General features: G+C 42.0%; 1 protein-coding gene and 1 long non-coding RNA gene across 5 annotated transcripts; one reads left to right on the top strand and one right to left on the bottom strand.

The window, feature by feature from the left end:
* Positions 1-21,418: 21,418 nt before the first annotated feature.
* Positions 21,419-49,703, top strand: LOC137097366 (uncharacterized). Of its 3 annotated transcripts, XR_010910163.1 has the most exons (5): positions 21,419-21,624; positions 38,060-38,129; positions 47,546-47,632; positions 47,769-47,925; positions 48,270-49,703. It is a non-coding gene; the product is annotated as an uncharacterized lncRNA (long non-coding RNA). The 3 variants fall into 3 exon arrangements; XR_010910162.1 differs by lacking the exon at positions 47,769-47,925; XR_010910161.1 differs by having other exon boundaries at positions 47,769-49,703.
* On the bottom strand, positions 38,742-65,844 carry COPZ2 (COPI coat complex subunit zeta 2). Of its 2 annotated transcripts, XR_009631738.2 has the most exons (10): positions 65,450-65,844; positions 56,845-56,913; positions 54,321-54,402; positions 53,864-53,955; positions 51,644-51,699; positions 49,698-49,775; positions 45,475-45,526; positions 45,240-45,367; positions 42,795-42,833; positions 38,742-38,805 (listed from the first exon to the last, which is right to left on the bottom strand). XR_009631738.2 is itself a non-coding variant. In XM_060780884.2 (9 exons), exons 1-9 carry the CDS (start codon positions 65,552-65,554, stop codon positions 38,758-38,760), a joined length of 621 nt encoding a protein of 206 aa, XP_060636867.1. In that variant the 5' UTR covers positions 65,555-65,841; the 3' UTR covers positions 38,742-38,757. The 2 variants fall into 2 exon arrangements, 1 of the variants encoding a protein (XP_060636867.1); XM_060780884.2 differs by lacking the exon at positions 45,240-45,367 and having other exon boundaries at positions 65,450-65,841.
* Positions 65,845-72,089: the final 6,245 nt, after the last annotated feature.

The following is a 72,089-nucleotide window of genomic DNA, read 5'->3' as shown; positions in this document are numbered from 1 at the left end:
TATGTTTTTTTAAATGCATGGAACTATTTATTTATTCAATAACTGGATATTCAGTACCAGTAATCCATTAACATTGCCATAATATGTGAGACTGATGACAGTTGAAGTTTCAAACATCTTGAAGGGTCAAATGTTCCCCAGTACTTCAGTTGTTATCATTATTATTGAAATGGCAGGTGTATTTTTCCATACTTTAAGGCAGAGGTTCTCACAAACACCAGATACTGCTAGAATACAGCTCACAAAATCATTGGCTATTATAGTCCATGGTGGCTGGAACTGATAAGAGTTACAATCCAATAGCTGCTGGGAACTCCAAATCAAAGAATCCTGCTCTAAAACACTATATCAGTACTTCAAGTAAGGACTTGCAGTTTCTCAAGTCTCTCCTGACAGGGAAAAAAAAGTACTACTTATTGAGCCGAAGTGACTCAAGTACAAAGATCTCTAACTCTCTAAAACCGGCAGCAGTTTATCTAGTACTTTGCTTCTGTACTTCTTTCATTTTTGGCACTATCTTCTGGTAGGTTATTGTTGGATCTTTAAGCACCAATTTAACATCAAATTACTACTGGTCAGGCACAAACACCAAGTTCTAGCAGTAAACTGTGGGAGTAAAGAGGCACACATTAATTTAGTTTTGAACAGCCAAGTCTAAATGCTTGTGTAGATAAGAGCCAATTTACAACTTAAAGATAGCACATGAGAGAGACTTCCATATCACTGCATGGTGCAGTGTATCGCTCAGAGTGGGGAAAGTGTGTGCAGGGCACATGTGGCCACCTTTTCTTAGCTCTAGGTTTTTCCGAAGAAAGGAAACAAAAGTGGTGTGGTCTGCATGAAGGGGAAATCTCTCCCCACATTTGTCACAGTTGCCCTGCCTTCACAAAGAATATGTGGAATAGCATGTACACCCTATGTATATGGCAGATGAAAACAGAGATATGTGTGGCCAAGGGGACATCTACATCGGCCCATTACTTTGAAAGAGAAGCAAATCAGTGCCATGGTGGCTAAATGAAACATGGAACTAGTTCACATTAGTACAGCCTCAAACCATGTTAACAAAAGTCATGGGTTGCTCTGAAATATCCTTGGGAATGTGGGGCAAACTGCAAGTTTGAGCCTGTGTAAGCAGTTGGGCTGGTTCTCAGATGACTGCCTGAGGACACAGGATGGCACTCACTGTCCAAGAATGGGAGAGGGGTGGGGTGGGGGGCATCTGGCATCGCTGAGCTTGATTTGGTGCCACTAGAGAGTCGGGACTCCTTCCCATTCTGCAGTGACCTGGGGCTAATGGTCAAAACCACCAGGGCTGATATGTCATTTGCCAATCTGGATCGGCCCCGGGATAAAGGGTTTGTGTAGAACTGCCTCGAACAACATCAGAGTACAGACAGTTCCCGAGTTATAAACATCCAACTTACAAATAATTCATTGCTAAGAATGGGAGTGAGACAACAAGAAGTGAGAGAAATCTACCCCTAGGAAGGGAAATTCACTCCTGAAAGAGTTATCATGGTGAAAATGTGTCTTTAATGAAGCGTTCTTACCAAACCTTGTTTTCTCAACAAGGCGTTTTTTGCTAGAGCTACACTTTAAAATGTACCTGTTCCGACTTACATACAAATTCAACTTACAGAACCTATTTTGTTCATAACTTGGGGACTGTGTTCAAGATGGCAATGGTTATTGATGAGGAAGAATAAGCAAGCTGCAACAGTTTCCTTTTTGCCCATTCATACTGGGAAGGGCAAATTCCATTTTCTGCTGTCCTCTACCTCAATGAGTTGAGTACATGCAACTTTTGTACTTTGAAGTCAGTTTGCAGTAGTTGAAGTAAACTGGAAATTAAAATTGAAAAGAGGGAGGAGGAGAGAGAAACAAGGATATTTAAAAACTGAAAAATGGGATGACAGAAGATTAATCAGGACTGTCCCTGCCTATGCCATCACACCTGGGGGCTATAACTCTTAGTGAAAGAGACATAGACGTGACATCTTTCCCCCAGGGGATTGCTTCTTGCCTTCCTTTAAAGAACTGGAACTCCCAAGGATCAAAACACTGTAGATAACTCAAAATAGGTTTTATTGTTATCCCTTTAAGGCAATAAGCAGGAACTTTCAAAGGGGTAAAGGAAATATACATTGCAGTCTCTGGTTGTCTTGGCTCCAAGGAGATTTCGCAGCTGAGAATCTTTTCAGGGTTCCCTCTTTCTCAATGGCTGCAAATGCCTGAACATTCACAGCCCCAAATCCAAATGGCCTATATTTGAAGACACAAAGCCTTCCTCTGGTGCCACAGGACCGGTTTGAAGGCGCTTGGGTCTCCTCAACGTTGTCCAGGGCAATCTGGGCATGAAGTATGAGTCCCAAGGGTAAAAACCTTAGAATTGGTGATGAGAGGTAACTTAATTAAGGGCTTTAGAGCCAAGTCTCTTTCTCACATCTATCTGATAGAAAGTTTGATGGTAGAATGGAAAAGGAAAAGCTCTCCCCTCCTCCAAGAAGAGGTGGAGCCAAGCAATTGAGCTGAGGAAGCAATATAACTGGTGCAAACAACACTGATTGACAGCTATAAATAACCAATCAATCCAACTATACATTTACAAACTAGGCAAATTTGGGCATGTTATACAGTTTAAACCTTTGCACTTTAAAGTTCTACACACAGGTGGCGCCACTCACGCCGTCACACTGCCATATCAGGACTGTTGGGGTGGATAGAGATTGAGCAGTTTTTACCTACCGGTATTTCATTTGGGACATTTGGAGATCATAATCTGATACTATATAAAGAGCGGCTACTCAATAATGATTCACTATATAGAGGTTGAGAAGACAGCAAATACTTTTACACTGAGTCAAAGGGCCCTGACAGCAACTGGGAATGAGTGGAGATGAATGACCATTGGAGACATCATATACAAGAATTGAGTTTCCTCCCCTCTGCCCATGTTCCTCACTGTGAGATTTGCCTTGTTGTGTGGAGACCAGAAAAATATAAGAGTTCCCTGTGACTTCAGTTGGCATCTTGGGAACAGAGAAACCTGTTGCCAGTTGTGAAGGGCAAGATGCTACTACTACCTCTTCTTTCACCCCACCAATTTAAGTGCAAACTGCTTTTGCATTTTGGATTCCATTTTCACCAAGTGAAGTTAATGAAGGGTGAAAGTGAAAGAAAGAAACAGAAATTGGGATGTTTTAAACACATTTGGGAAAGTGTTTTGTTTTGGGGTTTTTTCATGTCAGGAGCAACTTGAAAAACTGCAAGTCGCTTCTGGTGTGAGAGAATTGGCTGTTTGCAAGGATGTTGCCCAGGGGATGCCCCAATGTTCTGATATCTTACCATCCTTATGGGAGGCTTTTCTCATGTCCCTGCATGAGGAGCCGGAGCTGACAGAGGGAGCTGTGACCTGTCGGTCTCCAGTCCTGCCGGCACAAGGGTTTAACCTATTGCGTCACCGGGAGCTCCTCAAAAGTGGAATGACAGAAACTTAATCAGGACTGTTCCTGCCGAATGTGATCATTTGGATCAACTTCGCAAAAGTATCATGCAGTATTCTTTCTCCTGGACAATGCACAGAATACAGTAGAGGGAAGCTATTCAAACTATAGGTATTGTGGAAGGTCTTGTTTGTATTGTGGGGTGAACTTTATAAATGTGAGGTCTTGATGTCCTATTGTAGATTCTGTGTCTCATATTTCACAGCTATGCGACAGTCCTGGATTTCTCAGTTGTTTTCTGCAGAGAGTAATAATTTCTCCATTAGGATAGACCAAAATGAATTCAGAATGAAGCTGGAAGCATCTTTTGAAGGCAGTGGTGACTCTGCATACATCTCCATAGCTAACACTCAGAGACTGTAAATCATTACTTTGACTTCATTTACTTTCACACACTGAAAAGGGACCACGGGTTTCATTTTCATCCTATTGATTGGACAGAAAAGTGCCTGAACATTTGGCTCATGTCTTTGGTTCTACAAGAGTTAAACTACAGGTTTGTTCTTTGTCATTTGAAAAATGGGGATTTTGCATACCTAGAAACTGGGATACCAAAACATTTGGTTAATCTGTCTGTGCATGTTTCAAATGCTTTTTTAAAAAAAGAAAAAGAAAAACAGCAGATATATGCATCAATTATATTTTTAAAACCTGTAGAAATCACAAGGATTTAAAAAACATAGTGCCAGGGATTTAGAGATATGTCTTACATTGGTATCACAGGTACTAATCAATAGACATTCTTTCCAGCTTCTTTTTTTTCTCATTCAGGTGAACTACTGTGAAAGTGATTTTGACAAAAGTTCCTTTTTAAAGCATGTTTGTTAACAAAGTGATAGAAACTTCTCAAACTCCACTGTTTTATAAAATGTTATGACCTTATTCACTTTGGACAGACCTAAGGAGTTGGAAAAGAGGTTTTTTGTCATGGATAGAGTAAGATATTTTTATTTCCTTTTTGCACTGACAAGAATGGGATCTGTTTTGCTCTGATCTGCTGTGCTTGGAAAAATGGGTTGCTGCTATACACAATGGCAGTCCCAAAGGAGAATAAAACGTCACCTGCTAAGAAGAAATTAAATTACCAATTAAGGGCCTTTCATTTGGTTGAGGCTTGCCAAGGAACATGTACTACCCTTTAATTAGATTCCTGACAATAATGTCACATAATTAGATACCTAAACACAGCACACCACAATCGGCTTGGGGTTCCTCTTCAATCTGGCCATCTGGGTGTTCAGTTCAGTGTTCTCTGGTTGCATTTCCTACTTGGGTCCTCTCACTAAAACTGAAGTAATATGTAGTGCTCTTCTATTTATTTATTTTTGTCTATAGGACTGTTGGTAAAGTATAAGGCCATAGAAATAAAGCAATCCCTTTGCAGCTGTCTTGATTCAATGAAAGAAGCCAACTGGGATGCACTAATGTCTCTGTGTTTCTTAACCAATGTTCTCAGCCAATGCAGGCCCGTAGCCAGGATTTCGTTTCGGGGGGGGGGGGGGGGCTAAAAAAATTTCAGGGGGGTTTCGGGGGGGCTGAGTTTCGGGGGGGGCTGAGTCTGAGTGAAAGAGGGTCTACCCTAGCAAACCTTTTGTATCATTACCCCAATACCCCCATGCATATGGGATATATTGAGTATGGTGATCAGATCATGATATGAATAAACATAACAGTTTAAATAATGCACCAGTAAGGCCTTTTCGCGAACCACCATGAGAATTTCGGGGGGGGGGGGGGGGGGCTCAAGCCCCTCAAGCCCCCCCCCCCCCAGCTACATGCCTGAGCCAATGTTTCTCAAACTCTGCTCCTCCAGATGTTTTGGACTTCAGCTCCCACAATTCCTAACAGCTGTAAGCAGGCTGGGATTTCTGGGAGCTGAAGTCCAAACACCTAGAGGAGCAAAGTTCGAGAAACACTTTTTTAAGCTATAGAAACATCATATCAACAGAAATCTTTGCACACAAATACATTTTAAATATTTGGGGAACATATTCCTTGTAGAGTTGCAGATCCATATGTGGAAATCTATCCAATGTGGGACACTAACGTGTACTAATATTACAGGATAATTGTGGTCTTCCAGATGCTTTTTGTGTGTGTGTCAGGAGTGACTTGAGAAACTGAAAGTCACTTCTGGCGTGAGAGAATTGGCAGTCTGCAAGGATGTTGCCCAGGGCATGCCTGGATGTTTTACCATCCTGCGGGAGGCTTCTCTCATGTCCCCACATGAGGAGTGGGAGTTGACAGATGGGAGCTCACCCTGCTCTTCGGAATCGAACTGCTGACTCCTGCCGGCTCAAGGGTTTAACCCATTGCACTGCTAGGGGCTCCTTTCCAGATGCTGTTGGATGTCAACTCACACCATCCCTTACTATTGGCAATACTATACTATTCATGGGAGTTGCAATCCAGCAATGTCCAAAACCCTATTTTAGTCCTGACTTGATGCATTGAATCCATTAGAACTCTGTATTGCTTTACAATTCAAGGACTGATTGAAAGGGTCTACTGTAGCTGAGACGGACCAACAGTATAGCAACCAACATCTGTAAGGTGACACATTGCTTTAAATCATTCAGCCCTTGCACAAAACATAAGAAGTAAACATCTTATTACATAACCTCTGCTTGGGTTATTGGTGAGCCTTTTAATAGTACTGAAGAGGATGAAGGGATTAACTGACTGCACAGAGAGAGAAGCACACAGAGTATTTTCTAGAGTTTGATAATAGGAAGCTTTTCCATAAATTGATCATTTTGCAATACCAGAAAAAAAACATGTTGGTAAAGGCATTAATGTATTTTCTTTCTAGGAATTAATAGTGTGTCATCATTGGAAGATAATATGGTATTTGTTTTACTATTAGAACTATTCGAACAGATATATATCACGCACATATTGTTCTGCGTGTTCATTTTCCATATTTTTATTTTCCAGTTTGGAAATAAAAGAGTTGTTTATATCCATTTGCCAATATTATAAAGGGTAATTTTTTCCTATAGCATCTCCTTTTTACTGTGAGTACATTTCTCTTGTTTTTCATATCTCCTTTACTATTACCATTGCCTGGCCCTGTTAACATTTGCTCTACCTAAGCTTTCTTAAGTATATACAGTACAGCTGCTTCAAGATCTCTAAATCTCCCTGTTAAACAATGCTTAGCTGCATGACAGATGCGTCAGTGCACCTTGGGACAAATGTATCACAAGACTCACTCATTGCTGCAAAAACAATTGAAGTCAACATCATTTTGGAAGGTTTCTTGTAATCCACATTCAGCCGCCACATCCAAAGTAATTTAGTAGGTGGAAGGGCGCAATTCATGCAAATCAAAAAGTAAAATGAGTGTTATGCTGTCTCATATAGTTAAATTGCACAAAACATCTTAATCAGTGTTTCTCGGCCTTCCTAGTGCTGTGACCTCTTAATAGAGTTCCCCATGTTGTGGTGACCCCCCAACTATAAAATTACTTTTCTCTGCTACTTCATAACTTTAATCTTGCTACTGTTATGAATCTTAATGTAAATACCTGATATGCAGGATGTATTTTCATTCACGGGACCAAATTTGGCACAAATACCTGATATGCCCAAATTTGAATACTGGTGGGTTTGGGGGAGGTTGATTTTGTCATTTGGGAGTTATAAGCTGCTGTGATTTATAGTTCATCTACAATCAAAGAGCATTCTGAACTCCAACAATGATGGAATTGAACCAAATTTGGCACACAGAACTCCCATGACCAACAGAAAATACTGGAAGGGTTTGGTGGGCAATGACCTTGAGTTTTGGAGTTTTAGTTCACCTATATACAGAGAGCACTGTGGACTCAAACAATATGGATCTGGACCAAACTTGGCACAAGTACTCAATATAACAATAATAATAATAATAATAATAATAATAATGCTTTATTTGTAACCCGCTACCATCTCCCCAAGGGACTCGGTGCGGCTTACATGAGGCCAAGCCCACAGCACATCAATAAACAAAGGCAATAACAAATAATCAATACAAAACAGTTAAAATAAAATAAAAACTCAAAAACAAAAATGCACAATAAGCAATATCAATAACAATAACATACAGCATTTAAAAACCAATGGCTGGGCCAAATGTAATAATTAAAATTTAAAATACTGGGCATGAACAAGGTAGGTAAGCTAGGATAGGGTTTTCAAAGAAAGATGAGGGCGCGCAGACAATCCTAAATCAATATTAAAGTGCATTTGAGGACATATTGCTAAGAGTTTTCCTATTCTGGGAAGGCACACTGGAACAACCACGTTTTCAGGCTCCTCCTAAGGACTGCCAGTGTTGGGGCATGTCTGATGTCCTTAGGGAGTGAATTCCAGAGTCGAGGGGCCACCACCGAGAAGGCCCTCTCCCTCGTCCCCACCAATCGCGCCTGTGAAGGAGGTGGGAGCGTGAGGAGGGCCTCTCCAGATGATCGAAGAGATCGTGTGGGTTCGTATACAGAAATGCGGTCACGCAGGTAGGCAGGTCCCAAACCATTCAAATATGCTCAAATGTGAACACTGGTGAAGTTTGGAGAAAATAGACCTTGACATTTGGGAGTTGTAGTTGCTGGAATTTATAGTTCACCTATAATCAGAGAGCATTCTGAACCCCACTAATGATAGATTTATTTATTTATTTATTTATTTATTTCACAGTTTTCTATACCGAGCTTCTCAACCTCATTGAGGGACTAAGCCCGGTTTCCAGCCATAAAAAAACATATACACTCATTAAAATATCATATATCACAATTACAAAAACAACTTTAAAAACACTATATATAAAACTACAGTGGTCAGTCGTCCTATTAAGATGGATCTACATCAACTTCCATCCAGGGTCCTATGGTGTTGTCTCATTCATCGAAGGCCTGAATTGGGCCAAACTTCCCACACAGAACCCCCATGACCAACAGAAAATACTGGAGAGATTTGGGGGGAATTGACAATGATTTACAGGTTGCTCTCCCCACTTGGAGTCTCAGAAAGAGCCCTCCCCTTGGCTGAGAGGCTGGCCAGTCACAGCAGGAAGAAGGTTTTGGTGGGCGGATTCATGATCTGTTTCCAAAAAGGAAGAGAAGGACAGGTGGAGATATCTTCAGTCTTCTCTGCTAAGACAATAATAAATAAGTGTCTCTGATAGTCTTTGGTGGCCTCTCTGAAACCCCCTTGTGACCCCACCAGGAGTCCCGAGCCCTAGGTTGAGAAACGCTGATCTGTTTAACTACCATGTTCATGTCATCATGGAAGAGAAATTTGAAAGTAGCAGGAACTCAAACTTCTCAGTTAAGGACAGGGAAGAACTTTTACTTCTGGGCTGTTTATTTATCAGAGTGGTATTTAATTTAAGGAAATGAACCTTCTCGAAAGAAAAGGTAGAGAATATGCTTTTTACATTAAAAAAGAGAGAGCGAGAGAGGATATATCAGGGTGAAAGGGGCATTCCTGAATATTTGCATATAAATTCAGTCTTGGTTAGAACAAACAAAACAAATTAGACAGTGACTACAAACTGCTTTGTAGAGAATTGCGGGCATCCTCAGTGCCATTATGTAGATGGGGAAATGGCAAGAATGAACAGGGAAATCGATTAATTAATTTGAAGCAAATGTAAAAAATTGCAAGGTTCAGATTGGGGCCAGGGCTCCCTTTATTACCCTTCTAGTGAGAAAAGGAAACAGCAATACGTCTAGACTGTAATGGAAGCAATCCCTGATAAAGGATGGATCTCGTTATTTAGTAACAAGGAGAAAAGCACTTTGATTGAAATCTGGAGCACATCTGTCATTACTAATCTTTTACATCTCATTTTTTTTCCTGTCTTCTAAAGTTGAGCTGTGATTCTCAATGCAAATTCACAGATTAAAATTTTATTAAGCCCCAACAATGAAGTCCAAAGATCTATCAGGCTGTAGACAGGAGGTTGGGAACTAAATTCATGGGGTTCTCTTTCTTCTCTGGGTACATCTACACTCAAGAACTGGCATGAGCAAACTTGGACTTCAACTCCCACAATTCCTAACAGCCTCCCCCCCCCCCCCCCCCAGCTGCTTAAGGAATTATTTCAAGGGGTAGTCTGCTGGGGATGTGATGAGGGTGGTATTGTTTTTTTTAATGTATTTTAATATTTTTTTACGTTCAATGACACAGAGCTTAATTGTTTCTTAATTTTTATACTTATACTCAGTCACATTTACATTGTTTGATTTTGTACTGTGTCATATTTGTTGTTAGCCTCCTTGAGTCCTTATTTTGGAACGGAGGCAGGATACAAATAAAGTAAAGGAAGAAGGGGAAGAGGAAAAACAAAAAGGGGAAGAATAAGAAGGGGAAAGGAGAGATGGAGAAAATAAGAGGAGGAGGAAGAAGGGGAAGAACAGGAAGGGGAAAGGGGGAGAGGGAGAAGAAGAGGAGGAGCTGGAAAAGACCCCAAAGGGCCATCCAGTCCAACCCCCTGCCGTGCAAGAAGGCACAACCAAAGCACTCCTGATAGACAGCCTCTGCGGAAAAGCCTCCAGAGATGGAGACCTCACTACACTCCAACAGCTCTTACTCTCAGGAAGTTCTTCCTAATCTTTTCAGTCAAATCTCTTTTCTTTCCATTTGAAACCATTACTTCCTTGTGCATTTCCCCTCCTCAATGGGAAGCCCTTTTAAATCTTGAAATATGGTTCTCATGTTCCCTCTCTATCTTCTCTTCTCCCACCTAAACATCCCCCAGGAGGAAAGGAGGAAGGAAAAAGAGAAGGATGGAAGGGAGGAAGAGAAGGATGGAAGGGAATGGAAGGAGGGAGGAAAAGAGAAGGAAGAAAGGGAGGAAGAGAAGGATGGAAGAAAGGATGGAGGAAAAGGAGGAAGAGAAGGATAGAAGGGAATGGAAGGAGGGAGGGAAGAAAGAGAGAAGGGAGAAATGACAAAGGGGAAGGAAGGGAGGGAGGAAGAGAAGGATGGAAGGAAGGATGGAGGAAAGGGAGGAAGAGAAGGATGGAAGGGAATGGAAGGAGGGAGGGAAGAAAGAGAGAAGGGAGGAAAGACAAAGGGGAAAGAAGGAAGGAAGGAAGGAAGGAAGGAGAAAGAGAGAAAAGGAAGGAAGAATGAAAGGGTGGAAAGAGGAAAGAAAGAAGGAAGGAAGGATAGGATAGGATGGTGGGAGAGAGGAAGGTTGGAGAAGAGAGCCCAAGGGGCCACATTTGGCCCCTGAGCTTGAGTTTGCCCATACCTGGTCTACACTGCCATATAAACCAATTCAAAGGAGCTAATCTGGATTTTATATGGCAATGTAGAAGGGGCCTGTATCACCTTAACCCTGATATTCCACAAGTAAACTCTAGTGGCCACCTTACTAGGAAAGTGAGTAATTTCTACTCTTCTTCAGACAAGGAGCAGGTAGAGACAGCGCCATTGCACAATAATGGCTCTTTAATTGCTTCTCCTCCCTGTTCAGCCGCCATGCTCAATAACAATTTCCTTTTCTCTCTCTCTGAATATGTAGAGGGCCGGCTGAAGATGCTCTGGATAAGGCAACCATTCCCTTGCGCCATCCAATTGTTGTCTCAACTATCAATCAAGTGTGGCAGCTTGAGGAAACGTGGACGGCTGGGGTGGGAAGAAGCGTTCTGCTTGCATAAACAGCCCCAATGCTTTGCGACTCCCCTCTTCCTCTCTTCTTCCCTCACCCTCTATTAAAAGGGTGGGGGGAACAATCTGACAAGATGGAGTCCGGCCCATCAATCAAAGCAGCTGGTGGAACAACCTCTCCCTAGTGTTAATAAATACATTTCCCTCCCTTTTATTGGATGCTTGTCCTAATTTGTTTCCACCTCCCTTCCCGCAAAATTCCTTTCCCAAAAAAAAAATATTGAAATGCCGGCCCATTTCCTCCTCCCCGCCAACTCCCAGCAGCCCTTGAGAAAGCAGATGTTGGGTTGCAGGAATGGAGCCAGGCCCAGGCTGGAGTGGCCCAGTAGGCCGCGGTTGCCATGGCGATCATGCAGGCCGCCTGCTGTCAGCCTGGTGCCTCGTCTAGCTGGCTCAGTGATTATCTCCATCTCAGCAGCCCTCGCCATACGGCCCGGGCTATCATCAAATCCCCCCTGTTCGTCCCCTCTGGAGAGCTACGCTCAAACATCCCCAGCTCTCTTGTTGCCCTCCATGAGCAGAATGCCAAGCAAGCACTCATGGCGGAGAGGAGAAAAGGTGTTAGGCCTGGGCAGGCGTGTCCATGTGTAGATTATAGAAAGGCATGGCCATGTATTTATGCTTCCCTTCCATCACTATTCCTTCATCCACTGTTGACCCAACTGGGAAAAAAGTAATGAGTATAGGACATTGGGTTTTGACATGATGGGTCAAACTTGGGCCCTCCAGATGTTTTGGACTTAAACTCGCATAATTCCTAACAACCTACGGGTGTTCAAAAAAATAATGAATACCAAAGTACATACATAGAGTTTGGCCTTAATGGGTTAAACCAAGATGTAGTCCTGATTGTGCTCTGGCCAGAAGATTGGTATTCATAATCAAAGCGATGGCCACATGTCTTCTCCAAATATCTGGTCTTTCCATAGAGTTTCAGTTTACTTGGCCATTCTTAAAAGAAGAACGAGAGTTCGCATAATCACAGAACTGAAGGGGATCCAAATGCGGTCTCGTCACATCCATCTAAACACCTTATTGTACTTGGTCCTCAGAAAACTCCATTTGCTGCCAAATTGATGCATTGCCAATGCATTCCCCAAGCAGGTGAAAGTGATTTATTGTGAACACTAGCTGCCCCCTGCCACGCTTTGCTGTGGCCCACATGGGGGTTCTGTGTGGGAGGTTTGGCCCAATTCTATTGTTGGTGGGGTTCAGAATGCTCTGTGATTGTGGGTGAACTATAAATCCCAGCAACTACAACTCCCAAATGTTAAGATTCTATTTTCCCCAAACTCCACCAGTGTTCACATTTGGGCATATTGAGTATTCGTGTAGAGTTTGGTCCAGATCCATCATTGTTTGAGTCTACAGTCATCTTTGGATGTAGGTGAACTACAACTCCAAAACCAAAGGACACTGCCCACCAAACCCTTCCAGTATTTTCTGTTGGTCATGGGAGAACTGTGTGCCAAGTTTGGTTTAATTCCATCGTTGGTGGGATTCAGAATGTTCTTTGATTATAGGTTAACTATAAATCCCAGCAACTACAACTCCCAAATGACAAAATCATTTTTTTTAGTGAAGGACATACATTGAGTTGTTAGGTGTCTTGTGTCCAAATTTGGTGTCAATTCATCCAGTGGTTTTTGTGTTATGTTAATCCCACAAATGAACATTACATTTTTATTTATATAGATTATTAGTTCTGCCCATCTTTAATCCCAATCAAGTATTATTATGTATAAGATGTAATAGAGACTATGGAATACAATAGCATCTCCCAATGTTAGTTATTAGTAGATTGGGTACCTGGCATTGCCTGGGTTATTTTAAAAAGTCACTTTTTAATTGTATAAAATGCATAAGGTTGTAGTTGAATTACAACTTTCATCATGCCAGGTTAACCCTGAAGAACTCCATCAATACTTACAGTTTGTTATGTTGGGCAAGTCTGCTCTAGATGCATCAGTGGGGTTCAGTGTGCTCTCTGGCTGTAGGGTCAACTACAATTCCCACTATGGTGAGTCAGTCTCCTCAAACACCTCCAGTAAGTTGATTTAGTCATGGGGGTTTTGTGTGCCAAGTTTGGTCCAAGTCCATCATTGGTGGAGGTTAGTTTCTCTGGTTCACAGGCGTGACTGGTGGGGACGAGAGACAGGACCTTCTCAGTGGAGGCCCCTTGGTTACGGAGCACCCTCCCCAGGGATATTGGATCAGCCCCCCCCCCTCTTGACCTTCCAGAAAAAAGTGAAAATGTGGCTGTGTGAACAAGTCTTCGAAATTAATGCAACAGTCAAACACTGTATTAGATTAAAGTGAACTTTGGAACGGCTCAGACGACAACTTATGGGACTAACAATGAAGGCATTGGTTTTATGTTTTTAAAGGTTTTATTGAATCTATTTTAATTCTGTTAGTTGTATATTGTTAGGCATTGAATTGTTGCCTGGTTATATGCCGCCTTGAGTCACCTTCAAGAAAGTCGGGAGAGAAATATCGTAAACAAACAAATAAATAAACAACAATTCCCAGAAAGGAAGTTTGATCCAGATCCATCATTGTTTGGGTTTATGGTGTGCTCTGGATGTAGGTAAACTACATCTCCTATAAATCCCTCCAAAGACTGCCAGTATTTATTGTTGATTGTGGGGGTTTTGTGTGCCAAGTTAGTTCTAGGTCTGTCGTTGGTGGAGTTCAGAGTGCTCTGAGATTGCAGGTGAACTATACATCATAGTACCTACTACTCCTATAAATCATGGTGAATTCTCCCCAAACCTGTGTAGTGTGTTCAGTTGCTGATCAATTCTTCTATTTGCTTCTGTGTGCCATAGAAAATAATAGGAAAGGATTAAAGAAGATGCAGTGGGTGGGGTCATGCAAATTTCACACCACTAGGATGTCTGTGGTGGAGAAAACACATAAAATTTAGGATGAAATTGTCCCCATATGAAAGCTTTCACTTAGGTGGTGGGCAGTATGGTGTTTGCGGAGGACATTGACAGGGCTCTGGGACATGTTCATGGTACTCACTATAACCTACAATGTCACTGGAGGGAGGGCCATTGGTGTCTCCTGAGTAATGGGAGATATAGCTGTTTGTGGAGGCAGGAGCTTGTCTGTGTAAGTGGACACTCCAGCCACATAAACACATACATATTTTCACTTTTATTCTGTGTATATAGATAGCTCTTCTCTCTCCCATTTTTGTTTTTGTTATCTATTTATAAGAATTATTTTTGCACTGCCTTTCTGCCAGAGCCATGAAACAATAAAACATTATGAAATAATAATAAAGATTGGAAACAGTAAATAATTAAAAAGAATAAAAACAACTTTACAGTTACTTAAAATCTCATGTTAAACTAGTTATTTTTTCTCATTCTCTTTTCCTCTTGTAAAAACAACAACCCTAACACCCAAAGCACAAACCTCTAAACAAAAATTATTATGTCACCAATAGTATAGCAGGAGAATACATCACTTTGGAACACATGTATATTGCTGAACTGCCAAGGCTATCAGTTCATCTCTTTAAGTAGGCTGTAATCTATGAAAGATCATATTGTAATAAATCCGTTACAGGTGACACATGATTCATTGTTGCTTTAACCATACCGTAAGAATTGACATGAGTTACAATCTGCCATTATGAATCAAGACAACTGTTCTCAAACTTTGGTTTTTCACTTAAGTAGATCATGGCCTACAAATCAAAGCACGTGCTCCAACAATAGTTAATTGGCATGTTTTCTTCAGTGTTGACATCATATCAAAATCAACATTATATTATGAAAATCAATTATGAAAATCATGGTCTTGGAACCAGGCCTTAATTGGTAACCAAACCTTTTCATGACAGAAAAGCATCAAATGCAAGGTTAAGTAAAGATGCTTCAAACTGTTCCACAATCATGACTCCCCTCTGACTCTGTGGATCACAGCCTGAGAACTTTTGATTCACTTTTTTTGTAGAGGTTAAGCATGTATCATCTTATTCTGTGTACTGTGAAGGATAAATTACCATAGTTTCTGGATGCAAAAGAAGCTGATGCAGCTAATTTTTGAAATAAATGCTTTTTAAATCTTCAGAATGTTATTGCATGAGGCTTATAAGACATGTTGGAGAATGAAAAAAGCTTTCCATTGCCTGATATCATCATAAGTTCACTGCAAACCAATCTTCAAGTCACACTGAAGCAGTTTTTGAAAATAGGCAGATCATTTTTAGGGCTGCTCAACATTTGTTCATCCAGTCTTTCAAAGTGTTTTCAGCCAAGGCAATATGTGTGGGGATTTGTAAAAAGGCACCATGACAGTGAGTTGACTGGAAAGACGTGTGTCTGCAGCTGATTGACTGAGCATGCCAGGAGCCAGGATTCTGATTGCCTACTGTCTTTAGCTTGCTGCTGAGACAAACGGTTTTAACTGCCATTTTCACCTGGCGAGTGAAGAGGGCACTGATCGAAAACAGCCAGGAAGGAAATGGCTGCTAACTCTCTGAAGCCTGATCATTTCTAAGGCATGAAGCATATTTTAAAGACTGTTTAAAAGGACTGTTTATTCCCTCTGTTCTCTGTAAGAATTCAGAGAGGATGCTGTATATATTGTTGCTCTGTTTGACCTTTTGAACTGAAGTAAAGTTACTCTTACTCATTACACAAATCTGAGTGACACATTTTTATACCTCAAGGTATATCTTGGTTCAGAAACTGTGGTAAAGCTTTTGTTTAAACACATTTACAACCCCCAACAATAGGGAGGTGTATCTGCTTGTTCTTCTCTCCTGCTTAGACCACAGCAGTGGCCATTGGGATGGAGAGGTACAGTGCTCTAGTAGCAGAAAAATACCAACTACTGCATGGCGATGTAGGAATATAATTAATTTATTATGAGTCTTTGTCATTACCATTCAAGACATTGCAAAACTTGAAGAGGAAACTCCAAATGGAATAATACATTTCTCATTAATGAACATAAAGACAACCCATGGGGATTGTTTCTGCAAGCCCAATTGAGATAACTTGGAACCGTGCTCTACTATGCCCTGCAACATGTCTGTTTAGGACAGTTGAATAAGTTAACAACTTTGCCTTACGGGCTAAACCAGCTTGTCTCACAGACTGCTAATTTGACTGGTATCTAAAACTTGCAATATAAACTGGCCATCACATCTCATGTCATTGTAAGACCACCTTTGGATTTTATTATATAAAAACTGAACTGTGTGGGAAAACCTGCACTTATGTAATGTGTCACATAAAACTGATGTGTCAAGAAGACGTCTTGACTGGAACGCTTCATTTCTTATATCTATTTTTATCTTCTATCTATAGGTCATTGCAAATATAATGTGTGAGTTAAGATCAAGTTAACAATTTGAGCTTAACCATGTTTAGCTCTTCCAGTTTAAGTTTCTTTTTGTAAAATAAAACATCAAATGTGGACACTTGATTAGTGTGACCCTTCTAAACTCTAAGATTACCCCAATCTTCCTTTTTTTAAATATTATCTATGGGTAAATTACTTTTTCCACCACAATTCCCAGAATTACTCAGCCAGTTATCCCAATGGTTGGAGGAATGTAGAATTTAATAAAAAAACTGATTGAACCAAACTCTCTAATTAACTAAAGTACTACAATATACCATGTTACAATTGTAACACATTAAGCAATTATTTTGCAGCTTTTGCAATGTAGCTGTAACAGTTTAGTTACTGCTATAGTTCTAGAGAAATGACTCACCAAATGTTAGAGGAGGACTCTCACATGGTTCCAATACAGGCAGTCCTTGAGTTACAAACATCCGACTTACAAATGAACAGGTGAGACAACAGGAAGTGAGAGATATCTACCCCTAGGAAGAGAAAGTCACCCCTGAAAGAGTTATCATGGGGGAAAGGTGACTCCACTGAAGCTTTCTCACTAATCCTTGTTTCCATAACAAGCCTATTTTTAAAAAATCCAATTATCACAGGGACTGAAAGTAAGGTGAAATCTTCTGAACAGGAGCATAGACAGCAAAACAAGCACCACCCTTTCATATGCTATCCAATGATAGATAGATAGATAGCTAGATAGATAGATAGATAGATAGATAGATAGGCAGTCATGATGGAAACATGACCCTTGGAAGCATCTTTGGACAACGCTGACTCTTCGGCTTAGAAATTGAGATGCACACCATGACTAGACTTAATGTTCCTTTTATGATCTACTTTCCAAGAGCAGTCAGTAGACCACTTGCCTCAAATATTGAGCTTTTTCGATAAATGAGTAAGTAGCGCATGTGTGTATACAAGCTTGATGTTTCCAGCTGACAAATTATATGTGTATATTAATAACATGTATTGTTTATAGACCCAACTACCTGATGAAGACTCCTGTGAGTCAAAAGCGGTTGAATGTTGGAGTCTACTCGTGTGTAATAAAGAAAATAGGACATTTACTATGCAAGAATTTGGAGTCTACTCATCTGTAGTAAAGACACAAGAACTATTTCCACACACGTGAAGAAGAATGTTTTCATCTTTCAGGAAAATTATTTCTGTTAAATGTGAATGTAACAATCCCATGTTTTACTGACATTTGTATTTGTATGTATACATTGAGCTTCTATGCATTTAGATACATTTGCATCACTGCAATTAGTGCATACTGGTCTTTTTATGACTAGACTTAATGTCAGAGGAAACCTTTACTTACACACACACACACAGCCGGAGGTAGACTTTAAAAATGTACCTGTTCTGATTTACATTCAAATTAATCTTGAAAATAAACCTACAGAACCTATCTTGTTTATAACTTGGGGACTGCCTGCACTGGCTTGTGCTGCCTTGAATTCTGGTGTGGGAATTGAGGAAACAAGGATAAGAACATTTCTTCCTGAACAGACCAGTTGCATGTAGCATTTTGCATTTTTAAAAGGTGATTAGAAGCAACTATTTCACTTATTTTCAAAAACTGGGTAATATATACATTTTTGACTTATGGTTGCAACTTTAATGACAGGTACATATTTGTGATCTTGAATGATAATTGTGACTAACTGACATGTTGCTAGATTACTCCCCCCCCCCCAACTTCCTTTTCATGCTGTAATTAAATAATTTTCCAAATTTTGACTTTGAGAAGGTCAGGACTTTAGCTTGCTCAACAGTGAAGCCCTTTCTTCTGGTGGTGGCTATTGTCTGTGGCTGGACAACCATCCTGAATATGGCAAGAGGTTGATGGAGTCCTTATTCTTATTCCCATGTCCTAAGATACCCATTTTTTCTTCCAGGGGACACTTTCCATACTTCAAGGCATGCTACAGAATGAAACTAGGAGCATGGGAAGCTGCCATCTTGATGGGCTGAGAGGCTTGTGAATGTGAGGTGCCCATCTCTGACAGAAGTGGGTGATGTGCCAAAGCTCCCTTTGGTCTCACGTGAACCTGATGGGTCTTTTGTACAGCTCTTTCTCAAGTCCATTGACTGTAGCTTTGTCTTTGTCAGCTTGTCAAGCAGAGGTCAAGGAATGGGTGGGGGAATTGCTCTTAGGCCTTGGCGGGATGGGGTGCAAGATACACGCAGACATCCCCCACGCATTGGGTTACAGTGCTAGCAGCAAAAAGATTTGGCAATACACAGAGATCGCCCTGAGGTTTCTGCCCTCTGCTCTTCTTCTGCCTTTGTTCTTCGTGTGCTTTTTATATGGGGAGTCTTTTAAGCCTTGCTGACAGATGCTTCATTGAAATCCCTGGGTAGAAAAGGCTTTTGTGTAACCCAGATAAGAATTTCTTCCAGATAGAACAGTAGACGCGGCTTCCCATATTCTTGTTACTCAGGTCATTCTTCTGATGTAATTTCTAATCTAGAGAAACAGGGTTAGTCAGATACTACAGGAAACTTGGTTTGTGTCAGTTTGCACTGTCCTTTGTGGGGCAAGTTGGTCTAGCCAGTCTGTCCTGTAATATTTACTGTTTACCACTCTTGTGTTTTTAATTTCTTCCACATAAAGCTTATTTGTGCCAGAAACTCTCAGTTTGGAGATTCCACTGTCCAAGCTACATCATGTGGCCAAACTGCATCAGTCTAATCCATTTTATAAAACCTAAAATTTCTTTAAACAATAATGTCATTCAAATGCATCTCCATTAAAACCCATGGCTTGTAAGCATTTCTGGCTCCTGTAAAGGACACTTTTAAAATGTAGGTGAGACTAGTTCAACCATTAGGAAGAATGTGGCAGATGTCTCAAACTGCAGCTTTTAGATATCATGAAAAGGTACCAAATTGTTCCTTGTTTGCTTTTGTTGTTATTGTATGTTCTGCCAAGAATGAGGAAAAGGTGTTTGTGATATTTTCTGCCTCCTGTGCCAAAATTGCTTAATTGGCTTTGGATGCTATCTACCTTGAGTTGGGTGAATTTGAGCAGAGGTAACAACATGTACTACTTTGCCCCAGGCAACAATATGTCATGGGCTTTCCCGAATGGAAGCCAGCATTGCGAAGTTAGCCAAATGCTAGCGATCATAGTCAATAAACATCAGGTCTATTACAAGGTGTATCTGTTAGTTCTGGCTAACAGCCATCCCATTTTTCCCAGGGATCTCTGATAACTCACTATCAATTCACTTTCAACCTTACCATGAGACAAACAAATGTGTTGTTTTAAATACTGAAATTCAGAGCTCATCGACACCCACACCAATGAGAACCAGCGCATATTATAATACCTAACACAAGAGAACCAGGATGACTCTAATCTCACACATAGTTATTTGGCGGTAAATACCAGTACAGAAGTTCAGCTTGTGAGACACACCAAACTTGAATAAAGATCCAGCTGAATGTAATGTATAGCATTTAATTAGAAATTAGTACAGTGTTGAAAGGAAATGCTACAATTTACAGTTGGCCCTCCACATTTACAGGATAGCAGAGCTTTTGAACATTAGGTTTTTGGATTACAACTCCCAGACTCTATCAGATAACATGGAGATTCTGGGAGCAGTTGTCAAAAAAGTAACTTATTAAAGCTCTACTGGAACATATGGTCTACCCAGAACTGTTTGGTCACAGAAATTTGTGACAAAAAAGGGTTAACTTCACTGTGATCCTAGACAACTCCATGCGTTTGATGAAGTGGACTTCAGGTCACAAATCTTATGGCAAATAAAATTTGTAATCATTAAGAAACCAGAAGACCCATAAGAAGACGTGTTTGCAACATTGCATGCTATAATTAATAGTTCTCTAACATGTATGAGTTGTTATTTTTCCCACTTGTTGGGAAAACTAGGGTCAGATCCAGACAGACCTTTATCCTAGGAGAATGCGCGTTTAAAAAACACAGATTTTCCTGGAGGCCTGTCCACACCCACCCCAGAAAGCACGCACATTCTGGGGTGGGTATCCAGATGTTCTCTTGGGACTAACCTGAGAGAACGTCTGGAGGCCCTACCCTCCTCCCCCCAAGCCCCCAGACCCTTTTGAAAAGTAAAAAAAGAGTTCTCCCGGCATGTACAAATGACACGTCGGGAGGGGGGAGCAATTTTCCTCCTCCTCCCCCCACTCTCCTGGGGCATTATTTGTACGCACCGGGAGAGCAGCTACAAGGGTATTCTGCAGGCCGGGTAAGTTTTTTACTTTTCAAAAGGGTCTGGGCACTTGGGGGAGAGGATGTGTATTCCCACAGTTTACTTGGCTTATTTAGCCCAGTAAACTGTGGGAATGGTGACTGTAGTCCAGAAACCAGAAATAGTGGATTTAACCCTCACCTTCCAAGAAGGCACAAAATAAATCCACTATTAAATTAATTTGCTGTAAACCAGGGTTTTCCTGGTTTGTAGCAAATTAATTTGGGACTGTCCAGAATGTTGTCTGGACAGCCCCACCTTTATTGCAGTAGATACCTGTCTGGATGAGCCCTGGGATGGCCATGTTTTCCTCTATTTGATGGGAAGTCTGTCCTCTATTGGAAGTCATTCTTGTTTGAAAAGCTTCTCAATCCAGTTTAAGGATAAAAACACTTAAGATGGGAGAGATCAGAAGCCTCAAGTTGCCTAATACTAGTTATCTTAAAAGCAACCTGAACAGATTTGTTCCATCATTTTCCCTCACTATGGTGAGATGCATTGCATTTCTTTATCTGTTATATGGGCAGAGCCAAACTTATTCAGTAATGTTAAAACGGCTAACTTGTCCCATGGATTTCAATAAGTCAAACAAGAATGATTAAATCTGGAACCAGTCTGTTGGAGGCATGGCTAAATTTGCACCTATGCATTTATACTATAGATAGAGAAGAACAGCGCTCCATGCAGTCATGCCGGCCACATGACCTTGGATGTGTCTATGGACAACGCCGGCTCATTGGCTTAGAAATGGAGATGAGTACCATCCCCCAGAGTCGGACACAACTGGACTTAATGTCAGGGGAAAATCTTTACCTTTACCTAGAGAAGAAGAAGAGGTAAGGTGGGAGAGGGAAAGTATTTATTGCAAGCTTTCTTCTCCATTCTTCTTGTTGATGATGATGATTAAGCCTAAGGGACCACTTTGTGGGAATTCATTTTTCAGTCAAGATCCTTTGCCAGATTCTTGAGCAAGAAAGGAATAGTTTCTCAGCAGACAGTGCCTTAATCTTGAACAAAACAGCAACCACAATAAACACAACCTAGATCAGGTCTATGCTGTATTTGTGTACCTGTGAATGTGAGGCAATTCAAGTGAAATAGCTACAGATGGCTGAGGGGGTTGGAGAGTCATAATCCTAAAAAAAGTAATTTTTCAAATCTCTGGTTATTTGCGTTAGGACAGAAGCTCTTGTTAAATTTCCACATTTTCCCATTTTTGTTGTATATTTTGGAGAGGGCAGGAATATAATGAGGATGTCGCTGTCTTCTGCTGCCCTCTCCCGGTAGAAAATGTCACCTGCCTAGAAAGGCACCTGACAATCTTTATCAAAATAATATTTAGATAATGAGGTGCAGCCTTTTGTCCCCCACTTCCCCTCCCCCCATCACACACACACAAAGTGCAAGTCTTGAATTTAATATGATGGCTCATGACTTCTATGTCAATAGGCTGATGAACCCAATTCCAGTTGATGTCAGAATAGTAAAGGGATATTTATTCGATGTGCTGAATTCTACTCACAAAGTAGTTTCATTGCCTGTGATAACTCCCGTACAGTGCATGTTAAAGCCTAAACATAAATCACCACCCCACTCAACAGAAGCCACAAAATAAGACTTTTAAATATATGTAAATAGCTGCCACTAAATGAAACTAAACACCTGATCCACCTGCTAATATTAAGCAGTCCTGGCTTTTACAACCACTTTATCCACAATGTATTGAGTGGTTAATTTCTGCATAACAGACTACTGATAAAGACATGGGGCAGGTGGGAAGCATGTGAAATCTGATAAACCATATGGCTGGAAATGGACCATCGCTCTTTGCAAAGAACGAAAATTGCATTAAAGGGCAGCTTGTGGTCTGTGTATACACTGGATTAGCTTTTGCATGTTTATAGCAAGGGATAGTGTTGTTTCAAAAACTTGTCAGATCAGTTTGATTGGTGTGATAGCTGGGCAGAAAAAATAATTATCTTACTCAGGCTCAATCATATTTAAAGTAAAAATTATTTAAATCAAGAGACTTCCGTTGATCATGCCTGACTTGTTCCATTGATTTTAAAGGATTTTCTCTAAGCATGATTCAATCTGTAACCATTTCTATTTTTATTATAGGGAGTAAGCCAGTTCTCTGAAATCAGAGCCCTGTATCCTAGGATCTGATCCCAGGTTCTCTGTTTATCCCAGATTATCTGACAGTGCGGACTCCTATAATCCAGTTTAAAGCAGAAAACCTGGGATCAGATCCTGAGTATAGAGCCTGTCTGGAAAGAGAGAACTGTATTTTTCACCATACGGTACAAATATTTCTATTGCCTCATTCTACCCTTTGGTTGGAGTGGGCTGGTTATAGGGTTTTGTAGGTTTAAAAGTATAAACCTCTCTACCAGTAAAAGATTAGACACTGTCATGAACAAAAAAAGGTGGTGCTAATAGTTATCACTATAGACCAGTAGTTCCCAACCTTTTTTTTTTTATACCAGGGATAACTTTGGCTAGGGATCATTCTCTAACATTAGTTCCAAAAGAGTTACGAATCAGTTTAGTTGCCATCTGCTCATGCACAGAAAACCATATTTAATAAGCCTTGGCCCTGTAAGAGGGTTTTGCGAGACCAGTCTCTCTAGTTGCAATGGTGCAGTAATGGTGAGGCCACAGATCATATTTTAGTTCTTGTAGACCACTGGTGGTCCACAGACTACGGGTTGGGAATCACTGCTATAGACTATATCAAGGATTGGATGGTGTATGCCCTTCTTAATATCATTTCTTGTGAGGAAAACAGCAGGATAAGATTTTTTTTTTTGGTCATGTCAGGAGCGACTTGAGAAACTGCAAGCCGCTTCTGATGTGAGAGAATTGGCCGTCTGCAAGCATGTTGCCCAGGGTATGCCCGGATGATTTGATGTTTTTATCATCCTTGTGGAAGGCTTCTCTCATGTCCCCGCATGAGGAGCTGGAGCTGATAGAGGGAGCTCATCCGCCTCTCCCTGGATTCGAACTTGCGACCTGTTGGTCTTCAGTCCTGCTGGCACAGAGGTTTAACCCACTGCGCCACCGGGGGCTCCCTCGATTATCCTAATACAACACTGAGAAATAGGATGCTGGAATAGATCAGTCCTTGATCTGATTCAGCAGATCTCTTTCTCAGAGCCTAGAAAATTTACTTTTGGGCAACAACATCAAGAATCCCCCAACTCGATGTTGGCTGCTTTTATGCTGTTACGTTCTTAGAAATAGAATAAGCAAACATATCCCAAACAGTGGTTCCTCTTGCAGGTCTCTTTAGAGAACGGTGGTTGCCGTCGGTTTAGTAAATCCTCCTCTTTGTTTACATAGAATTGTAATTATGGGAAGTATTTCACATAATCTAGTCTTCTCCAACCTGATGCCCTCTAGAAATGTTAACTTACAACTCTAATCATTGTCTGCTAGCACAGGTAAGGCAGCAAATATCTACACATCCGAGAATAGACTGAAAGCCTCCTTTAAATCTTTGGGTTCCTATCCCTGTCTGTCTTTCACAATCCTTCCACAAAATAAATCTATATCACCTTCACTCCTACCCAGAACTCAAAGTGTAGGCTTGGCATATGAAATTACTCACTGCCCCTTCACTTAATGTAACATTATTTGAACCAAGTAATGCAACCCTCTTAAATCGCTGTTACTTTATAAATAATGTATTGTTCTTCATAACAGAAGCATATGGTTATATCAGGAAGCTGATACCAAGGATGAAAATGCTCTGTTTGGGAGACTGTGGCTGGAATGGAACAGATGTATAAGTTGAACATGTGTTGCTACAGAATTTTTAAGGCAGGGGTGGGAACCACGCAGCTCTTTGGATATTGCTGGAATGGAGGTCTCAGCAGTCCTTACTGGCACAGCCAACAGAGAATAATTCTAGAAATTGTAACCAAACAACATCTGGAGAGCCACATAATTCCAGCTGCTGGTACAAAAGAACTATCTGTTTTTAATGTTAACACATCTGCAAAAAGGATATACTATTCCTTTGCTCAGATTCCATGCAGAAATTGTCTGTGTGTGTGTGTGTTTGCCTAGCCACAGGATCACTTGTGCACAGAACTTGAAAAACTCACTCTAATTTCCCTAAGCTGTGTGTGTGTGTGTGTGTGTGTGTGTGTGTGTGTGTGTTGTCAAATTTGAATTCTCATCCTTACATTGTCCATGGAGCTGTTTTGTGCACACCAAAAGCAGCAGATCATGCTGTAGAGCTTTCTTCTGGTTTATGCTGCCAGAAAGTGTACTCTGCAATTATCATTGGGAACAAAAGAGCTTTGGAGTGATGGTGGTGGCGGAGATGTAAAACAAGAAACCACTATGGACAAAAACCAATGAAACCTAATTTGCTTTACATAGATGGTGAAGAGAGGAAGGGGCAAGAGGTCATGTTCCCTTTTCTCCTTCTTTGGGGAACTCCATCCATTAATTTAATATCATTTCTTTTGCCTTGCCTTGTGAAGATGCATCAGGAACAAGGGAGGGGGAGGAAGGGGGATACTGCTGGCTTTCCTCTGGGAGCCGTGAACCACTCAATTAATCATCAGGGCTCCTTTCAATAGGAGCAGCCCAGCTGTGATGCTAGCCAATCCTAAAGGCAGCCATCCATCAATGTCTGAGTCAGGAACCAATCCAGGGAAGGCACCCTTGTCAACCACTAGCCAATAGCACAGCCTTGAGTTCAAGGGAGAAACTATAAAAACAAGGAGCTGGTAGGAATTAAGTCCCCATTCTTTGATCTTGCTGTTCCTGGAACTGCTAAATCACATTAGATAGAAAAGGAATCAGGTTTATGTCCATGTTCTTAAAAGATGTATAGCCATGATTGTAGGCATTTGGCAATCAGGACATTTCAAACTCATAATGTTGGATTTTAGTCAAATGTCGGTCTAGGTATTATTTATTTTGTGCTATGGTGGCAAGTTCAGTTTTGAAGGATCTAAATTGTGAGAACAAAAGGAAACATAAGTGCAAATAATGCTTACATTAGGAGCCCAGGTGGCGCAGTGAGTTAACCCCTTGTGCCGTCAGGACTGAAGACCGACAGGTCGGAGGTTCGAATCCGGGGAGACCAGGAGAGCAAGTTGAGCTCCCTCTGTCAGCTGCAGTTCCCCATGTGAGAAGACTCCCACAAGGATGGTAAAACATCAAAACATCCGGGTGTCCCTGGAGCAACGTCCTTGCAGATGGTCAGTTCTCTCACACCAGAAGCAAGTTGCAATTTCTCAAGTTGCTCCTGACACACACACAAAAATGCTTACATTCTTAAATCTTCGATAGACTTAGGCTAAAGCCTTGGAGAAAACTTTCTCATATGGCCTGACATTGGAGTAGATGTATATAGGATTTACTGCCAGAAGAATTACAATTGGTACGTTTTACAGTTCAAATACCAAAAGTAAGAAGGTAAATTTTAATGGGAGGGGGGCGGGTATCCTTACAGAGAAGCCTCTCTTCTTTGCCAAATAAACTTGCAATAATTTGAAAATGGATAATCTATGTTGGTCTGCTCTGAATTCTGGCTTTCTAGCTACTTTTTTCTAGTGTCTTTTTAAAAGTTGAATTAAAGGCATTTGGTAGCACTGAAAATAAATCTGGAAAATTTTCTGAAAGCTGAGTAGCGTTAAAATTAAATTTGTTAAATTTGTTTAAATCTTTTATTTGATGTTATGGATAAAATTAAGCAATTTCAGGAAATATTTGAATTGATGGATGACAATCATTCTAAGAATACATATTTAAAGGAATTTAATATATCAATACATATATTTAATATATTTAATACATATTTAAAGGAATTTACTTTGGGCAGGTTTGCATCTTAAATGGCACTTTTTGTTATCAGAGACAGTAAAGTAAAGACTTTTCATAAAGTAAAATGTCTCCAAACTTTCCACTAAAAGAGGTGCTCAGTTATTTGGAAACTGTTTTGTAAAGTCCTAGTTAGTACCCCAATGTTTGGGGAAGAGGAACACTAAGACATCAGATATATAAGACGGATCTCAATTTATTATACAAATTCTTTTTTAAAGACCCAATAAATCAAGAAAGCAAATGTTACATGGTGTAAAACAGTCGTGGGCAAACTTCACCCCTCCAGATGTTTTGGACTTCAACTACTGGCTGTTAGGAATTGTGGGAAATGAAGTCCAAAATACCTGGGGGGCAAGGTTGAAGTTTGCCCATGCCTGGGGTAAAAGGTCAGAAACTGAAAGTTGCCAGCACAGCCTTCCTCCCAATTCTAGTAATTGTCAACATTCAGCAGTAATCCCCCCCCCCCCCCCCCGCACATTCTGAAAATATTACCAGTCTCAGATTTCAGATATTCATGGCTAATATACGTTTGCACTGAAAGATGTACTGCTTTGATTCCATTGCTATATGATCCAGTAATAAAATACAAGTAAAAATGCAGTAATATAACAAAACATGATTTAAAACAAGTTAAAATTGTCATAGTGAAAATCTACGTCAGAAGATAGTTCAGGTTGAAGATCTAAACACTACAGCATTAATACACACTGAAAATACTGGGTGCTTGTAATTTGCACAATCAACCATTGTGGGTCGCTGTTTCACTTGTTAAACTGAGGTTTTGGAGATTGGGATTGGTTTGAGCATCATTAGAGCTATTTTGCAGTTCTCATGAGATTGGGGGAAAGGTTGAGTTAGGAGAAAATTATTATTTATTATTTTATTAGAGCTTGGGAAAATGACCTTTTTGAGACTACAGCTCGTAGAATTCTTTAGATCATGCTGGCGAAGGGATTCTGCAAGTTGTTTTCCAAACATAATGTATCTATTTTCAAGCCAAGAGAACTGCTAGAAAATTAGGGGAGGGGGGTCTTTCTACACACAGCCCCTTTTCCTAGCACCTAATGTATAAAAATAAATGATTTTGGGGATTAAGATGGACAGCATAATAGAAACAATATCCCCTCTCTGTGTTTTTGTACCTTCAGATCTCCTACCAATTTATGGTGACTGCATGAATTTCCTAGGACTTTCTTAGGCAAGGAATACTTCATAGTTGAAGTCTAGTCAGGTCTGACTCTGGGGAGTGATGCTCATCTCCATTTCTAAGCCAAAGAGTATCCTAACTCATGAGGCCGACATGACTGCAAGGAACGCCATTACCCTCCTGCTGAAGCAGTACCTATTGATCTACTCACATTTGCATGTTTTTGAACTGCTAGGTTGTCAGAAGTTGTGGCTAACAAAGGGGAACTTACCTCGTCCACGGTTTCAAACTGCCCACCTTCCAATCAGCAAGTTCTGCAGTGGTTTGACCCGTTGTGCCATTGGAGCCCCATAGGGTACTGAATATAAAATGAGCCATACTGAGTGAGACCTATTTCCAGATGTGTTTGGATTGGAATCTGGGGGTTGTGTGTGTGTGTGTTTAAAAACTTTGAAAAGTGGCCTTTTGAGACTATAGTCTTTAGAATCCCTCAAACAGTATTCTGGAATCCCCCCCCCCCCCCACCTCCCCAAAGTAAGATTTCAATTCTCTATTCATGCTTCTTAAAATTCCACAGCACTGTTCGTAACAGCTGACCTCCAGTTAGAATGCTCAAGTGCCAGGATTTCCCAGTTCTGGCATTCCTCACCATTGCGTTATTACCTTCCTAATGTTGAGTAGCGCTGATGGGAATTGTATTCAACCCTGTTTAGATGGACACGTGTTCTCTACTCCTGATTTATAGAACGAGAAATGAGTTTTTTGTCCTCTTTTTGCTTTGATTCTGCCTTGCCTTGAGCCTGCCACTCAAAGCAAGCCCAAGGAAGCAGAATGTCTTGGGCTTGCCTTGAGTGGAAGGTTACAACGCTTTGGGACTTCGAATACAACAATCCCACTTCTTTTTTGGAGCCCCCGGTGGCTCAGTGGGTTAAACCCCTGTGCCAGCAGGACTGAAGACCGAATCTGGGGAGAGCGCGGATGAGCTCCCTCTATCAGCTCCAGCTCCTCACGCGGGGACATGCCTCCCACAAGGATGATAAAACATCAAATCATCCGGGCGTCCCCTGGGCAACGTCCTTGCAGATGGCCAATTCTCTCACACCAGAAGTGACTTGTAGTTTCTAAAGTCGCTCCTGACATGACCAAAAAAAAACCCTTCTTTTTGTCTTAGTTTGAACTACAGTCTTGTTTTTTGTTTCCTTTCTCACGTGGCTTCCTGGAGAGGGGGCCGGAGGGGAAGAATAAAGCCATAGCTTGAATTAATATGGTCAATCTACTCTCTTTTGTCAAGATATGACATTTCAGCTCAGAGCAAGCCAAAGAGACTCAGTTCATAACAATACACTCCTTTTAGCCATGATAGCATGAAATTGTCTCCCTCTTCCATCTATAGAAGACTTGAAATCACAGGCTATTACTCATGGCGAGGTATGATTGTCTTCCAAGGGTAGAGTCTCGATAGTGGGGCCATAAGTGGCTGTAGAGACCTATTCTGGATCTGCACGGTCGTTCGCAATGAGAACATACATTTCCAGATGGAAAGCAGCCCCAACAAGCTACAAAGGAATCTATCTCCAAAGTAGGTTTAGCCTCTTGAATAGGTCTTCTAATGTCCTCTGGACATTGTGGGCCTGCAGCTCCATGACGGTTCATCATCAGCTATGCTAGGTAGGGCTGTTAGGAGTTTGGGCCCTGAAATTTCTGGAGGGCCACATGGTCTCTCCCTGCTGCTCTGAATTCTGTTCTAATGGCCCTGTTCTATAGGACTTACCAAAGTTAGTTTCCTGCCTGAGACGGAATAGCTATGGGCCTATTCCTCCAATTCAAAGACTGTGAATATTGGTGGTGTGGGGTGAAGGCTACATATCTGTGTTCTCTGAACTTCCTGTCACTTGCCCTCTGATGATTTGACTGCATATAAGGTGCCTAGTGTTTGCAGAAGTGTTTAGAATCAGGATATTCAACTACGTTTGTATTAATTATCAGATCTGCAACTGCTAGACCCTTTCCAAACATTTCATGTTGGTGACACACATCATTTCATGACACAATAATTCAATTTTACTAGCACAACAGAGGTTAAATCAACTCCTTATAAGATAGTGGTTCTCAAGCTGTGGGTCCCCAGATGTTTTGCCTACAACACCCAGAAATCCTGGCTAGTTTACCAGCTGTTAGGTTTTCTGGGAGTTGAAGGCCAAAACATCTGGGGGTCCACAGGTTGAGAACCACTGATTTAAAGCAATGCATTGCCTTACAGATGTTGGCTGGTATACTGTTAATCTGTCTCGGCTACAGTGGACTCTTTCAATCAGTCCTTGAATTGTAAACCAATACATAGTTAGTTCTAATAAGACATGTGGACACCAACATAAATTGGAATAACAAAATGTCAAGGGGACACAACATATCTCATGAAAACCTTTCATTTATATTTTTCAAAATAAATTATTTGTAAGATAATAGCATACTTTTCCAAGATTTTTGTCATTTCTCATTACACTTATGCAACATACTTACACACTGCAGCTGACCCACTAACGTAGTGGTTCTCAACCTGGGGTCCCCAGATGTTTTTGGCCTACAACTCCCAGAAATCCCAGCCAGTTTGCCAGCTGCTAGGATTTCTGGGAGTTGAAGGCCAAAAACATCTGAGGACCCCAGATTGAGAACCACTGCAACGTGTCACGAGACACAGTTTGGAAATCTCTGTGCTAGAGCGTCATACTGAAAGATGTAAAAGGCCAAGGTGCAAACTTCAGATTTGGTAAGACACCATTTATTTATTCTGACCCAAGGACCAACATGCCCATTGTCTTTGTGTTTGTCTGTGTGTGTAGAATGCTATTTTATTCGGGAGCTATTTTACCATATTATTTTCCTTCCTGAGCACTACCTTTCTCAATTAGATAAATTAAATAGCACGGTGTTACCAGTCTTTGTGTTTAAAACATTCTGGTTAATTGCAAGGGCTGAGTGGCCAAAAATATCCTGTAATTAAGTTCCTAAGATCGTCGAACCTTATGTCTCTCCTCTGGTCCTCAGGATGAGGAATCTCAGGGCAAGAATTGTACCTTAAAATCTCTGTGTTTGTGTGTATGTTTATTCCTCACTTGTTAGACCTGATGCTTCTATTTGAACAGTTACACTATCTTGGCAACCACCTCTCCACAAAAGTCAACATTGTCACTGAAATACAACATCACCTGAGCTCTGCGAGTGCAGCATTTTTCTGAATGAAGCAGAGAGTGTTTGAGGACCGGGACATCCATAGGGATACCAAGGTGCTTGTTTATAAAGCTATTGTCCTCCCAACCCTGCTATACGCCTGCAAGACGTGGACTAACTACAGACGTCACATGTAACTCCTAGGACGATTCCATCAGAATTGCCTCTGAAAAATCCTGCAAATCTCTTGGGAAGACAAGCAAACAAATGTCAGTGTGCTGGAAGAAGCAAAGACCACCAGAACTGAAGTGATGGTCCTCCGCCATCAACTCCGCTGGATCGGCCACGTTGTCCGGATGCCCGACCACCGTCTCCCAAAGCTGTTACTCTACTCCAAACTCAAGAATGGAAAATGGAATGTTGAAGGACAGGAAAAGAGATTTAATGATGGGCTCAAAGCCAACCTTAAAAACTGCGGCATAGACGCTGAGAACTGGGAAACCCTGGCCCTTGAGTGCTCCAGCTGGAGGTCAGCTGTGACTAGCAGTGCTGTAGAATTTGAAGAGGCATGAATGGAAGGCAAAAGAGAGAAACATGCCAAGAGGAAGGCATGTCAAGCCAACTTCGACAGGGACCACCTTCCACCTGGAAACCAATGTCCTCACTGCAGGAGAACATGCAGATCAAGAATAGGGCTCCACAGTCACCTACGGACCCACCGCCAGGACACCAATCTTGGAAGACAATCCTACTCAGAAAATGAGGGATCACCTAAGTAAATAAGTATTTGAACATTTAATGCTTAATGCCACCATTAATGGTTACCCCTTGTAACTGTCACCCTTATAACAATATAACCCACCCTCTGTAACATACAAGGGGTTCTTCCTAGACCTCATGTTTTGGTGCTGATTCAGAATAATCCTAACTCAATAACCGTGCCTGTAAACCATAATCTCTGTCATGAATGTCAGCATGCCTTGAACCCCAATACGTGGCACCTGACCCTAAGAAGGGAAAGACATTCTGCGCATGCTCAGACCCAACGTTTTTTGTTGTTGTTTAGGTTTTTTTTGTTTTGTTTGCTTGTTTGTGGGTTTTTTGCATATTCCAGCAAGGAGGCAATGAAAACAAGTCTGAGCCATTCTGAATGCTGTATTTACATCCAGGTAGAGGCAATGTGGATTCTCAGAAAACAGCTTGAAAGAGATAGCTGTCTCTAGCTCAGAAGAGATTCCTGCAGGTTTGGGTGCTTACCAATCTTGGGCAGTAGGTGGCAATGCAGGATCAGATATCAACTTTTCTTTTTAATGGCAATCTGCCCTGGGAAAATGAAACAAGCAAGGCAGAAAAGAGGCATCCCCGGGGGTGGGGATGAAGGAAAGAAAGAAGCAGGTGCTCAACCCTCTCAGGGCACTTCTACATTGCCATATAATCCAGAATATCAAGGCAGATAACCCACATTATCTGCTTTGAACTGAATTATCTGAGTCTACACTGCCAGATAATCCAGTTCAAAGCAGATAATCTGGATTTTATACAGCTGTGTAGAAGGGCCTCACAAAAGTGCACTATTTTCCTAGGAGAAGTAAGCGTCAGAAGAGCTGTCACTATTCTACAGAGTGCTGCAGGTTGTATGAGACTCTAATATATCTTGTTTCTCCATCATGGTTTTTAGGTAGTGCACGGTTCCAGTAGTAAGGCTTCACATCAGAAAACACAATGCCAACCCAGAGTATTGAGCTGCCTGATACAAAAAGCAGGAGGACTTCACTACTACAATTGTTGCATCTACACTCCAATCAGAATGACAATGGATCTCTTTACTTTGACACACTAGCATGGAACAATGTTCTTCATTGTACCTAAGTTAACAGGCACAATTTAGTGGCACAGAGCAGGGTAAAAGGGTAAAGGTTTCCCCTTGACATTAAGTCTAGTTGTGTCTGACTCTGGGGGGTGGTGCTCATCTCCATTTCTAAGATGAAGAACCAGCATTGTCCAAACACACCTCCAAGATCATGTGGCCAGCATGACTGCATGGAGCACCATTACCTTCCTACAGAAGCGATACCATTTGATCCACTCACATTTGCATGTTTTCAAACTGCTGGATTGGCAGAAGCTGGGGCTAACAGCGGGAGCTCACCCGCCGACCTTTCGGTCAGCAAGTTCAGCTCTTTAACCCGCTGCACCACCAGGGGGCCCTACAGAGCAGGGTAGCTGATTTATTATTTATTATAAGTATTTATTATAATAAATCAGGGTAGCTGAATTATTATTGATCGATTTCCTAAAATCATAGGGTTGGAAGAGACCACAAGGGCCATCCAGATGTTGTGGATAAATCAAATTAGCATTGTTAGGTCTCCATGGGGAGGACATTCCAAAATTGGAAGCCCACAGATGAGAAGACCCTCTTCCACATCCTCACACAGTGGATTGACCCATCTGGAGCCTCCCTCCCACCCAGTAGTTTATAGAAGTCAAGGGGAACAAGAGAAAGGAAGTCTCTTTCAGTCTCCTAATCAACTTCCTCTGCTTAATGAACTGTCCTGCTGGGGGAAAGAATGTCACTGTAAACTTGTTCATCTCTATCTATATGTCCTAAATCAGGGGTCCTCAGACTTTTTAAACAGAGGGCCAGGTCACAGTCCCTCAAACTGTTGGGGGGCCAGATTATAATGTGAAAAAAGCATGAATGAATTCCTATGCACACTGCACATATCTTATTTGTAGTGCAAAAAAACACTTAAAATTGTTCTTCATTTTAATTATTGTATTGTTTTTAGTATTTCAATGGGAAGTGTGGGTCTGCTTTTGGGTTGTTTGGATTGTTTGGATTGTTGTTGTTATTGTTGTATGCTTTCAAGTCATTTTAGGCTTAGGTTGATCCTGAGCGAGGGCTGGGTAAATGACCTTGGAGGGCTGTATCTGGCCCCCGGGTTTTAGTTTGAGGACCCCTGTCCTAAATGTTTCAAAGCCACAGTTTGATGGAGAGCACTTCCCTCCCAATGGTTTCTTTCTAGGACTTTTTTTTTTTGTCATGTCAGGAGCGACTTGAGAAACTGCAAGTCGCTTCTGGTGTGAAAGAATTGGCCGTCTGCAAGGATGTTGCCCAGGGGACGCCCGGATGATTTGATGCTTTTATTATCCTTGTGGGAGGCTTCTCTCATGTCCCCGCATGAGAAGCTGGAGCTGATAGAGGGAGCTCATCCGCCTCTCCCCGGATTTGAACCTGCAACCTGTCGGTCTTCAGTCCTGCCGGCACAGGGGTTTAACCCACTACGCCACTGGGGGCTCCCCTTTCTAGGACGACAAGTCCTCTTGTTGGAGGCAGGTTATGGGGGATTTAGTCTGTTTCTCCCCCTAGTTTGGGGTTTTTGCATGTCTCCGTGGGAGAGAATTTCTTCCAGAAAGGTTTACATCTTAGCACCTGATTATGTTATAAATAACTCCCTCTCCAGCTGTGAAGAAAAGCAAATGCAGATGCAAACTTTTTCTACATCTGCGATTCCATTTCCCCCTCTGTGCCCTTTGATGGTGGCTCCATCTTAGTTCCCTGCAATCTCAAATCAAAAGAGATCTCTGACGTCTGTTGACCCCCCTCTGGCGCACTGACATAATGTTGGCCGTGGAGTCAGACATATGGAAGTTTCCACATCTGTTGGGCCCTGGGATCTTTCTGTTTGGTCCTAATGTAAAACAAATGTGAGGCCCTCTGCCTCCTGCCTATGTTATAAAGAAGCAAGTCCACAGCTTACTGTAAAAACAACAAACGCAATCTCTATGTTGCATGCTGTGTGCAAGGCAGCCCTGAAAAGAAAAATATTTAAGTACAATAAAATGCCTTGCGTGGCTCATCACTGGGGAATCATTGCTGGGTGACGTATAAACTGTTCAAAATCAGGGCCTAGAATGGGGTGGGGATAGAAATGATGATTTCACTTATAATCTCCTGTGGTGCGAACAAGATGAATACTTCTATTCTGTTCAGCTGCACGCAACCCAGTCATATATACTGATCTCTGGAATGTTACCTTTTAAAAACCAGTTTGGATGAGAGATTCTGGGTATTGCACAATGCTTCCAAGTGTCTGGGAAACATAAGACAAAAGACCACAAGGACCAGCTTAGGGTTGTCACTTGGCTTTGATCTGTGTCTTTATTCAATGTGTTGTCAGTGGCCGGAACCACTGGATTGCTGTGAGTTTTCCAGGCTGTATGGCCATATTCCAGAAGCATTCTCTCCGGACATTTCACCCACATCTATAACAGGCATCCTCAGAGGTTGTGAGATCTGTTGGAAACTAGGCAAGTGGGGTTTATATATCTGTGGAATGTCCAGAGTGGGAGAAAGAACTCCTATCTGTTAGAGGCAGGTGGGAATGTTGCAATTGGCCACCTTGATTAACATTGAATAGCTTTGCAGTTTCAAAGCTTGGCTGGGGAAATCTTTCATTGGGAGGTATTAGCTGGTCCTGATTGTTTCTTGTCTGAAATTCCAATTTTCTGAGTATTGTTCTTTATTTACTGTCCTGATTTTAGAGTTTTTTTTTATTACTGGTAGCCAGATTTTGCTCATTTTATGGTTTCCTCTTTTCTATTGAAATTGTCCACATGCTTGTGAATTTCAGTGGCCTCTCTGTGTGGTCTTACATGGAAGTTGTTTGAGTGATCCAGTATTTCAATGTTCTCAAATAATATGCTGTGCCCTGGTTGGTTCATCAAGTTCTGAGGAAAGTTCTGAGAGTGCCTTGGACTGTGAGAAAAAAGTTATATTTTGTATGGCAAGTCCAGAATACCCCAGCTAGCAAGGCAGACAGTATTGCTGTTCCAAAAGTAAACTTTTCAAAGTTTGTGCTCACTTGTAACCCAGTTTTATTGATTTTTTGCCAGTGTCAAAACTGGTGTTTCTGAGAAGCAAAATTTATTTACAGATATTTTAAAAGTCAAATGTAAGATGGGCATGTGAAAGATTGCTACCCAACAGTTATTTAAATCTCATAATTTCAAGATGTCATGTAACATTGTCTCTTATCCCTTTACAGTTCAAGTTCAATGCAAACTGTTTCGCAATCACACTTACTGCTGTTAGTTGCTGTCAAGTTCACTTTGACGAATGGTGACCTTGTTAAAGTACACAGATGTTAACAGGCCTTTGAGGACCAATTGTACAAGGCCCATTCACACTGAACCATGTGCTGGGTTTTCCTTTTGTTTTTCCTTTTAAAAAATAGTTGTTGTTTGTACCTGGCTTTAATTTTGTTATATATTTTGATCACTTTATAGTTTTTGTATTTCATTAATTTAAAACTTGAAAAGTCTTGAAAATCCTCTCAAGTTTGCAACTGGGAAAAACCTCTGTTCTCTTTAGAAATCTGGAGGTCCTCTAGCATGACTAATCCACAAAAGTCAAAACAACATATGTGGAGGTGTGACTGTAGGCCGTGGCAGCGCAGTGGGTTAAAACCGTTAAGTTGCAGAACTTGCTGATTGGAAGGTAGGCAGTTCGAATCCATGGACAGGTTGAGCTCCTATTGTTAGTCCCAGCTTCTACCAACCTAGCAGTTCAAAACACAAAGGCGGCCCTAGGTAATTTTCAACGGTAAGCAAACAGTATTTCCCCTCCCCCCCCCCCCCCCCAACCAATCACTGATATATATTTTCTGTTCGTCATGGGAGTTCTGTGTGCCCTTTTTGTTTCAGTTTCATCATTGGTGGAGTTCAGAATGCTCTTTGATTGTAGGTGAACTATACATCCCACATACAACTATACAACTATACAACTCGCATATGTCAAGGTCTATTTTTCCCCAAGAGTGCCTCAAGAGCGCCCTTGGGCAAAATCAACTATACTGCAAATGCTTACTTTGTGTAATGGGTTGAGCCGCCCCTGTCAAAACATGTAAATATGAGTAGATACGCAGTTCAAATCCATGGACAGGTTGAGCTCCAGCTTCTACCAACCTAGTAGTTCAAAAACATGCAAATGTGAGTAGATCCATAGGTACCTTTGGCAGGAAGGTAATGGTGCTCCATGCAGTCATGCTGGCCACATGACCTAGGAAGCGTCTACAGACAATGCCGCTCTTCAGCTTTGAAATGGAGATGAGCATCACCCCCCAGAGTTGGACACAAATAGACTTAATGTCAAAGGGAAACCTTTTAGACTGTAGTTTAATAGTGAACTGGTGGACCAAATCCTCACAATCTAAGTCCAGCCTCAAAAATGTTTGACATCTTCCATAGTTTGAAGCACAGTTCCCATGATCCATTTCAATCAGGGGTTATACGAGTTGTAGTCCAAAACATCTGGAGAGTACCAGGTTACCCATGTCTGCTCAGATTTTGGGATTTTAACTGGGTTGCATGGGAGAGTGATGCTACTCATATGGTCCGTTTTGCTAAGTGGCCACCTGTAGATCCATCCCTGGATTAAAATATTTGAAAAGCACATGGATCCTTCAAAAAAGGAAATATTTTGGGGGTGAATGCCGTTTTCCTGCTTCTTGGCAGGGGGTTGGACTGGATGGCCCACGAGGTCTCTTCCAAGATGTTTCACTGCCATATCAATAAATGGGAAGCAATGGATAGGACTGTATTGCCACTGCAGTGTCATATTTACCCCAGAAGATGTCAGGCTAAGTTTATAACTCACCAGCTACAAACCAATCAGAGCAAAAACAAATGAGAGGAAGTATCGAACTCCATGCATGAAATGTCATTACACGGACTGGTAGGCATGCTTTGATGTTCCACATATATCCCACATTTAGTCTAAGCAGAACACTTTCAGGAAAAAACACACTCAAAGATTTCCTTTGGGGTTTTTTGCACTATAACTTCCAGAACCACTTAGCTGATCTGGTCATTGGGGGATTCTGGGGGCTATAGTACAAAAAGTAACTTTGCAAACCTTAATCTCTTCTGCAAGTCATTCAAAGGATCATGGAGATATTTGTGCAAATATGTCTTTTATTTTTCTACCATTTTGTGGATCTGAAGAAGGGATACTTCAGAGGCACTTGGGAAAATCATTGTGGATAATATGGGTGGCAGTAGATGAGAATTGCAATTCTTTTATCTTTCTTATCCCTTCTTACCAGAATAAAGCATCAAACATCTATTAAAAAGAGAAAGGTGAAATAGCTGCTCGGAATCTTTTGACTGGCAATGGTAAGTTATATTTATCTGGAAGGAATCCCTTGATCATAGAATCATAGAATCAAAGAATCAAAGAGTTGGAAGAGACCTCATGGGCCATCCAGTCCAACCCCCTGCCAAGAAGCAGGAATATTGCATTCAAATCACCCCTGACAGATGGCCATCCAGCCTCTGCTTAAAAGCTTCCAAAGAAGGAGCCTCCACCACACTCCGGGGCAGAGAGTTCCACTGCTGAACGGCTCTCACAGTCAGGAAGTTCTTCCTAATGTTCAGATGGAATCTCCTCTCTTGTAGTTTGAAGCCATTGTTCCGCGTCCTAGTCTCCAAGGAAGCAGAAAACAAGCTTGCTCCCTCCTCCCTGTGGCTTCCTCTCACATATTTATACATGGCTATCATATCTCCTCTCAGCCTTCTGGTCAAGGCCTGCTGTCTATACAGTAATCAATACCAGACTTTGCTGTTTGTTTACTTTGAAAAAGTTACTCAGATAAGCTTCAGCACGTTGTTTCCTCTTAAATCAGAATGATCAGGCTTCATTGAAAGGGTCTCATCCTTTGAGGGCAATCGGAAAAGAACAATTTTTCTAGAACAAGGTTAGAAATCAAAAAATTCCAGTGCTGTGTCTTTTGTTTGGAGTATTTTATTTTAATAAGGACCACTTAATTTGCTCTTTGGCAGACTGAAGGACCTGTGAATAGAAAGAAAAAGAGACAGCAATGAGAACAATTTTCCATTCCTTCCATCTCCAGTGTTTTGCTCAAGGACAAGGCACATCCTAGAGCCAAGTAAAGTTACTTCATGGACTACAAGTCCTAGGATCCTTGGGAGTTGTAGTCAAAACAAAAACTTTTCAAGAGTCTGCATTCACCCCACCTTTCTCAAAAATCTTTGTGAAATTGTTTTTAGATTTTGTGCTGAATTTCTTTCTAAATTTTGGGTTGTTGTGAGTTTTCCGGGCTGATGTTTCAGAAGCATTCTCTCCTGACGTTTCTCCTGCATCTGTGGCAGGCATCCTCAGAGGTTGTGAGGTCTGTTGGAAACTAGGAAAATGGGGTTTGTATATCTGTGGAATGTCCAAGGTGGGAGAAAGAACTCTTGTCTGTTGGAGGTAGGTGTGAATGTTTCAATTGGCCACCTTGATTAGCATTTAATGGCCTAGCAGTTTCAAGGTCTGGCTTCTTACTGCCTGGGGGAATTCTTTGTTGGGAAGTTCTAAATTTTGTTTGTTCTGAATTTTGTTTTTTACATTTCCTTGAATGCCTGTTGGCACAAAGGTAGTCTAAAATACTTCAGATTATTTAATTACAGACTTAATATGTTTGGAGTCAACTCATTCAGAACAATGTTAGTCATATTTACCTGTCCAATTGATTTTAATATGTGTACGCAAATGTATAATAACTGATTCCAAACCAATATGTTCATAATCTCCAACTATATAGAGGGGGCAAGAACAAAAAGATCAGTGAAACATAGGCCTCTTCTACACTGCCATATAAAATCCAGATTATCTGCTTTGAACTGGATTATATGGCAGTGTTGACTCATATAATCCAGTTCAAAGCAGATAATGTGAATTATCTGATTTGATTATTTGGATTATATGGCAATGTAGAAGGGACCTTAGTGAGCCCTGATTCAAACTAAATCCTTGAAGGAGATGAGTGAATTTGGTTGTGTCATTCAAGGACATTTAAGAGTGCATCTTCATAGTAGAATTAATACAGCCTGCACATTACTTTAACTGCTATCTCTCAATTCTATGGAACCATAGTATGCCAACCAAATTCGATATGGCTGTTGAGACAGTTTTAACTAAAGGATTTTAACATCAAGATAAGTGATTTTAATGTTTGTGTGTGTGTATAGTCAAGTATGTTTTGGCATTGAATGTTTGCTGTTTATATGTTGTGCTCCACCCTGTGTCCCCTTCGGGGTGAGAAGGCCGGAATATAAATGCTTTAAATAAATAAATAAATAAATTTCCAAGACATTTATCCTTCATTGCCAAAACTGTTGGTTCCTCACCAAATGACAAATCCCATTATTTCACAGTATTGAGCCATGGCAGTTAAAGTGATATCAAACTGAATTAATTCTACAGTGTAGATAATACCCCAGGTCAGCCAGATGAACTTGCTTTTCAATCAGAATGGACACTAGGTGGCAGGTATATCTTTTGATTACTAAAATGGAGAATGTATAAAAACTCACTGAATGCAAAATAAGAATATTTGCAAATTGAAGGAGGCTGTGGAGACCTATGTATAAGAAGATGCCAATCTTACTCTTCAGAGTTGTCCTGTATGTTTTCTGTTAAACTGAGATGATGCAGTTCAGGTTTTGTACAGCTGTTGGTAACCAAGCAGGTTTATTAACAGGATTATATATAGCTCCTAAGCAGGTATTTTCTTTAGATTGGGATGGATCTAAAAGTCAATGTTCTGCCCAAGGACACAGAATCCAAAATGACCACAACTCCTGGAAATGGCTGGAAGTTTTGAAATATTGGTCAGTGCAACTAGAATGGCCTTGAATAAAGTAAAGTTGGCCCTGCACATTTGCAGGTTTCACGTTTGTGGATTTGATTAATATGGTCCTTACGAATCTCTAGGTCCTTCGGTGTGACCCAGAGATTCCTCAGAGTATTGTCGAAGGCTTTCATGGCTGTAATCACTGGGTTGTTGTAGGTTTTTCGGGCTGTATGGCCATGTTCTAGAAGTATTTGGATGCTTTTAATCAGAAGCTGGACGACCATCTGTTGGGGGTGCATTTAAGGTGGTTTTCCTGCTTCTTGACAGGGGGTTGGACTAGATGGCCCATGAGGTCTCTTCCAGCTCTAGGATTCTATGATTCTAAAGTCAGCAGGACCCACAGCCAATGTTGGAGTGAAACCAGTGGAAACACCATTAATAAGAGTGAAGATACCATCTGCCATCTCCCTCAAAGTTCCCTGTTCTCTTTGATTTAAGCTACCATCCTCACAACAGTGATTGGTAGGGACTGCTGTGATTTGCCCAGAAACGATATAGTAATGAGCTATGATAATGCAGAGTATTTAGTACTGGCTTCCTCTTGAATGGGAAACAAAGAGCCATTGACTGTACAAAAGACCTACTCCAGATAGAGATGTTGAAACTGGCTTATTGATGCAAGTCACCCTATGTTTCTGAATCTTCCTCCCTCCCTCCTTCCTTTTCCTGGGAAACATGGTATGAGAAATGTATTGTCGAAGGCTTTCATGGCTGTAATCACTGGGTTGTAGTAGGTTTTTCGGGCTGTATGGCCATGTTCTAAAAGTATTCTCTCCTGACGTTTTGCTTGCATCTATGGCAGGCATCCTCAGAGGTTGTGAGGATGCCTGCCATAAATACAGGCAAAACGTCAGGAGAGAATGCTTCTAGAACATGGCCATACAGCCCGAAAAACCTACAACAACCCAGTTCCCTCAGATTTTTTTTATTCATGGTGATTCTACTTTTGTGGGGGTTCGGCATCCCTAACCTCAGTGAATGTGGAGGACTGACTATAGTTTATAGGGAGACAACTTTAAAAATGGAAGATAAGGAGAGGGGAATGGTGCTACTGCCTACATTCTCTACATATTTCAGCCTTGTTGGTCTGCATAGTATCTAATTACAGACAGTTATCTCAGGTTTCTCTCCAGAGAATCTACTGCAGTCATTTTCTTTCATATCCAGTTTCTGTTGTTTGGATGCATGCATGAACTCACCTCACTGCTGCATGCCAATGACATTGATGTCTATTGCAAATACATGCATTAGAGTCCTATATGTTTGTTCTTAAGTCAAATTTGTACGTAAGTCATTTTTAAGTGTAACTCCATCATCCCCCCCCCCCCCATCTCTCTCTCTATAAAACTAAAGTTTCCCTTGACACTAAGTCTAGTCGAAACCAATTCTGGGGGGTGGTGCTCATCTCCACTTCTAAGCTGAAGAGCCGGCATTGTCCATAGATGCCTCCAAGGTCATGTGGACAGCATGACTACATGGAGTGCTGTTACCTTCCCACCTAAGCAGTACCTATTGATCTACTCACATTTGCATGCTTTCAAACTGCTAGGTTGGCAGAAGCTGGGGCTACCAAAGGGAGCTCACCCCATCCCATGGATTCAAACCGTTGACCTTCTGGTCAGCAAGTTCTGCACCTGAGCGGTCGCTTCTCTCTCTCTCCCCCTCTCTCTCTAATATAGATATATATAAGAGGTTTAGCACCCCCTGTGCTTTTTGTTTTGCTGTCTTGGCCCTGTTCAGAAGATTTCGTCTCACTTTCTGTCCTTGGATTTTGAAAAAAAATGGCTTGTTGTAGAAAAAAGGATTGGGGAGAAAGCGTCAGTGGAGACACCGTTTCCCCATAATAACTCTTTCAGAAGAGAATTCCCCTTCCGAGGGATCGATTTCTCTCACTTCATGTTGTCTCACCCTCGTTTGTAACTATGAGTCATTTAGAAGTCAGATGTTTGTAACTCAGGGACTGCCTGTATTGAAAAGAATACTTGATTTGCTAGCTGAAACCCTGAACCAGGTCACTCATTACGTCAACATTTTGCTGGAAATCTCACTTGTTAAGTATTCCAGATTATAAAATTCTGCCACTGAATGAGAGAAAGTAAACTATCTGCACTAGACAAACTACAGTGGAATTCAGTAAACTTACCTGAGTGACACTGTGCTCTGATAAAGAGGGGTCATCCACCTAAAATGAAGACAGAAAAAGTCAGAATAGTTCAAAGGCATTATGGTTAGTGGATAGATTCTTTGCATTTCCAGATGAAATATAAACATGGGGCGGATTCCTGCTTGCAACACGCCAGCTGAACTCAGTAGGGCATTAATTCATCATGACGAATCCCAATGAATCAACTCTAAATATGACCTAAGTGAGTTCAATCCATTGTTCTTCCGAAGGCATGAGTATCCCAGTAGGAGTTTCTTCCTTGAGAAAGTTGGAGATTCACTTCAGTGGCTGTGTGCCAAAGATGACGAAAGGTTGCATCCAGTGTGTGATGTCAAAACTGGTTCTTTCAGGTTCCTCTTTAAAACTGCACTGCAGATAGCACACTCTGAAACATATGCATGCCATGCCACACCACTGAACATATACACACATGCTTCTGTATATTTTGGGAGCCCGAATGAGAATCATATATGTTATGCATTGAGTGGCTTTCCCCCAAAATTCTTATTTTTAAAATGTCAAATTACAGGTGCATCTCATCCTCAAAGTGTAGAATGAGCAACAAAAGCAACCCCTTTCTGATGAACTTTGTAAAATGGGATAATAATAGTCGCCCTTTTCTTTGATTTACTGTGATCTCCTACATGGATTGGCCTCTGACAATGCTGCACTCTCCCTTGAACTTTGGTGAGACTTTAACTGGAAGGGTGAGGTGGTTGGGAACTGGTGATAGTTTTAAGCAGTGGCCTTATATCGGGTCGGACCAGTGCTTCGTTCAGGTGCCTCTAGTCTAATCTACTCTCCAAGATTTCAGAAAATTGCCTTTATCAGTTTCTCATGACACCAAACTTGGGATGTTCTCCATGCAAAGTTCTTCCAACAGCCAGTGAGAGACGTGTCCCAGCCACAGTTAGGAAATGTCACTTCATTGCACCACAATTCACAAAATCCTACTGATCATATGGAATTCTAGGAATTATGGTCCAATCAAGTACCGTCTGCATTTGTAAAAGTAACCTGCCAGGTCTTTCACTGAGGCTTACTGACATAACTCCATGACCTCGGCAACAATTAAACTTGTGGACTTTCGAATGTAAGATTTCACTGTATCAAACCGAATATCCATCTATTCCAACATCTTGTTTTCTGTAGTGTTTACTAGGAAGCCTTTGGCAAACAGGAAGTACATGAGGACAGTAACCCACAGGAGCCCCTAGTGGCGCAATGGGTTAAACCCTTGGGCCAGCAGGACTGCCGACCGAAAGGTCAGAGGTTCAAATCCGGGGAGCAGGCTGAGCTCCTGTCTATCAGCTCCAGCTTCTCATGTAGGAACATGAGAGAAACCTCCTACAGGATGGTACAACATCCAGGCAACGTCCTTGTAGACAGTCAATTCTCTCATACCAGAAGCGACTTGTAGTTTCTCAAGTCGCTCCTGAAACAAAAAAAAAGTAATCAGCACATGCTCTTGTATCCCATCAAGTCATAATTCAGGAGCGTGCTGCCTCTTATTTTAGCATCTACTTATAGTTGTTATTACTAGTCACCAGTGATAGACTTCTCCCCAATGTATTATCAAGTGCATTATACTTTTAGGTGCTTAAACTGATCACTAAAGTATATAGTTTAACTACGGCCTGATTGGAATGGATTAGAAGTCCAGTGTGACCTCCATATTCTCAGGGATATGTTTCCAGATATGCAAAACTGTGAATTATAACAGTGAATCGTGTTGAGATGAAGGACTTCTGGATCAAGAATACTGTAAAATTGTGAAGAAGACCTAAAATGACTAGAGAGGACATAGATAAATAAAACTGTGGATACTGATCCCACCAGTTCAGGATTTTTATGGTGTATTGCTGGACTCCACAGATTTTGGAGGCTCAGGCAGAAGATTTATACCGTGTGATGGTAGCATTGAATTTTTGCTGTTCTTGTTGTAAACCGCTGTGAGTTGCCTAAGGGCTGAGAACAGCGGTATACAAATAAAGCAAGTAAATAAATAAATAAATAAATAAATTTAGGGTCCACATAAGTGGACCTCAGATGGTTGCCCAAGTAAACACATTTTAAATTCTTAATAATAGCAGGATTTTTTTTTTTGCAAAGGATACACATTTTGGTAACCCGAATGAAGGGTCCAGTTCCACTCAATTTTTACCACTCTCAATGTTCTTGTTTTAGACCTTGTTAGAATTACTTTGTAAATACAGCTCCCAGAACTCTCCAGCCAGCATAGCCGTGGGGATTCTGGAGGTTGCAATGTCAAAAATATTTTTTCCTAGAAGATGTCACAAGAAAAGCCATGGAGAAACTGGCGACAATTCCAGAACAGAGGCTACGAATAAGCAGGACAATTTCGGCCCAGCCAGCAGCCATGCCACACTAGAACCACATGCGTAGAAGGAAATCATCTCTTACTCCTGCTTCCTGTTTGTGAGAACATTTATCTATTTTTGGAACATCTCAGGCAAAATTTCACTGTGCTCTGAATTGCCCACGATGTAATCAAGGAGAACAAAGCCATAAGGCGCAGGCTCAGGGACTGTCTGGGGCGGAAAGAGATTCAGGAGGAAGATTGAAAGGATAGATTACATGTAAAATGTGCAGACGAATTCGAAATAAAACAACCAAAGAATAAGAGAGAATAACTCACTCTGAAATTTAACTTCTGGATGACTTGCTGAGGATCACTTTCTAAAATCACACTAAAACATGAAAAGAAAGATAATTTAAGCATATTGAAAAGAGAGAATCTATATTTTTGCTAATGGACAAATTTACATATGACTTTTTTGGGGATTGTTGTGAGTTTTTCAGGCTGTATGGCCATGTTCCAGAAGCATTATCTCCTGACGTTTCACCTGTGCCTATGTCAGTCATCCTCAGAGGTTGTGAGGTCTGTTGGATACTAAGAAAATTGGGTTTATATATCTGTGGAATGTCCAGGGTGGGAGAAAGAACTCTTGTCTGTTTGAGGCAGGTGTGAATGTTTCAATTGGCTAGCTTGATTAGCATTTAATGGCCTAGCAGTTTTAAGGTCTGGGAGGTGATTAGCTGGCCCTGATTGTTTCTTGTCTTGAATTCCCCTGTTTTTTAGTGTTGTTATTTATTTACTGTTCTGATTGTAGAGTTTTTAAAAATACTGATAGCTAATCATATTCATGGTTTCTTCCTTTCTGTTAAAACTGACCACATGCCCCCCCCCCTTTTTTTATTGCTCAGGAACTACGGAATTGTTTATTCAGCTGTTTCAAAGTATCCAGATGTCTTTCCTTATGGAAATGATTATATGGCAGAGCAACTGGATTTCCCCTAATGATCAGAAGGCACTCTTTTGTTTGTGTGCACTTTTAAAAAAGAAGTGTCAACTAATAAGGTCAGGGTTGTAAAAATGGTACAAGCTCCTATTGTCCAGTGACTATGCCTTCAAAAGGGATGAATGGTAGTATAAACCTCTCATGTGGTTTTGTGGTATTTATTTTACTTGCATTAAAAATACTTTTTATTTAATTCATGAGACAGTGAATGTATTTAAGCAGTTAGCAAAGTTCTTCAAACACAAAAGAGGTAAGCACATAAGTAAAGTTTGTCAGTGCCTGGAATGCAGCCATACCCTGAGAATAACACTGTGTAACAAAATAACACTGTGTAACAAAAATTGGAAAAAAATCTGTTCCTGGTTTGAAAGTGTTATTTCCTGTTTAACTGTGTGTTACTTACTTTGAAAGTAGTTGTTACACTCCAGAAACTTCGTTTTTGTGGCTGCCGCAAACTATGTTGAATTGGTTGAGACTCTATGAGATATTCATAAAAAAACTATAGCAAAATCATAGAATCATAGAATCAAAGAGTTGGAAGAGACCTCATGGGCCATCCAGTCCAACCCCCTGCCAAGAAGCAGGAATATTGCATTCAAATCACCCCTGACAAATGGCCATCCAGCCTCTGCTTAAAAGCTTGCAAAGAAGGAGCCTCCACCACACTCCAAGGCAGAGAGTTCCACTGCTGAACGGCTCTCACAGTCAGGAAGTTCTTCCTCATGTTCAGATGGAATCTCCTCTCTTGTAGTTTGAAGCCATTGTTCCGCGTCCTAGTCTCCAAGGAAGCAGAAAACAAGCTTGCTCCCTCCTCCCTGTGGCTTCCTCTCACATATTTATACATGGCTATCCTATCTCCTCTCAGCCTTCTCTTCTTCAGGCTAAACATGCCCAGTTCCCTAAGCCGCTCCTCAGAGGGCTTGTTCTCCAGACCCTTGATCATTTTAGTCGCCCTCCTCTGGACACATTCCAGCTTGTCAATATCTCTCTTGAATTGTGGTGCCCAGAATTGGACACAATATTCCAGATGTGGTCTAACCAAAGCAGAATAGAGGGGTAGCATTACTTCCTTAGATCTAGACACTATGCTCCTATTGATGCAGGCCAAAATCCCATTGGCTTTTTTTGCCGCCACATCACATTGTTGGCTCATGTTTAACTTGTTGTCCACGAGGACTCCAAGATCTTTTTCTTGGAGTGCCACAGGATGTCCCACAAATGTGCCACAGGATGTCCCACAAAAACAAAGCTTTTGCAGTTTTATAAACCTTTCCTATGATTTTATGATAGAACCAATTAGAAAATGATGTTTATAACCCAGGAATAAAAATTGTGTTACATAGTGTAATGGAAGCAATGTTTCAACAGCAATTCTTTTTCAAACAGAAAGGTTTTCTTTTCTTCCAGAATTCTAGACTGAGCTATTGTCTACAACAGAAGTGGGCAACTCCCAGGACAACAGAGAACTCCCCGATATTGAAAAGATATTGAGAGGTAGCTATATTAGTCATGCACCAAAATACAAAATCCATTAGCAGAGATACCCTTTGGGGGACAAACTCTAAAACATAAAATCATAAACTCATGTACATTGTGCAAACTTTTGAAGTTTCATTGTCTTCTTCATCAGGCAAAGATGTTAAAAATCTTATGGGAGAAACATCAGTCACAGGCCTACATTCTGTCTGAGATGTTGTGGGTTAAGAAAGCATTTGTTGGAATTCAATGACATTCTGCACAAGTTTATAGTCCTCAACAAGGAGACAGGCAGCTGAGTTAGTTGGCAGGTAAAACCCTTCCCAATTGCCCTCTTCGTCTGCCTCTCTTCCCTCTCTTTTTGCCTCCTAATTGTTAGACTGATATTTCTTAGGGACATCCCTTTTCTCAAATTTTAGCCACATAGCATGACCCTGAGTCCAGAGTATTAATCTGACTTTGCCCTTTTAGCCTTAATTTATCAACTACCTCTTGCACTTTACCATTAGCCTTTATTCGGGCAGTCGTATAACACAAGCCTTCTCTCGCCCCTCAACTCAGGAATGTCCATTATGCTCGGCTACTGTGTTATATGATGAATTATGTTTTTAATTATGTGTTATGATATCTTTAATTATGTGTTATGATGTTATAGATGCCCCTCACCTTAACTTGGCCGAGAGGAATTATTACCTGCATTTCATAGAATCTTACAGTTGGAAGGGACCCCAGGTAGGAAGACACAATCCAAGCCCTCCCAGCAGATGGCCACACAGGCTCAAAATCTTAGAGTTGGAAGGGATCTCAAAGTCCATCCAGCCCAACCCCATTCTGCCAAGCTGGAAGACACGATCCAAACCCTCTCAACAGACAGCCACACAGGCTCATAGAATCCGAGAATTGGAAGGGACACCCAAAGGCCATCCAACCCAATCCTCTTCTGCCAGGTAGGAAGACACAATCCAAGCCCTCCTGACAGATGGCCACAAAGAATCCTAGAGTTGGAAGGGACATCCAAAGGCCATCCAGCCCAACCCTCTTCTGCCAGGTAGGAAGACACAATCCAAACCCTCTCGACAGATGGCCACACAGGCTCATAGAATCCTAGAGTTGGAAGGAACACCCAATGGCCATCCAGCCCAACCCTCTTCTACCAGGTAGAAAACACAATCCAACAATTTGTGAAAACAGAAAAATTTTAACTCTGTTTGACTGGGTTTAGACCCCATGTAAACCGCCCCAAGTCTCTTTGGGGAGATGGTGGTGGGATACAAAAATAAAGTTGTTGTTGTTGTTGTTATGTGAGCATAGAAGGAGACAAGATGTCTGCTTCAGTGAGAGGGGGGGGGGGCTTACGTTTCCTATATAGTGATGTTATTTACAACATTTCTACCCTGCATTTCTCACCCCGGAGGGGACTCAAGGCAGCTTTACATACAGGCAACAATTTGATGCCCTAAAACACAATGTACACTTAAATAAATATTAAAATAGAATTTAAAAGTACATAAAAACAATTAAAACATTTAAAAATATATTAAGAGTTAATTTCTAGGCTGTGTGGGGGCAGAAGGAAAGTTTGCCTATCCTGGAACACACTTATCAGTATCGCACTGAATTCAGTGAGTCTTACTTCTATGTAAGCAAACTGTGAACGTATCTAGGAAAAACACATTTTGGATGAAAATAATGGCACTTTTTACATTGTGAACTGAATTCACAATTGACTCATTATTTTGCTTACTTTTAACTGTTTTTTCTTAAATCAACCAATTAATAAGATTGACATAATCACTGGACAATATCTATACTGTTTTTGCCTTAATTAGCTTGATGAGCTGTGGCACAGTTTTATAAATCTGGCTTTAAAACTGAAAGTGACATAATGAGGCAATCTGTTCCGATATACCAAATTCATTCAACAGTACAAAAGGCTTCTGGGGCAATACTGGTATATATGTTGAATTTGAATTATCTATCCTGAGCAATTCGTCTCTGACTCCATTATTGTGTTCACTCAGTTGCTCTTCTTCCCCAATAAATTGGATATTTTGCCTTTTATCTCCTGTCATATGAATCTCACCCGCCGTCAACGGTCTCATCCACCACAAGGAATACCCCATCCATATTCTCCATCAGGGCTCGTTTCTCCACATTCTTTCTAAATATAAGACAAAATGTGATAGTTATCAGTACCACTATTATGTTATCTACACCAGACATGGAGAATGTGTCGCCCTTTAGATGTTGTTGGACTATAACTCCCATCATCCCTCACCACTGGCTATGATGGTTAGGATTGATGAACAAACAATATTTGGCAGACTATTAGTTGTCCTAACTAATCTATGTTACAGTAAGTTGTAGCAGGACCAAGTGTGTGTGTATGTGTTGAAGAAAAACCTTATGATGGTAATTATTATGTGCAGCTGGTAATGTAGGTCAACCAGCAATCTTGGATCACGGGTATAACTGTATGGGTTTTTAGAATACAGTTCTGGAAAGCTTTTTCTCTGAGGACATCTATGCTCAAAGGCTTTGCTCTGAGGTGCAGGTTGGAGAGAAGCTGTTACGCTGCTCTAAAGGAGGCTATGGTGGAATAGTTGTTTGCTCAAGATTTATGTTTGGCTTTCTCATTTGACTTAAGATGAAGATGCCTTATTTTGTGCTACTTACAAAGTCTATATAAGTTTCTTGCACAGTTTGCTTTTTGTATGCAACATTGCAAGTTTGTGTTTCATCTCTGCTATTAAGAGTAAAGATTTTTCTGTTTGTTTCTACTTGTCTGTGTGTCTTGTGCATGGAACGTGGCTAAGATCCACTTGTTGCACAACAATCTATTCCAGAGGTCCACAAATGAAGGCCCGAGGGCCGGATACAGCCCTCCAAGGTCACTTACTCGGCCCTCGCTCAGGGTCAACCAAAATCTAAAACGACTTGAAAGCACACAACAACAACAATCCTATGTCATCAGCCAAAAGCAGGTCCACACTTCCCAATGAAATACGAGTAAGTTTATATTTGTTAAAATTGTTCTTCATTTTAATTATTGTATTGTTTTTCAGTGACTTTTGAATTACAAATAAGATATGTGCTGTGTGCATAGGAATTCATTCATGTTTCTTTCAAATTATAATCTGGCCTTCCAACAGTTTGAGGAACTGTGACCTGGCCCTCTGTTTGAAAAGTTTGAGGACCCCTGATCTATTCTATAGATTTAAATCAGAGTCCTATTGAGCCTAGTTTTATGAAGGTTGAACTAGGGACTACTAGGGAAAAACTGTCAGCATCTTACCAAACTATGACTCCCGGGTTCCTTTGTGAAAAACCATAATGATATAGAAAAATAATATAAATTTCATATTGTAGATCTGGACCACAAGGAGAAAGTAATGCATTTGAAGAAGAGAGGGGAAAAAGGGAATCCCGAGATGGAGAAGTTATAGATATACCCACAAATAGCATTTGCTTCCAGATTTAATTTGTCCTATACACAGAACTTAGAAACACTGCTTTTGGGGGGAGATTGCAGCTCCAGAATCCCACTGCTAACATGGCACTAATAATTGGGGAATTCTGGGAGGAAAATATTATAAGTGTTTTGAGAAAGAAAATGGTGTATAGCCAATAAGAGACTTTTGCTGACATTATATATTTAGAGGTGCTGTTATGATGGGCACAGACCACTGAGAGGTTCTTTGTGCCAGTTTGCTAGAAATGAATTAGAATTGAGGGCTGCTTGAACGCACAAAAGTTTCCAGTACTGCCAGTGGGGTGCAGGGGATTTGTCATATTCAGTGTAATTTGGCTTGCTTGCATGAGCCATCTGAAATACAGAGATTCTTTTCTGCAAAGTAATAGCTCTCTGATGGCAGCCAATCATGGTCTAGAAATGACATGGTTCTACTGATGGGTTACTGCAGATGAACAGACCAAATCGTTTTGTTATTGATATATATTTCAATTCTAAGGTTTTCGATACTAGCAAGATGATTTTTGATCTTCAGTAGGATTAGCTATGATACTCACCGCAGCATGTGGTTGAGAGTTTCAAAAAGACAACTGAGAACTGATGTTAGCATAAGCTATAAAACAAGAAAGGCAAGAAAGAATGCTCAAATTAACAAAAAATAAATAAATGATGTATTGTGCTAAAAGGATACTTCCCCCTAACCATATGCTAGGTCAGTGGTTCTCAACATGGGGGTTGGGACCCTTGGGGGCGGGTTGCGAAGGGGTGTCAGAGGAGTCACCAAAGACCATCAGAAAAAGTAGTATTTTCAGTTGGTCATGGGGGCTCTGTGTGGGAAGTTTGGCCCAATTCTATCGTTGGTGAGGTTCAGAATGCTCTTTGTAGGTGAACTATAATTCCAGAAACTACAACTCCTAAATGTCAAGTCTCTTTTCCCCAAATTCCACCAGTGTTCACATTTGGGCATATTTAGTATTTGTGCCAAGTTTGGTCCAGATTGATCATTGTTTGAATCCACAGTGCTCTCTGGCTGTAGGTGAACTACAACTCCAAAACTCAAGGTCAGTGACTACCAAACCCTTACAGTATTTTCTGTTTGTCATGGGAGTTGTAAGTGGCAAGTCTGGTTCAATTCCATCATTGATGGAATTCAAAGTGCTCTTTGATTGTAGGTTAAGTATAAATCCTAGCAACTACAACTCCCAAAAGACAAAATCAACACACACTCACACACCCCAACCATACTAGTATTCAAATTTGGGCGTATTGGGCATTTCTGCCAAATTTGGTTCAGTGAATGAAAATACATCCTGCATATCAGATATTTGCACCACAATTCATAACAGTAGCAAAACTACAGTTAGGAAGTAGGAACGAAAATAATTTTATGGTTGGGGATCACCACAATATGAGGAACTGTATTAAGGGGTTGTGGCATTAAGAAGGGTGAGAAACACTGTGCTAGGTCATTTCCACACATGGACCGCATCCCTATTTTCTGACATTGCTTTTTTCAAATCATCTGAACGCTGAATCAAAATGGTGATTTCATAATACACTGTTAAATTATCTGGCAATTAATGTCTATATGCATAATATGGTTTTACATTTCAAAATTTCTTTTGCAAAAGTCATCTGCAACTTTAACAAAAAGCTTTTGCCTTCTATCTCTATTTGTTTTCACGACAACATTGTCTTGATGAATTTCTCCCTAACCCCATACGTTTTTCTTAGTCACATGCTAGTTAACATGGAGAACAAACAGGACCCATACTGCTTCTATGATTCTGTAGTATTATTTTTTCAAAATAATCTATAAACAGAGAATCAACACTGTGTTTCCACTCAGTGCTTAATATAGTATGCAATTTCTCTGTATAAGGCATTCAGGCTCTGTCTAGCCAAGATCAGCTGCTGTTGAATTAGACGTTTACTCCTTGTAGTTTGTGCCTCCAATTGCTACCTGTGACACTACTGATAACTCACCCACCAACTGTTTGTTTTTTATTTGTTCAGTTGTTTCCGACTCTTTGTGACCTCATGGACCAGACCACACCAGAGCTCCCTGCCGGCCAATGCCACCCCCAGCTCCTTCAAGGCCAAGCCAGTCACTTCAAGGATCCCATCCATCCGTCTTGCCCTTAGTTGGCCCCTCTTCCTTTTTTCCCCATTTTCCCCAGTGCCATTGTCTTCTCCAAGCTCGCCTGTCTTCTCATGATGTGTCCAAAGTATTTCATCTTTGCCTCTAATATCCTTCCCTCCAATGAGCAGCCGGGCTTTCTTTCCTGGAGTATGGATGGGCTGGATCTTCTTGCGGTCCAAGGCACTCTCAGAACTTTCCTCCAATACCACAGTTCAAAAGTGTCTATCTTCCTTCGCTCAGCCTTCCCTATGGTCCAGCTCTCGCGTCCAAAAGTTACTACGGAGAATACCACTGCTTTAACGATGCAGATCTTCATTGCCGGTGTGATGTCTCTACTCTTCGCTATTTTATCCAGACTGGTCATTGCTCTCCTTCCAAAAAGTAAACGTCTTCTGATTTCCTGGTTGCAGTCTGCATCTGCAGTAATCTTCGCACCTAGAAATACAAAGTCTATCACCGTCTCCATGTTTTCTCCTCTATTTGCCAGTTATCAATCATTTATCAATCCCCCTAACTATATTTATTCTTAATGATTAATCAAGGCAGAATAGATGGGAAATTTAGACCATTCCTTGGTCACTTTTTTTGCACATTACAACACTGCCTTAAATCGGTTCTCAGAGGAAGCATTTACCTCATTTTCATGTGGACTCCCCACCACATAAAAGAAAAGATCAATGCTGCTTTTATAGACAATGGTCAGTCCTTCCAAGAAAGCAATCTCACCTGAGGAGAAATTTCAAAAGAGAGAAAACAAGGGGGTTATTAAAGGGACAAGGGAAAGGTCTTGCAACTCCAAGTTTTATTTCTTTTGCTGCTAAATCCACTTCTGGTTTGCTTTTTTACTTCAAGACATACAACTTTGCCCATGTTGCAGCTTAAAAGCAAGCAGAACTAGAATGAGGATTGTGCACTGCGGCTTCCATAATGCCTGAACATTGAAATAACTTGAGCTGTAGGCCAAATAATATCTAGAGGGTCAAAATTTCCCACCCTTGGAGTCTTTTTTGGGCAGAAAGGCTGGAAATGGGAGGCCAAGTGGGTGCTTCTCAGAAGGCAGGATGATGGGTGTGAGGGAGCCATGTACTCACTATCAGTCTTGTGGGTTTTGTTGAAGACATTTCTCTCAAAACTCTTCTGTTCTTTCGTGGATGGAAATGTATCATCATAATACTGTGAATAATTAAAGCAAGAGATTTGAGAGATAGATGAGACAATATAGGAGGTCAATGCATTAGTCTGTGTTTGGAAGTCCCATAAACACCAAAAAAATTACAGAGGGCTATATTATCTCACTTGCTATAACGTAGCTGTCTGGATTCAGCTTTCTCACTAAACACAGCAATAAAACACCCTGTGTCTCTCTACGTGGAAATAAGTCTCACTGTTCTTACTGAGGCTCACTCTATGGGGAAAATGTTTAGGATTGCACCCTTAGGCTCCTTCCATACAGCTGAATAAAATCCTGCATTATCTGCTTTGAACTGGGATATATGGCCATGTTGACTCAGATAACTCAGTTAAAAGCAGAAAATGTGGGTTATTACGCCTTGATATTCTGGGTTATATGGCTGTGTGGAAGGGGCCCTTAGAGAGCAAGCCGTATTGAGAAGAGTGGGATTTCACTCCAGGTAAACATAGATAAAATTCCATTCGAAAATGGAAAAGGAAGCTATAAAATGTTTATCTTAGGCCCCTTCTACACTGTCATATAATCCGGATAATGAAAGCAGATAATTCACATTATCTGCTTTGAACTGGATTATATATATATTCAATTCAAAGAAGATAATCTGGACTTTATATGGATGTGTAGAAGGGGCCTTTGAAGAAACAAATCCACAACTCAGGGCCCTTCCACAGACCCATATAACCCAGAATATCAAGACTGGAAATTACACAATATCTGCTTTGAACTGGGTTATCTGAGTCCATACTGCCATATATTCCAGTTCAAAGCAGATATTGTGAGGTTTCCTGCCTTGATATTCTGGGTTATATAGCTGTGTGAAAGGGCCCTCGGAGGCAACATGGAAAAGCAGCTGGACTGGCCTCTCTTTAGCTATATGAAGCAATGGCCTCAGGCAGAAAATTATCAGGAGCAGGAAAAGTCAAGTGTGGGAAGAACATTGCTGTTCCATAAGCCTGCAGGCAGAAACCTGTCCAATTACCAAAGTTGAAGGGCCCTTCCAGACAGGCCCTATATCCCAACATCTGATCCCAACCAGGCCCATAGCCAGGATTTTGATTCAGGGGGAGATGAGTTTGATTCGGGGGGGGGGGGGGGGCTGAGTCTGAGTGAAAGAGGGTCTACCCTAGCAAACCTTTTGTATCGTTACCCCAATACCCCCATGCATATGGGATATATTGAGCATGGTGATCAGATCATGATATGAATAAACATAACAGTTTAAATAATGCACTAGTAAGGCCTTCTCACGGACCACCATGAGAATTTGGGGGGGGGGGGGCTGAAGCCCCCAAAGCCCCCCCCCCCCCGGCTACATGCCTGATCCCAAGTTTTCTGTTTATTCCAGATTATCTGGCAGTGCCGATTCATATAATCCAGTTTAAAGCAGAAAACCTAGGATCAGATCCTGGGATATAGGGCCTGTCTGGAAGGGTCCGAAGAAACATATCAAAGTCAAATTGGTTGTCTCTGCATATGTGTAACTGAGGTTGAGAGGAAATCACAATCTTAGCTTTCAGCAGTAACAATATACTGTGATGGCGCCGATGAACCAAACTGCTGGAGTCATTACAGCCATAGTAGCCAAGTATTTCTTTCTGGCTATCTAATCAATCTTGCCTTCTATATAGGCCCCAATAATAATAATAATAATGATAATAATAATAATAATAATAATAATAATTTTATTTATTTATTTATACCCCGCCACCATCTCCCCAAGGGGACTCGGGTGGCTTCCATGAGGCCAAGCCCAACAAATACAGCAAAGTAAATCTACAACATAAAAATACAACAGTAAAATATAATGAAAATAAAAATTACAAAAAAAAACCCAAATAAACACACAAGGCGGTATAAAATCACAATAATTGAATCACAATAATTGAACTCAGTGGGCAGGGCTGGTTGCAAGGATTAAAAGTTTAAAAACACTGGGTGAGAAAGCAATGTAATGTATCTGGAAGGAGGATCAGATGGGACGAAAACAATGGGGTTTAATTGTACTAGAGGATAGAATAAAGTAGGTCATTTTATGCAGGATTTGGTCAAGGTCAAGGATTGTTGTTCATTCATTGAAGGTACACTGGAACAGCCAAGTTTTCAGACTCTTCCTGAAGACTGCCAGGGTGGGAGGCTTGCCTAATTTCTCTGGGGAGTGAATTCCAGAGTCGAGGGGCTACCACAGAGAAGGCCCTCTCCCTCGTCCCCAAAAGTCACACTTGCGACGGGGACAGGAGAAAGAGAAGGGCCTCTTCAGAAGATCGAAGATTTCAGCAAAACTTAAATATGTGGCCCTCCAGGTGTTGGACTGCAATTCCCAGCAGTTCTAGTCAGCATAGCCAAGAGTGAGGAATGCTTCAAGCAGCAGCTCAACAACATCTTGTGGACATTCAGTTTTCACATTTGATGTGGAAGTAGCTTACCTTGGCCAAAAGTCTCTGCCCAAAGCTGTCCATGATAAAAATTGCCTTGACAGTGTAAAGGGATGGTTCCTAGGAACAAGATAAGTTGGGTTTTACTTGTGGCACAAAATAAGAAGGTACAAACAATAGTCTCTACCCACAAGAAAAATGAAGCCTATGAAATATCCAACTTATAATATGAACACCAGTAGTGTAGGCTGTATTTTACTGGAAGAAACTGACAAAATCAGCTCTTAGCATTCCTTGCCGATGAAATTAAACTAGTCACAATACATCAACAGGTGACTAGAAGGCACACAAATACACAAAAACTAACATCATGTCATTTGCAATTTTTGGCTGGTTTTCAGATGGCTTGGTGGGGGGGAGGCTTGATTGTTGGAAATAGCAACCATCTACAAGCCTCCTATACTAGTTATTTGTGATGTATATAATTGTGATTTCTTACTATATTGTATAGCATAGTGGGTTAAACCACTGAGCTGCTGAACTTGTTGACCAAAAGGTTGGTGGTTCGAATCCGGGGAGCAGGGTGAGCTCTGACTGTTATTCCTAGCTTCTGCCAACCTAGCAGTTTAAAAACATGCAAATGTGAGTAGATCAATGGGTATCACTCCGGTGGGAAGGTAACAGCACTCCATGCAGTCATACTGGCCACATGACCTTGGAGGTTTCTATGGACAATGCCGGCTCTTCGGCTTAGAAATTGAGATGACCACCAACCCCCAGAGTCGGACACGATTGGACTTAATGTCAGGGGAAAACCTTTAACCTTTACTACTATATCGTATGCATATATTGATATGCAGTTTCCTCTTAACTCTATTTTGTTCGAGGTTCCAGAAGGGACTGCAAACAATGGGACCAGATCTGGGACTATTCAGACTGAGACTCCATTTTAGAAGCTAGTTTGCATCAGAAGCAGCATAGTTTAGAAGTCAGTCAGTACAATTTATGAAGTCAGCAGTGTTAGTATGCAATTGGTAGTGTCAGTATGCTGCAGTGCATAGTCAGTGTTCAGTAATATATTAGACTAAAGAGAGTGTTAGTCTGTATGCAACAGAGAAGAGACTAAAACAGTGCTTTAGAGAACTTATTGTTTAAACTTTCAACCGATAAGAAATGCACCTGTATGCTGAATACATGAAATTTTTAAGTAAACCAACTATGTTATTTTTTAATTAAGACTACTTATTTTTGATCTTTTTTGAACATGATTTAAAAGCAATATATTTTATGGGAAAGTGTATGTTTTTTGGGCAACAACACTTCTGAAGATCTGCTATATATTTTGTGCATTGGTATATCTTGTTCCTATAAGTTCAGAAAGATAACCAGGTATATCAGTCTAACAAGTGAGAAGCCTAATTTGCCTTATATGAATGCTAGTGGATATTTACTATTAAGTAGAAGATTCATTCAAACGAGTATTTAACTCTTCTCGGGAAGATCATATTTTACTAAAGGTTATCATTATTCCAAATAGTGTGAATGCCAATTAATCTCCAAAAAGATTGTGCTTCCAATATACTGTGGAGATTCCTGGTTTTCCAAAAGGTTATGATCTCTAAAAGGCCAAGTCTTTCCCAAATAAGAAAACTCACTTTGTTTTAAGCTGGTTTGTATAGTTCAGAGCCTGACAACCAGCCTTGAACTTTTTTGATGGAGAGGAAGCAGCCGAACAATCGAGGATTTCATGGGATTCCTTTAAAAGATTGAAGAATGAGATTGGAATGTACCTTTCTTAATGATTTAGATGAAGGGTTGGAAGGCACGATAATCAAGTTTTCACCAAATTGGAAGGGATAGCCAATACTCCAGAGGACAGGAGCAGAATTCAAAATGATCTTGACAGATTAGAGAGATGGGCCAAAACTAACAAAATGAAGTTCAACAGGGACACATGGAAGATACTCCACTTAGGCAGAAAAAAACAAAATGCAAAGATACAGAATGGGGGACGCCTGGCTCGAGAGCAGTTCATGTGAGAAAGATCTTGGGAGTCCTTGTGGACAACAAGTTAAACATGAGCCAACAATGTGATGCGGTGGCAAAAAAGCCAATGGGATTTTGGCCTGCATCAATAGGAGCATAGTGTCTAGATCTAGGGAAGTAATGCTACCCCTCTATTCTGCCTTGGTTAGACCACACCTGGAATATTGTGTCCAATTCTGGGTACCACAATTGAAGAGAGATATTGAGAAGCTGGGATGTATCCAGAGGAGGGCGACTAAGATGATCAAGGGTCTGGAGAATAAGCCCCATGAGGAGCAGCTTAAAGAGCTGGGCATGTTTAGCCTGAAGAAGAGAAGGCTGAGAGGAGATAGGATAGCCATGTATAAATATATGAAACGAAGTCACAGGGAGGAGGGGGCAAGCTTGTTTGCTGCTTCCTTGGAGACTAGGATGCGGAACAATGGCTTCAAACTACAAGAAAGGAGATTTCATCTGAACATTAGGAAGAACTTCTACACTGTGAGAGCCATTCAGCAGTTGAACTCTCTGCCCCGGAGTGTGGTGGAGGCTCCTTCTTTGGAGGCTTTTAAACAAAGGCTGGATGGCCATCTGTCAGGGGTGCTTTGAATGCTATATTCCTGCTTCTTGGCAGGAGGTTGGACTGGATGGCCCATGAGGTCTCTTCCAACTCTATGATTCTATGATTCTACCTTCCCTACCTACATTACAACCTTTCTTTCCCACTGATTCCAATGTCCACGCTGTGTCTTTACTTGTACAGCTAAAGAAAAAGAAGATGCCAGTAAGTCTAAAAATTTTACCAATACACAAGACAACTTTAGAACAAAATTCCAGAAAGGAGAGCGATTTCCTACAACAATACATGAGGAACGTACCTTTCAGAAATCAAATTAAATATAATGTTAAATATAATGTAATGCAAGAGAAGGTGGCGAGTCTATACAGAAGATCTGTATAGGAAAGATAATAATATCGAGGATAGTTTTGACGGTGTGGTGAGTGAATTAGAACCAGATATCCTGAGGAGTGGGGTTGAATGGGCCTTAAGAAGCATTGCTAACAACAAGGCAGCAGGAGATGATGGGATCTCAGCTGAACTGTTTAAAATCTTGAAAGGTGATGCTGTCAAGGTGATGCATGCCATATGCCAGCAAATATGGAAAACACAAGAATGGCCATCAGACTGGAAAAAATCAACTTATATCCCCATAACAAAAAAGGGAAATGCGAAAGACTGCTCAAACTTCCGTACAGTGGCCCTTATTTCTCATGCCAGTAAGGTAATGCTCAAGATCCTGCAAGGAAGACTCCAGCAATACATGGAGCGAGAGTTGCCAGATGTTCAAGCTGGGTTTAGAAAAGGCAGAGGAACGAGAGACCAGATTGCCAATATCTGCTGGATAATGGAGAAAGGCAGAGAGTTTCAGAAAAACATCTATTTCTGTTTTATTGCCTATTCTAAAGCCTTTGACTGTGTGGATCATAATAAACTGTGGCAAGTTCTGGGTGGGATGGGCATCCCAAGCCACCTTGTCTCTCTCCTGAGGAATCTGTACAAGGACCAAGTAGCAACAGTCAGAACTGACCACGGAACAACAGACTGGTTCAACATTGGGAAAGGCGTACGACAAGGTTGCATACTCTCACCCAACCTTTTTAACTTGTATGCAGAACACATCATGCGATGTGCGGGGCTGGATGAATGCAATGCTGGGGTTAAGATTGCTGGAAGAAACATTAACAACCTCAGATATGCAGATGACACCACTCTGATGGCCGAAAGCGAGGAGGAGCTGAGGAGCCCTCTAATCAAGGTGAAAGAAGAAAGCGCAAAAGCCGGGTTGCAGCTAAACGTCAAAAAAACCAAGATTATGGCAACAAGAATGATTGACTACTGGGAAATAGAGGGAGAAGATGTGGAGGTCGTGACAGACTTTGTATTTCTAGGCGCAAAGATTACTGCAGATGCAGACTGTGGCCAGGAAATCAGAAGACGCTTACTTCTTGGGAGGAGAGCAATGTCCAATCTCGATAAAATAGTAAAGACATCAGACTGGCAACAAAGATCTGCCTAGTCAAAGCCATGGTATTCCCTGTAGTAACCTACGGATGTGAGAGCTGGACCTTAGGGAAGGCTGAGCGAAGGAAGATCGATGCTTTTGAGCTGTGGTGTTGGAGGAAAGTTCTGAGAATGCCTTGGACTGCGAGAAGATCCAACCAGTCCATCCTTCAGGAAATAAACCCCGGCTGCTCATTGGAGGGAAAGATACTAGAGACAAAGTTGAAGTACTTTGGCCACATCATGAGGAGAAAGCAAAGCCTAGAGAAGACAATTATGCTGGGGAAAGTGGAAGGTAAAAGGAAGAGGGGCCGACCAAGGACAAGATGGATGGATGGCATCCTTGAAGTGACTGGACTGACCTTGAAGGAGCTGGGGGTGGTGAAGGCCGACAGGGAGCTCTGTCATGGTCTGGTCCATGAGGTCACGAAGAGTCGGAGATGACTGAACGAATGAACTACAACACAATGCTTGGTAAAGTAGAAAGCCGCAGGAAAAAAAAGGAAGAGTACATGCAAAGGTGTTGCCATGGCAGGTGGAAGGACAGGAGTTTTGCCCTCTTACAATTTTCTGCTAGATCTCAAATTTCTAGCACTGCAAAGAGTGAGACACTGAAAATTGTTCATCTCTAGGGCTCTTACATTTATTGTGTTTGTGTTGCCTTGATAACTTTGCCCACCCCTTTTCTCTGGATGTCTACAACATATTTCAAAACATCCAACTGAAGTTTTAAATTACTGCAATGCTAGAATTTTTAGAACTGAAGAAAACTGCCATTCATTCCCCACACCCTTCTGCCTGACACAGGTGGATCGATAGGCATGTTTAAATATTTGATGGCATGTCACATTGAGGACGGAGCAAGGTTGTTTTCTGCTGCTCTAGAAACCAGGACAGGAAGCAATGGATTTAACCTGAAAGGAAAAAGAGATCCCACCTAAACATTAGGGGGGAAATTCTGATGGTAAGAGCTGTTCAACAGTGGGATATGCAACTGGGAGTGTTTAAGCAGAGGCTGGTAGGCCATCTGTTAGGAGTGCTTTGATTGTGTGCCCCTGCATGGCAGGTATATAGCCCCCCCCCCCCCGAAATTCTCATGGTGGTCCATGAGAAGGCCTTACTGGTACATTATTTAAACTATTATGTTGATTCATAACATGATCTGATCACCATGCTCAATATATCCCATATGCAGGGGGGTATTGGGGCAACGATACAAAAGATGTGTTAGGGTAGACCCTCTTTCACTCAGATTCACCCCCCCCCCCCGATTCAAATTCAGACCCTCCCGAAACAAAATCCTGGCTACAGGCCTGGTTAGTGGGGTTCAGAATGCTCTTTGATTGTAGGTGAACTATAAATCCCAGTAACTGCAACTCCCAAATATCAAGGTCTATTTTCCCCAAACTCCATCTGTGTTCATATTTAGGCATATGGAATATTTGTGCCAGGTTTGGTCCAGACCCATCATTGTTTGAGTCCACAGTGCTCTCTGGGTGTAGGTGAACTACAACTCCCAGACTCAAGATCAATGCCCACCAAACCCTTCCAGGAAAATACCATGACATTTGGGAGTTGTAATGGCTGGGATTTATAGTTCACCTACAATCAAAGAGCATTCTGAACTCTACCAACCATGAAATTGAACCAAACTTGGCACACAGACCTCCCATGACCAAGAGAAAATACTGGATGGGCTTGGTGGGCATTGACCTTGAGTTTTGGAGTTGTAGTTCACCTACATCCAGAGAGCACTGCGGGCTCAAACAATGATGGATCTGGACTAAACTTGGCATGGATACTCAATATGCCCAAATGTGAACACTGGTGAAGTTTGTTTTTTTGGGGGGAGGGGGGGATACCTTGACATTTGGGAGTTGTAATTGCTGGGATTTATAGTTTACCTACAATCAAAGAGCATTCAGAACTCCACCAACCATGGAATTGAACCAAACTTGGCACACAGAACTCCCATGACCAACAGAAAATACTGGAAGGGTTTGGTGGGCATTGACATTGAGTTTTGGAATTGTAGTTCACCTACATCCAGAGAGCACTGTGGACTCAAATATTAATAGATCTAGACTAGTGGTTCTCAACCTGTGGGTCCCCAGGTGTTTTGGCCTACAACTCCCAGAAATCCCAGCCAGTTTACCAGCTGTTAGGATTTCTGGGAGTTGAAGGCCAAAAACATCTGGCGACCCCAGGTTGAGAACCACTGATCTAGACCAAACTTGGCATGGATACTCAATATGGCCAAATGTGAACACTGGTGGAGTTTTTTTGGGGGGGGGGGATACCTTGGCATTTGGGAGTTGTAATTGATGGGATGTATAGTTCATCTACAATCAAAGAGCATTCATAACTCTACCAACCGTGAAATTGAACCAGACTTGGCACACAGAACTCCCACGACCAACAGAAAATGCTGGAAGGGTTTGGTGGACATTGACTTTGAGTTTGGGAGTTGTAGTTCACCTACATTCAGAGAACACTGTGGACTCAAACAATGATGGATCTGGACCAAACTTGACATGGCTACTCAATATGCCCAAATGTGAACACTGGTGGAGTTTGGGGGGGGGGGGGGGGCAAGACCTTGACATTTGGGAGTTGTCATTGCTGGGATTTATAGTTCACCTACAATCAAAGAGCATTCTAAACTCCATTAACTATGAAATTGAGCCAAACTTTTCACACAGACCTCCCATGACCAACAGAAAATACTGGATGAGCTTGGTGGGCATTGACCTAGAGTTTTGGAGTTGTAGTTCACCTACATCCAGAGAGCACTGTGGACTCAAATATTAATAGATCTAGACCAAACTTGGCATGGATACTCAATATGCCCAAATGTGAACACTGGTGGAGTTGGGGGGGGGGGGATACCTTGGCATTTGGGAATTGTAATTGATGGGATGTATAGTTATAGACGCAGGTTCTCAGCTTGGGTGTGACCCTGGACTCATCGCTGAGCCTGGAACCCCAGGTTTTGGCGGTGACCAGGTGAGCATTTGCACAGCTAAAGCTTGTGCGCCAAGTGCGCCCGTGCCTTGGGAAGTCTGACTTGGCCATGGTAGTCCACGCTCTGGTTACATCCCGTTTAGACTACTGCAACGCTCTCTATGTGGGGTTGCCTTTGAAGACAGCTCAGAGGCTCCAACTAGTCCAACGCTCGGCAGCCATGATTTTAACAGGAGCGGAGCGCAGGGAGCATACAACCCTCCTGTTGCGCCAACTCCACTGGCTACCGATCTGCTACTGGGCTGAATTCAAAGTGCTGCCGTTGGCCTTTAAAGCCCTAAACGGTTCTGGCCCAAGCTACCTATCTGACCGCATCTCTGCCTATGAACCCACCAGGACTTTGAGATCTTCCGGGGAGACCCTGCTCTCGATCCCGCCTGCTTCTCAAGCTCGGCTGGCGGGGACGAGAGATAGGGCCTTCTCGGTGGTGGCTCCTCGGCTGTGGAACGCCCTTCCTACGGACATTAGACTAGCACCATCTCTAATGGTATTCCGCAAAATAGTGAAGACCTGGCTGTTTGAGTAGGCGTTCCAATAATTAGTGCAATGATTGGTTAATGAACACTGGAATGAAACAATGGATGACGAATCTGGAACATGTTTTTGATGACGAGACGACAGTGAATGGGTATTGTAGTAACTGTTTATTAATTGTGTAATGTGTTAGGTTGTTAACTGTTTCTATACTGTAGCACTGAATTTTTGCTGTTCGTATTTGTTGTGAACCGCTGTGAGTCGCCTTCGGGCTGAGAACAGCGGTATATAAGTAAGGCAAATAAATAAATAAATAAATATAGTTCATCTACAATCAAAGAGCATTCATAACTCTACCAACTGTGAAATTGAACCAGACTTGGCACACAGACTCCCCATGACCAACAGAAAATACTGGATGAGCTTGGTGGGCATTGACCTAGAGTTTTGGAGTTGTAGTTCACCTACATCCAGAGAGCACTGCGGACTCAAACAATGAAGGATTTGAACCAAACTTGCCACAAATACTCAATATGCCCAAATGTGAACACTGGTGGAGTTTGAGGAAAATAGGCCTTGACATTTGGGAGTTATAATTGCTGGGATTTATAGTTCACCTACAATCAAAGAGCATTCTGAACCCCACCAACGATCCAAACTTCTCATACAGAACCCCTATGACCAACAAAAAATACTGTGTTTTCTGATGGTTTTGGCGACCCCTCTGACGCCCTCTCACGACCCTCCCCCAGGGGTCCTGACCCCTAGGTTGAGAAACGCTGATCAGCAGGAAGATTGACACCACTTTAATGTCTCAATGCTATGGAATCCCAGGAGTTGTCCTTTTTGCATAGTCTTTCGCCTTCTCCAGGATTCCATAGCCAGGGCAGTTCAAGTGCTGTCAAACCGCGTTAAGTCTATAGTACAGATACACCCTAGGTGCCACGCAGGAACTTTTTGGGGAGCCCCTGGGCCGGGTGGCTTGTGCGCAGGGCAGCTAAGTCTCCCTTCTCTGTGTGATCCGCTCGCCTGGCATCCCACCCACTCCTCGCCCCACGCGCAATGCCGTACCAGCCTGTGCCCCGCGGGGATGTCCATGGCTGCCCCGCCGCCGGGCCTGGGATCAGGGGGCCCGGGGTGGTCGTGCTGACGTGGCCGGGCCTCTGCCTTTTGCATCGCGGCTCTCTCTGGCGGCTCCGTCCGGGCTGGAGCTGCTCCGCCCCGAAAGGGAAGGCATTGGGTGGGCTGCGAAGCTCCCCCTCCGACAGCGTGGGCTCCAATGGAGGCAGGGAGAAAGGAAGGCAGGCTCTCGCCTAGGAAAGAAGGCCTGCCACGGGCGGGATTTTGTCAGGGGAAAGCAGGCAGCGCCCTTCTTTCCCCCCTCAAATAACGACAACATTAATCCTTAACGCCTTTGTTGATGTGCGCCATCAGGTCATTCAAAAGGCGCATCTCTACTGTTGAATGAATGCACTTTGACCATGCTTTCACTGCCATGCCCCCATGCTTGAATCATGGGAGTTGTAGTTTGACAAGTTGTCGTTTTAGACAAGTCCTGTAGCCCTTTTTGGAAGAAGAAAAAGAGGGTGCTCACCAGAGTAATGGATTCAGAGTCCAGGAAAAGAAGAGGTTCCACCCAGAGACGGCCCTAGGTAATTTTCAACTGTAAGCAAACAGTATTTTGGCGCCCCCCCTCCCCCCAGCCAATCATTGATATATATTTTCTGTTCGTCATGGAAGTTCTGTGTGCCATATTTGGTTCAATTCTATCATTGGTGGAGTTCAGAATGCTCTTTGATTGTAGGTGAACTATACATCCCAGTAACTACACTTGCCGCACTTGCTCCCTTGCCTGGCCCGCTTTGGGTCCGGAGGCGTGCCTGAAGACCCCGGCGTGTGCACCAAAAGTCACCTCTTCTCCTGACTTCCTCCTCAGCCATTGGGACCAAGAGAGAGAGAGAGAGAGAGAGAGAGAGGTGGAGATGCCCACCTTTCCTGAAGGTAGGCGCAAAAACAAAGGAGGGAGCGGAGGTAGGAGATACCTCCAGCCGGAGGGGCTCTCTTTCTCTCTCTGCGCACCCGTGGCCGGGTGGAGCAGGAACGAGAGGGGCTAGGCGAGGCTCAAGGCCCAGCCCCTTTGGGAAGAGGATTGCCCGGCAGCAAGGCAAGAAAGCCGAGGCTCCCCCTGGACTGCTAGGGCTGTTGTGAGCTGAGGGGGCCCTCCTCAAGTTGCAGTTGAGGGGCATTTACAGAGGCACCTCTGTACCCCTGGCAAAAAAAGTGTTCTGCGACCGCTTACTTAGCATAATGGACGAGCCGCCCCTGGTTCCACCTAAACGTCCATCACCACTCAAGCAGGGAGCTTTGAGATGGTTGAAGAGAAGATCTCAGAAGCTTTAGGTCAGGGGTCCTCAAACTATGGCCCGGGGGCCAAATACAGCCCTCCAAGGTCATTTACCCGGCCCTCGCTCAGGGTCAACCTAAGTCTGAAACGACTTGAAAGCACCCAACAACAACAACAATCCTATCTCATCAGCCTACAGACCAATCTAAAGCTACAGACCAATCTCCCTGTTGTGCCACCTCTACAAAGTTCTGGAGAGACTTATTTTGCATAGAATTATGGAAAATATAGACCCCTGTCTGATCCCACAGCAAGCTGGCTTCAGAAAAGGCAAAAGCTGCACATCGCACGTGCTGAACCTGACTCAGCACATAGAAGATGACATTGAAAGGCAGCAGATCACAGGAGCTGTCTTCACAGACTTGTCAGCAGCCTATGATACTGTGAACCACCGCCTCCTCCTGAGAAAAATGTATAATATCACAAAGGACTACCACCTCACCCGCCTCATAGGAAACCTGCTACAAAACAGGAGCTTTTTTGTTGAGTTCCAGGGCCAGAGAAGCAGATGGCGGAAACAGAAGAACAGCCTGCCTCAGGGGAGCGTACTTGCTCCATCCGTGTTCAACACTTTGACCCTGCTTTCACTGCCATGCCCCCATGCATGAATCATGGGAGTTGTAGTTTGACAAGTTGTCGTTTTAGACAAGTCCTGTAGCCCTTTTTTGGAAGAAGAAAAAGAGGGTGCTCACCAGAGTAATGGATTCAGACTTCAGGAAAAGAAGAGGTTCCACCTAAACGTCCATCACCACTCAAGCAGGGAGCTTTGAGATGGCTGAAGAGAAGATCTCAGAAGCTTTAGGTCAGGGGTCCTCAAACTATGGCCCGGGGGCCAAATACAGCCCTCCAAGGTCATTTACCCGGCCCTCGCTCAGGGTCAACCTAAGTCTGAAACGACTTGAAAGCACCCAACAACAACAACAATCCTATCTCATCAGCCTATTTATTTTATTTATTTATTTATTTGCTATACTTGTATACCGCTGTTTCTCAGCCTAGCCGGCGACTCAACGCGGTTTACAACAAAATATAACAAACAACAGTATACAGTTTAAAAAGCATAAAAACATAATCCACAATACATATATCAATAAACAATCCAATACATCTCTTGACTAAAAACGTGATCCAGTTTCGTCGTCCAAATTGCCAGTCCTTCAATCATTACACTTATTGCACTGGGTTAACCGAACGCCTGCTCAAACATCCAGGTTTTTAGTCTTTTCCGGAATACCATCAATGAGGGGGCTGATCTTACCTCCATGGGAAGGACGTTCCAAAGCCGCGGGGCCACCACAGAAAAGGCCCTGTCTCTCGTCCCCGCCAGCCGCACCTGTGAAGCAGGCGGGATAGAGAGCAGGGCCCCCCCAGAAGATCTTAGGGTCCTGGTGGGCTGATAGGCCGAGATACGTTCGGATAGGTAAGTTGGGCCAGAACCGTTTAGGGCTTTAAAGGCCAACGCCAGCACTTTGAATTGAGCCCAGTAGCAGATCGGCAGCCAGTGGAGCTGGTGCAGCAGAGGAGTTGTATGCTCCCTGCGCTCCGCTCCTGTTAGTATCATGGCTGCCGAGCGTTGGACTAATTGGAGCTTCCGGGCTGTCTTCAAAGGCAACCCCACGTAGAGAGCCTACAGACCAATCTAAAGCTACAGAGCAATCTCCCTGTTGTGCCACCTCTACAAAGTTCTGGAGAGACTTATTTTGCATAGAATTATGGAAAATATAGACCCCTGTCTGATCCCACAGCAAGCTGGCTTCAGAAAAGGCAAAAGCTGCACATCGCACGTGCTGAACCTGACTCAGCACATAGAAGATGACATTGAAAGGCAGCAGATCACAGGAGCTGTCTTCACAGACTTGTCAGCAGCCTATGATACTGTGAACCACCGCCTCCTCCTGAGAAAAATGTATAATATCACAAAGGACTACCACCTCACCCGCCTCATAGGAAACCTGCTACAAAACAGGAGCTTTTTTGTTGAGTTCCAGGGCCAGAGAAGCAGATGGCGGAAACAGAAGAATGGCCTGCCTCAGGGGAGCGTACTTGCTCCATCCGTGTTCAACATCTACACAAATGACCAGCCACTGCCAGAAGCGACAGAGAGTTTCATCTATGCTGATGATCGTGCCATTACTGCTCAAGCAGGGAGCTTTGAGATGGTAGAACAGAAGCTCTCCGAAGCTCTACGTGCTCTTACTGCCTATTACAGGGAAAACCAACTGATCCCTAATCCATCTAAAACACAGACATGTGCCTTTCACCTTAAGAACAGGCAAGCATCCCGAGCTGTGAGGATTACCTGGGAAGGGATCCCACTGGAGCATTGCAGCACACCCAAATACCTGGGAGTCACTTTGGACCGTGCTCTTACCTACAAGAAGCACTGCCTGAACATCAAGCAAAACGTGGGCGCTAGAAACAACATCATACGAAAGCTGACTGGCACAACCTGGGGATCACAACCAGACACAGTGAAGACATCTGCCCTTGCGCTATGCTACTCTGCTGCTGAGTATGCATGCCCAGTGTGGAACACATCTCACCACACTGAAACAGTAGATGTGGCTCTTAATGAGACATGCCACATTATCACAGGGTGTCTGCGCCCTACACCACTGGAGACATTACACTGCTTAGCCGGTATTGCACCACCTGACATCCACCGGGAAGTAGCAGCCAATAGTGAAAGGACCAAGGCAGAGACATCTCCAGCTCATCCCCTGTTTGGGTATCATCCAGCACCTCAACGACTTAAATCAAGACATAGTTTTCTTAGATCTACAGAGACACTCGCTGGAACACCCCAGCAAGCAAGAGTCCAAAAGTGGCAGGCCCAAACCCAGCACCTCAATTCATGGGTGATACCAGATGAGAGACTCCCCCATGAGCACACAGAAGACTTGGAAGGCGCTGAACAGACTGCGCTCTGGCACCACGAGATGCAGACCCAATCTTAAGAAATGGGGCTACAGGGTGGAATCCTTGGCATGTGAGTGCGGAGAAGAACAAACCACTGACCACCTGCTGCAATGCACCCTGAGCCCTGCCACATGCACAAGGGAGGACCTTCTTGCGGCAACATCGGAGGCACTCCAATTGGCCAGATACTGGTCAAAGGACATTTAATCAGCTACCAAGTTTGCAAAATCTGTGTGGTTTTTTTCTTTTTCTTTTTAATCTGTGTGTTTGTTTTGTTCTGTTAGAATTGTAATACAATGGTATGGTTGCTGATGACACGATAAATAAATAAATAAATAAACCAGAGTCATGAATTCAGAGTTCAGGAAAAGAAGAGGTTCCATCTAAACATCCATCACCACTCAAGCAGGGAGCTTTGAGATGGTTGAAGAGAAGATCTCAGAAGCTTTAGGTCAGGAGTCCTCAAACTATTATTATTATTATTATTATTATTATTATTATTATTAGCTTTATTTTTACCCTGCTAGCATCTCCTGAAGGACTCGATGCGGTTTACAAAGGCCAAGGCCACAATAAAACAACAATATAACAATTACATATAAACCAAAAGCAAATCAAAAACATTAAAGCAATAACAGTAAACAGTAAAAACAAACTATGGCCCCGGGGGCCGAATACAGCCCTCCAAGGTCATTTACCCGGCCCTTGCTCAGGGTCAACCTAAGTCTGAAACGACTTGAAAGCACACAACAACAACAATCCTATCTCATCAGCCAAAAGCAGGCCCACACTTCCCATTGAAATACTAATAAGTTTATATTTGTTAAAATTGTTCATTTTAATTATTGTATTGTTTTGAAGTGTTTTTTGCACTACAAATAAGATATATGCAGTGTGCATAGGAATTCAATCATGCTTTTTTCAAATTATAATCTGGCTCTCCAACAGTTTGAGGGATTGTGACCTGGCCCTCTATTTATAAAGTATGTATGTTTTCAAACTGCTAGGTTGGCAGAGGCTGGGGAGAACAGCAGGAACTCATGACGCTCTCCGGATTCGAACCTGCGACCTTTCAGTCTGCAAGTTCAGCGGCTCAGCATTTTAACCCCCTGTGCCACCAGGGGCTCAATTCTTACTGCCTACAATAGGGAAACCAGCTGATTCCTTATCCATATGAAACACAGACGTGTGCTTTTCATCTTAAGAACAGACAAGCATTTCGAGCTCTGAGGTTTATCTGGGAAGGAATCCCACTGGAGCATTGCAGCACACTCAAATACCTGAGGGTTACCCTGGAACATTCTCTGACAGACAGACCCTCTATCCCAGGATCTGATCCCAGGTTTTCTGTTTGAAACTGGATTATATGAATCCACACTGCCAGTATAAACAGAAAACCTGGGATCAGATTCTGGGATAGATATCATGTCAGATAATCCACAATATGTGCTTTGAATGTTGAAGATGTAATCTAGTTCAATGTGGATTTTCTACAGCTGTGTGGAAGGGGCCTATATTTCAGAGGAAGGAACTGGCCAACCCACTTCTGAATATCTCTATCTATCTATCTATCTATCTATCTATCTATCAATGCTCTGTGCATAATGAGTACCTTAAAAACAAAAGAACCAATGAACGAAATCACACCAAATTTGGCAACAAAATGTCTCACAACACAAGGAGTGACCATCACTCAAAAAATTATGATTTTGTCATTTGGGAGTTGTAGTTGCTGGGATTTATAGTTCACCTACAATCAAAGAGCATTCTGAATGCCATCAACAATGGAATTGAACCAAACTTGGCACACAGACCTCCCATGACCAACAGAAAATATTGGAAGGGTTTGGTGGGCATTGACCTTGAGTTTGGGAGTTGTAGTTCACCTCATCCAGAGAGCACTGTGGTGGATCTGGACCAAACTTGGCACAAGCACTCAGTATGCCCAAATATGAACACAGGTGGAGTTTGGGGGAAATAGACCTTGATATTTGGGAGTTGTAGTCACAGTTCACCTACAATCAAAGAGCATTCTGAACCCCACGAACGACAGAATTGGGGCAAACTTCCCACACAGAACTCCCATATTTAAGACCATCCAATCCAACTCCCTTCATCAGGACAAGAAAACGTAATCAAAGTCCTCCTGACAAAGACCCATCCAGCCATAGCTATAGATATAGATAGACAGAAAGATATTATTCACACACAGAGAGATATACTATCATAGATTTGAAAGGGACCCTTAAAGAAGGATAATGATATATTGCATGTTCCAGGGTGGGCAAACCAGACACTCTCCACATCAACACAGCAAGAAATACTGTTTACCCACAAGCATAAAGAAATTGCATATATTAAGAAACCAACACTTTCTCATTACTTTAT

The sequence above is a fragment of the Anolis sagrei genome, chromosome 6 (genome assembly GCF_037176765.1).
Source record: "Anolis sagrei isolate rAnoSag1 chromosome 6, rAnoSag1.mat, whole genome shotgun sequence".
NCBI classification, from domain to species: domain Eukaryota; kingdom Metazoa; phylum Chordata; class Lepidosauria; order Squamata; family Dactyloidae; genus Anolis; species Anolis sagrei.
This window is presented reverse-complemented; position numbering and strand designations above follow the sequence as displayed.

What these genes read in the sequence shown, in the direction of transcription:
- COPZ2 (XM_060780884.2), bottom strand. Translation starts at nt 65,554, where the DNA reads ATGCAAAAGGCAGAGGCCCGGCCACGTCAGCACGACCACCCCGGGCCC. An exon ending in ACTCTCAACCACATGCTGCG is followed by an intron (nt 49,776 to 51,643) that starts GTGAGTATCATA and finishes TCTTATATTTAG; the next exon opens with AAAGAATGTGGAGAAACGAG. An exon ending in TCCAGAAGTTAAATTTCAGA is followed by an intron (nt 42,834 to 45,474) that starts GTGAGTTATTCT and finishes TCTTCATTTTAG; the next exon opens with GTGGATGACCCCTCTTTATC.